Source organism: Cherax quadricarinatus, chromosome 28, assembly GCF_038502225.1.
Source record: "Cherax quadricarinatus isolate ZL_2023a chromosome 28, ASM3850222v1, whole genome shotgun sequence".
In the NCBI taxonomy this organism is placed as follows: Eukaryota; Metazoa; Arthropoda; class Malacostraca; order Decapoda; family Parastacidae; genus Cherax; species Cherax quadricarinatus.
In genome coordinates, this window is record NC_091319.1 from 26,191,447 (window position 1) to 26,263,535 (window position 72,089).

Genomic DNA, 72,089 nt, shown 5'->3' on the forward strand with positions numbered 1-72,089 from the left:
GACACAGAATCTGCGTGCTATTAGAACACATGACACACAATCTGAGTGCTATTAGAACACATGACAGAATCTGAGTGCTATTAGAACACATGACACAGAATCTGAGTGCTATTAGAACACATGACACAGAATCTGCGTGCTATTAGAACACATGACACACAATCTGAGTGCTATTAGAACACATGACAGAATCTGAGTGCTATTAGAACACATGACACAGAATCTGAGTGCTATTAGAACACATGACACAGAATCTGAGTGCTATTAGAACACATGACACACAATCTGAGTGCTATTAGAACACATGACACAATCTGAGTGCTATTAGAACACATGACACAGAATGCTATTAGAACACACGACACAGAATCTGAGTGCTATTAGAAGTGCTATTAGAACACATGACACAGAATCTGAGTGCTATTAGAACACATGACACAGAAGAATTAGAACACATGACACAGAGTGCTATTAGAACACATGACACAGAATCTGAGTGCTATTAGAACACATGACACACAATCTGAGTGCTATTAGAACACATGACAGAATCTGAGTGCTATTAGAACACATGACACAGAATCTGAGTGCTATTAGAACACATGACACAGAATCTGAGTGCTATTAGAACACATGACACAGAATCTGAGTGCTATTAGAACACATGACACAGAATCTGAGTGCTATTAGAACACATGACACAGAATCTGCGTGCTATTAGAACACATGACACAGAATCTGAGTGCTATTAGAACACATGACACAGAATCTGCGTGCTATTAGAACACATGACACAGAATCTGAGTGCTATTAGAACACATGACACAGAATCTGAGTGCTATTAGAACACATGACACAGAATCTGAGTGCTATTAGAACACATGACACAGAATCTGCGTGCTATTAGAACACATGACACAGAATCTGCGTGCTATTAGAACACATGACACAGAATCTGAGTGCTATTAGAACACATGACACAGAATCTGAGTGCTATTAGAACACATGACACAGAATCTGAGTGCTATTAGAACACATGACACAGAATCTGCGTGCTATTAGAACACATGACACAGAATCTGAGTGCTATTAGAACACATGACACAGAATCTGCGTGCTATTAGAACACATGACACAGAATCTGCGTGCTATTAGAACACATGACACAGAATCTGCGTGCTATTAGAACACATGACACAGAATCTGAGTGCTATTAGAACACATGACACAGAATCTGAGTGCTATTAGAACACATGACACAGAATCTGCGTGCTATTAGAACACATGACACAGAATCTGAGTGCTATTAGAACACATGACACAGAATCTGAGTGCTATTAGAACACATGACACAGAATCTGAGTGCTATTAGAACACATGACACAGAATCTGAGTGCTATTAGAACACATGACACAGAATCTGCGTGCTATTAGAACACATGACACAGAATCTGAGTGCTATTGACACAGAATCTGCTATTAGAACACCTGACACAGAATCTGAGTGCCATTAGAACACATGACACAGAATCTAAGTGCTATTAGAACACATGACAGAATCTGCGTGCTATTAGAACACATGACACAGAATCTGAGTGCTATTAGAACACATGACACAGAATCTGAGTGCTATTAGAACATATGACACAGAATCTGAGTGCTATTAGAACACATGACACAGAATCTGAGTGCTATTAGAACACATGACACAGAATCTGAGTGCTATTAGAACATATGACACAGAATCTGAGTGCTATTAGAACACATGACACAGAATCTGCGTGCTATTAGAACACATGACACAGAATCTGAGTGCTATTAGAACACATGACACAGAATCTGAGTGCTATTAGAACACATGACACAGAATCTGAGTGCTATTAGAACACATGACACAGAATCTGAGTGCTATTAGAACACATGCCACAGAATCTGAGTGCTATTAGAACATATGACACAGAATCTGAGTGCTATTAGAACACATGACACAGAATCTGAGTGCTATTAGAACACATGACACAGAATCTGAGTGCTATTAGAACACATGACACAGAATCTGAGTGCTATTAGAACAGTGCTAGGACACAGAATCTGAGTGCTATTAGAACACATGACACAGAATCTGCGTGCTATTAGAACACATGACACAGAATCTGCGTGCTGTTAGAACACATGACACAGAATCTGCGTGCTATTAGAACACATGACACAGAATCTGAGTGCTATTAGAACACATGACACAATCTGAGTGCTATTAGAACACATGACACAGAATCTGAGTGCTATTAGAACACATGACACAGAATCTGAGTGCTATTAGAACACATGACACACACTCAGTGCTATTAGAACACATGACATGACACAGAATCTGAGTGCTATTAGAACACATGACACAGAATCTGAGTGCTATTAGAACACATGACACAGAATCTGCGTGCTATTAGAACACATGACACAAAATCTGAGTGCTATTAGAACACATGACACAAAATCTGAGTGCTATTAGAACACATGACACAGAATCTGCGTGCTATTAGAACACATGACACAAAATCTGAGTGCTATTAGAACACATGACAAAATCTGAGTGCTATTAGAACACATGACATAGAATCTGAGTGCTATTAGAACACATGTCACAGAATCTGAGTGCTATTAGAACACATGACAAAATCTGAGTGCTATTAGAACACATGACACAAAATCTGAGTGCTATTAGAACACATGACACGAAATTTGAATACTTCTGTGAGCTAATCTTAAAAATAATCTTAAATACCCCTCGAACGTATAATCTTTGGACTGGATTTAGTTTCAAATTATCCAATGCGTGTTGATAACGGCGAAAATATTCCATGACAATGGAATTTCAGCTCTAAGAGAGATGATATAGATGATAGAGGCAGGTCACTGGTGCAACAGGCAGCAAGGTCCACTTACCCAGGACTCGACACGTACAAGCAACCTGACGAGAAATGACAGAAATTACTGGAGAGTCGTATAAACTTTAATGATAAAGAGCCCTGCAGTTATTTATGGATTTTATGCGTCTATTAATTTCTTCCAATCCTTCTTGAATTCTGTTGGAATTGATTCCTTTCTTTCCCTCTTCCTTTTCATCCTTATTTCTTCTACTTTTTTTCTTTTTCTTTTCTCTTCTTCTTCTTCTGTTCGTTTCATTTGCCTAGTTAACTAGAGGTCATTATTATACACTAGGTCATTAGGATACACTAAATCTTATTAGATATAAAACTTTCGTCTCTAGAATACGGATTAATGTAAACTCTGAGAAACATACACCTCCTAATTTATATACGTGGTGTATATACTTAATTTATATACGTGGTCTACATAATTTATATACAGGGTCTATATACGTAGTGTTTCGCGACACTACGTATATACACACGCATGACTTCCTCAAATTAATTTTTTTCAGACCATTAGAGATAAATAAAAAAAATAAATTCCCACATCATTGTTTTTTCACATGGTTTTGCCACGATAAGAAGAGCAACGATAAAAATATAAATTCAGGCTAATTCATTAGTCTTCAACATAAATTCAATAGTTGGATGAGGAAGACAATTTACAGTACAAGAGGAATACAAAAAAAAAATCCATGGGAACAATTGTTCAAGGTTAGAAATCTGACTTTTTTTAATAAAATTAAGAGATATGATGTAATTAAAGAGCTTAAAATAAAAAATAAACGTGATTTTCATGAAGTACATTTAGTGAAGTTGTTTCTGGGACATAAATAGTGTAACAGGTGATCGAAGTTCATCACCAGGCACACACCTCGAGGTTCATCACCAGGCACACACTTCGAGGTTCATCACCAGGCACACACTTCGAGGTTCATCACCAGGCACACACTTCACGAGGTTCATCACCAGGCACACACTTCGAGGTTCATCACCAGGCACACACTTCGAGGTTCATCACCAGGCGCACACTTCGAGGTTCATCACCAGGCACACACATCGAGGTTCATCACCAGGCACACACTTCGAGGTTCATCACCAGGCGCACACTTCGAGGTTCATCACCAGGCACACACTTCGAGGTTCATCACCAGGCACACACTTCGAGGTTCATCACCAGGCACACACTTCGAGGTTCATCACCAGGCACACACTTCGAGGTTCATCACCAGGCACACACTTCGAGGTTCATCACCAGGCACACACTTCACGAGGTTCATCACCAGGCACACACTTCGAGGTTCATCCCCAGGCACACACTTCGAGGTTCATCCCCAGGCACACACGTCGAGGTTCATCCCCAGGCACACACTTCGAGGTTCATCCCCAGGCACACACTTCGAGGTTCATCACCAGGCACACACTTCGAGGTTCATCACCAGGCACACACGTCGAGGTTCATCACCAGGCACACACTTCGAGGTTCATCACCAGGCACACACGTCGAGGTTCATCACCAGGCACACACTTCGAGGTTCATCACCAGGCACACACTTCGAGGTTCATCACCAGGCACACACTTCGAGGTTCATCACCAGGCACACACTTCGAGGTTCATCACCAGGCACACACTTCGAGGTTCATCACCAGGCACACACTTCGAGGTTCATCACCAGGCACACACTTCGAGGTTCATCACCAGGCACACACTTCGAGGTTCATCACCAGGCACACACTTCGAGGTTCATCACCAGGCACACACTTCGAGGTTCATCACCAGGCACACACTTCGAGGTTCATCACCAGGCACACACTTCGAGGTTCATCACCAGGCACACACCAGGTTCATCACCAGGCACACACACGAGGTTCATCACCAGGCACACACTTCGAGGTTCATCCCCAGGCACACACTTCGAGGTTCATCCCCAGGCACACACGTCGAGGTTCATCACCAGGCACACACCTCGAGGTTCATCCCCAGGCACACACTTCGAGGTTCATCACCAGGCACACACTTCGAGGTTCATCACCAGGCACACACCAGGCACACACTTCGAGGTTCATCACCAGGCACACACGTCTTCGAGGTTCATCACCAGGCACACACTTCGAGGTTCATCACCAGGCACACACTTCGAGGTTCATCACCAGGCACACACTTCGAGGTTCATCACCAGGCACACACTTCGAGGTTCATCACCAGGCACACACTTCGAGGTTCATCACCAGGCACACACTTCGAGGTTCATCACCAGGCCCACACTTCGAGGTTCATCACCAGGCACACACTTCGAGGTTCATCACCAGGCACACACTTCGAGGTTCATCACCCAGGCACACACACTTCGAGGTTCATCATCACCAGGCACACACTTCGAGGTTCATCACCAGGCACACACGTCGAGGTTCATCACCAGGCACACACTTCGAGGTTCATCCACCAGGCACACACTTCGAGGTTCATCACCAGGCACACACTTCGATGTTCATCCCCAGGCACACACTTCGAGGTTCATCCCCAGGCACACACTTCGAGGTTCATCCCCAGGCACACACTTCGAGGTTCATCCCCAGGCACACACTTCGAGGTTCATCCCCAGGCACACACTTCGAGGTTCATCCCCAGGCACACACTTCGAGGTTCATCCCCAGGCACACACTTCGAGGTTCATCACTAGGCACACACTTCGAGGTTCATCACCAGGCACACACTTCGAGGTTCGTCACCAGGCACACACTTCGAGGTTCATCACCAGGCACACACTTCGAGGTTCATCCCCAGGCACACACTTCGAGGTTCATCCCCAGGCACACACTTCGAGGTTCATCACCAGGCACACACTTCGAGGTTCATCACCAGGCACACACTTCGAGGTTCATCACCAGGCACACACTTCGAGGTTCATCCCCAGGCACACACTTCGAGGTTCGTCACCAGGCACACACTTCGAGGTTCATCACCAGGCACACACTTCGAGGTTCGTCACCAGGCACACACTTCGAGGTTCATCACCAGGCACACACTTCACGATGTTCATCCCCAGGCACACACTTCACGATGTTCATCTCCAGGCACACACTTCACGAGGTTCATCTCCAGGCACACACTTCACGAGGTTCATCTCCAGGCACACACTTCACGAGGTTCATCTCCAGGCACACACTTCACGATGTTCATCCCCAGGCACACACTTCACGATGTTCATCCCCAGGCACACACTTCACGATGTTCATCTCCAGGCACACACTTCACGAGGTTCATCCCCAGGCACACACTTCACGATGTTCATCCCCAGGCACACACTTCACGAGGTTCATCCCCAGGCACACACTTCACGATGTTCATCTCCAGGCACACACTTCACGAGGTTCATCCCCAGGCACACACTTCACGATGTTCATCTCCAGGCACACACTTCACGATGTTCATCTCCAGGCACACACTTCACGATGTTCATCTCCAGGCTCACACTTCACGATGTTCATCCCCAGGCACACACTTCACGAGGTTCATCCCCCAGCACACACTTCACGAGGTTCATCCCCAGGCACACACTTTACGATGTTCATCCCCAGGCACACACTTCACGAGGTTCATCTCCAGGCACACACTTCACGATGTTCATCCCCAGGCACACACTTCACGATGTTCATCTACAGGCACACACTTCACGATGTTCATCTCCAGGCACACACTTCACGATGTTCATCTCCAGGCTCACACTTCACGATGTTCATCCCCAGGCACACACTTCACGAGGTTCATCCCCCAGCACACACTTCACGAGGTTCATCCCCAGGCACACACTTCACGAGGTTCATCTCCAGGCACACACTTCACGATGTTCATCTCCAGGCTCACACTTCACGATGTTCATCCCCAGGCACACACTTCACGAGGTTCATCCCCAGGCACACACTTCACGAGGTTCATCCCCAGGCACACACTTCACGAGGTTCATCTCCAGGCACACACTTCACGAGGTTCATCCCCAGGCACACACTTCACGAGGTTCATCCCCAGGCTCACACTTCACGAGGTTCATCCCCAGGCACACACTTCACGAGGTTCATCTCCAGGCACACACTTCACGATGTTCATCTCCAGGCTCACACTTCACGATGTTCATCCCCAGGCACACACTTCACGAGGTTCATCCCCAGGCACACACTTCACGAGGTTCATCCCCAGGCACACACTTCACGAGGTTCATCTCCAGGCACACACTTCACGAGGTTCATCCCCAGGCACACACTTCACGAGGTTCATCCCCAGGCTCACACTTCACGATGTTCATCTCCAGGCACACACTTCACGATGTTCATCCCCAGGCACACACTTCACGATGTTCATCCCCAGGCACACACTTCACGTCATCTTTGATTAAACAAGAAACAAGTAAAGTGGATCGTATTCGTGAATTTTGGAGAATATATATTTTTAATGTGTGTTGGATATGGACATTAAATTTAAAATTTTTGTCTACCATTAAACCCAAAAATATCACCTGATCCTTTTTTTCCCCCCAAGATTTAGAATTCACCAGTTTTAATATATGACTGTAAACATGGTTTATTCCAGACAGTTACACGGAATGTTAGTTATACTCAGTTAAAATTATCCTTTTGGTAGTTAGCAGAGAAGAGGAGCTTAGTCTTCGTGGTCGTAGTATAAAGGTGTTAAGACCTTGAACAGAGGCAGTAATTACCTAATTGTATTTGGTATAATATTTTATTACAGTCGCGTGCATTAGATAGTTCATGACCTTGTATAAATGTTATTTAATATATTATTATTATTATCGTCAAAACTAAGCGCTAAACCCACAAGTGATTATTTAATATAGAACACGGTCATATTTTATTTAGAGAAAAATATAATGATATTAAGTTCATTTTAAGTGGGCGTATTATGAGTGTGTGTTTCACCAGACCAGCTGTCATGGACGCCTGGGTGACCAGTTGGACACCCTCCAGGGTGAACCCCTCAAGCCGGTGATGGGTTCTTAATCCATGGAATTGGGGCTGCTCTTACCTGGAATGAGCCTAAATGCCTTATATTCCCCAGACGCTGTACGAACCATATGGGTTTACTTCTCCCTCTCTTAAATATAATAACAATAGTAAGTTGTATCATGTATTTGTAGATTATTATTATTATTATTATTATGTAGATAAACATTTTCTCTCCCTCTCTTTCTACATTCCTTTCGTTCTTTAGATTAGATGTGTCGTTAAAACTGTACAATGAGATGAGGTTTGATTTTAAAAGGCCTATGAGTGTGCCTGGGGCTTTTGTCGTACAACCTCTGATGTGATAAGAGACGATAAAATGTTATAGAAGCAAGAAATTGCAGGGTTTGTTGACTCAGAGTTGTGAACAATCTCACGTTGCAGTGTCAGGAGGGAGGGAGGGAGGTAGATAGTGTTGTAACTTAAAAGGGCTTGCAGATCAGAGAGATCTAGTGCATAAGTCATATTTGGGAAGACTGGTAGAGAAACGTGCAGTGGCTTTTGCATTCTGGATCATATTATCCAGGCGTCTTTGAAGGTGAGACATATTGAGACTTAGGCACATTTCTCCTCCACTCTTGAGAATTCCACAACACCATCTCACCATCTCCCTCCCTCCATCTCTCTCTCATGTCCGAGGTTATCTCTTTCATTTACAAGTTAATCTTTCTCTCTATCATATCCGAAGTTGCTCTCTCTCTCTCTCTCTCTCTCTCATGTCTAAAGTTGCTCTCTTTCTCTCACTGTCGTACATCTATAGAGTACATAAAACACAATGCCAAATTTTCTTGAAAACTTGTGTATTCTTATATAAATACTTATAAGTCAAGTTGATTTGACTGATACACTAACTCAATTTTAGACTGAAGAAACTTGACTCAGGTGTATTAGAGTTAATGACTAGAGTTCCACCTGGTGTACTATACTTGTTGCTCTCAAGCTGGTGGAAACTACGACCTCAGACAGTTTAATTATTTCTGACTCCCCTTCCTCCTCATTGTCTCTAAGCAGCCTGAGACCTGAAAACTTGTGTACGAAGGTTAGGTTAGGTAAAGTTTGTCAGGAAATAGAGCAAATTGTTTCCCGATGCGGGTCTTAGTCGTATGATGACCCGCAGCTGGAGCTTTTGATCACTGACCGAGGCTTTTCGCTGGCTTACCGGACCATCCCTTTAAAATTATGGTTATGATTATAACCGTTAAGTACCCTCTTTGTATGAAGTTAGGGATTACAATTAAGCTTTTGTGGATTCCCTCTCACACAGGTCTCCAGGACCATGACCAAGTTGAAAGTTCAGCCAAACAGGCAGTAAATAAAGAGAATGTCAAATGTAAGTTTAGTTTCTCGAATAGAAGGCAAAAAACAATATTGTGAGAAAAGAACAAGCAAACGAGTTTGAAGATAAACAGTACAGATAAGAAAGTAACCAGTCTAGTAGACTGCAAGATGCTGTTAATGCTAGACTAAGGCTAGGCTATATTTCTGGCAGTACTGTTTGTATAATGTTAATACCATCAAATGCAAACTGTGTGGACAGAGGGCCATACGCCCAACACTTTACCTTAGTGTCCAAACATCCAACCTTTTCAGAGACACCGCCATGCAAACCCAACACAATATTGCGAAACTCTTCGTTGTTAATGATATTATATCTGAAATCCTGAAACTGTATCAACATTTTGCGTTGACTAAATGAATGAGATTTTGAAAAGACTACAACCCAATAATGACAAATGGTTAAGGGGAATTTTTTTTTTTTGAGACTGTATGCATTGTGTACATTAGCTGTACGAAGAAAATGTAAAGATATACAATGACTAATATATTTTGAGGATATAGCTAGGGGCAGTAGAGTTTGATCAAGATCCTTTGTGACATCAGTAATACTGTTTTCTGTGCACAGAGGGTGACCTGCTGGTGCACAACAAAGTAGCTGATCTGGTGGCACAACTAACTTGAGAATTACACATTTTGGCCAGTACTGATTTTGAATTTCTATGTGACCATTTCAGAATTGAATTTCCTTCGTTGTGGCATCAGAGATGAAAAGAAAAACTGGTTGCATCTTGGTATTTCTAAAGAAAACTTTAAACTCTTGACTCAAGAACTCGCTAAAGTTGTACGTAATAAATTTTTATGGTTTACCTAATACTCCAGTTCCTATGTTAGTCAATAAACACCAGTTTGGTGGTCTTCTTTCGAAATAAAAAACTGATAAACTTCGAGAGATCAATTTACCTCGAAGCAGTAACAGTATTCATCACTTTCAGTAATGAAACACACAAGAACTATGGCAACCTTCTACTCATACTGTACGATAAACAGGTCCTGCCATTTTTGTCAATAGTTCGCTGATTCCTCCACTACTAACACCTGTGAGAGAATCAGTAGTGGTGTAGTATTTCTCTTCATAACCCAGGTCATTAGTAATGATGCTCATCTCTCATTATCGTCATGACTGAACATGGAAGCGGCCTCTACCAGGCTCTCAGGAACGACCACGCGGTAGAATATTCACTGGAATTTCCCTCTCTCACAAACAGAATCTAATCTCTATTCTCGAAACAAGTTAGAACGCGATTTCCTGATATTTTCATGGGAAGATAGTGTTCTTTATAATAACAGATGAACCGATTCTATTTGTTGCTAGTTCTTTGCTCGGTCGTGATGGAGTTTTGGGTAAATGCTAGCTGGTTAATATCTTGGACATTAAAACTTGGTTAAATTTAATTTTCTCGTTCCCTAGGCCAGTTAATCAGGTCAGATGCTCTTCGACTATTATCCGTGTTTCCCATCTTTCAGTAAATGGTAAGTGAGTTGATGTTGTTCCTGTAACGTAATAATCTATTATGCGAGTAATAAAAGATTTCTGTATACTTTATGCAGCTTGGAAGATCTAAGCAGATAACAATAACTTAAGAATGAGAGCGCAAGAATATTAAAAAGTGCTGTTAGTGGCGTGATATTCCTTGTTCGAGGATATTAATAATCCAACCCTTCATTTTCATGGCCTTGCCGTGAGACCCGTGCCAGGTGAGTTGTTTTCACGAGAAATACATTAACAATTTCCACTTAACCTTAGCAGTGTTTGCTATGTCGTACTCTGTCGACGTAGGACCAACTGATCTTAATATTACCAGATCTTTCTTCTTTTTCTGTTCCCGGAGAGCTATGAAGAACTCTGACTGCGCCTCGCATCCTCAACTCATTTCGAGTCTCTCGTCTTGTGTCGCAAATTACTGTGTATTAGTCCCGGATGATCTTGTTATTGTCCGTTGCTCCGTGAAAGACCTTGAAGAAGATTCCACTGCAGCTTTTTTTTCGTTTATTATACCGAAGCAATGTTCATGTTGATAGTATCATCCGCAAAGGATAACTCGAAGTGCAGTTATGTTTTTTTCCTTGGCAGAGAGGATGAGAGAGAGAAGGTGGCAGGATAATGCCTCTCGGTACATTGTGTGTGATCTATTTCTTAGAAATTATTTTATCAACTTCTCTTCTGTACCTGTTGTTATTTTTGACATCATTTTATGAACTACCATTCCATGTCAGTTCATCAAAATGCTTCTGATGAACCGACATTATAATAAGGCTACAGATGACATCACTGGGTGAGCGTCAGCCATGCTGCCGGTCACCCGGGTGTCAGGTGTGTCCCTCCCGTGAGTCCTTACAAAACTGTGCATATTTGAGGCATAATAATGTATACTTGTAATAATTATTATATTACAAATAATAATAATAATAATAATAATAATAATAATAACCTCCAATAAACTAACGTAATTATTTTTAGCTTAATTATTCTTTATATATCATGGATTAATTTAAATTTATTTACTATACTCAGATTTCCGCTGATTTATGGCAAAAACAGATTTTAATTCGCCTTATTCGGCAAAGTATAACCTTGCTAAACACCCCAAACTGGACGATTCGGCTTATTAGGCACTACATTATACATACATACATACATCATACATACATACATACATACATACAAACACACACACATACACACACACACACACACACACACACACACACACACACACACACACACACACACACACACACACACATAGGTAAAGGCAATAGATAAAGCATGATTCTGGCTTAAATAGCAACTCTCCTCTTGCTGAATAAGGCAAGCGAAAATTTGTGTATGCAATAATTTCGCGAAAATCATTCTGAACCTAAGGAAAATTTTATATTTCATTGTGTTTGTTTATTGTTAAATTATTGTAAAATTATCTAAAATATATTTAGTTGGATTAGGCTAAATTAAATTACTCTCGTTATAATAAAGTTAGGTAAGTTTTTTAAGATTATTTTGGTACAAAATTATTAACTTTTACATTAACATAAATGAAAAAAAATATATCTTCAAACGTATAAGAGAACATTTTAGAAAGGACTTAATTTTAAATGAGTTCTTGCTAATTGATCAGTTTTTACTTATTCGGCACGATATATATATATATATATATATATATATATATATATATATATATATATATATATATATAAAAGGTAGTAGGTTGGTAGACAGCAACCACCCAGGGAAGTACTACCGTCCTGCCAGATGACTGTGAAACAGAAACCTGTAACTGTTTTGCATGATTGTAGGATTGCTGGTGTCTTTCTGTCTCATAAACACGCTAGATAACAGGGATATCTTGCTACTCCTACTTACACTTTGGTCACACTTCACAGACACGCACATGCATATATATATATGTACATACATCTAGGTTTTTCTCTTTTTTCTAAATAGCTCTTGTTCTTCTTTATTTCTTCTATTGTCCATGGGGAAATGGAAAAGAATCTTTCCTCCGTAAGCCATGCGTGTCGTATGAGGCGACTAAAATGCCGGGAGCAATGGGCTAGTAACCCCTTCTCCTGTAGACATTTACTAAAAAAGAGAAGAAGAAAAACTTTATAAAACTGGGATGCTTGAATGTGCGTGGATGTAGTGCGGATGACAAGAAACAGATAACTGCTGATGTTATGAATGAAAAAAAGTTGGATGTCCTGGCCCTAAGCGAAACAAAGCTGAAGGGGGTAGGGGAGTTTCGGTGGGGGGAAATAAATGGGGTTAAATCTGGAGTATCTGAGAGAGTTAGAGCTAAGGAAGGGGTAGCAATAATGTTGAAGGATCAGTTATGGAAGGAGAAAAAAGAATATGAATGTGTAAATTCAAGGATTATGTGGATTAAAGTAAAGGTTGGATGCGAAAAGTGGGTCATAATAAGCGTGTATGCACCTGGAGAAGAGAGGAATGTAGAGGAGAGAGAGAGATTTTGGGAGATGTTAAGTGAATGTATAGGAGCCTTTGAACCAAGTGAGAGAGTAATTGTGGTAGGGGACCTGAATGCTAAAGTAGGAGAAACTTTTAGAGAGGGTGTGGTAGGTAAGCTTTGCCAGGGGTGCCCCAGGGGTTTAGTTACACAAATAAAATGATAATGGGAGTCACACTCCCTTTGATTGAACGGGTTATTTGTGTATTTGTACGGTAGTTAAAGGGGTTTAGTTATAGGTAATACATATTTTAAGAAAAAGAGGATAAATAAGTATACAAGATATGATGTAGGGCGAAATGACAGTAGTTTGTTGGATTATGTATTGGTAGACAAAAGACTGAGTAGACTTCAGGATGTACATGTTTATAGAGGGGCCACAGATATATCAGATCACTTTTTAGTTGTAGCTACACTGAGAGTAAAAGGTAGATGGGATACAAGGAGAATAGAAGCATCAGGGAAGAGAGAGGTGAAGGTTTATAAACTAAAAGAGGAGGCAGTTAGGGTAAGATATAAACAGCTATTGGAGGATAAATTGGCTAATGAGAGCATAGGCATTGGGGTCGAAGAGGTATGGGGTAGGTTTAAAAATGTAGTGTTAGAGTGTTCAGCAGAAGTTTGTGGTTACAGGAAAGTGGGTGCGGGAGGGAAGAGGAGCGATTGGTGGAATGATGTAAAGAGAGTAGTAAGGGAGAAAAAGTTAGCATATGAGAAGTTTTTACAAAGTAGAAGTGATGCAAGGAGGGAAGAGTATATGGAGAAAAAGAGAGAGGTTAAGAGAGTGGTGAAGCAATGTAAAAAGAGAGCAAATAAGAGAGTGGGTGAGATGTTATCAACAAATTTTGTTGAAAATAAGAAAAAGTTTTGGAGTGAGATTAACTAGTTAAGGAAGCCTAGAGAACAAATGGATTTGTCAGTTAAAAATAGGAGAGGAGAGTTATTAAATAGAGAGCTAGAGGTATTGGGAAGATGGAGGGAATATTTTGAGGAATTGTTAAATGTTGATGAAGATAGGGAAGCTGTGATTTCGTGTATAGGGCAAGGAGGAATAACATCTTGCAGGAGTGAGGAAGAGCCAGTTGTGAGTGTGGGGGAAGTTCGTGAGGCAGTAAGTAAAATGAAAGGGGGTAAGGCAGCTGGGATTGATGGGATAAAGATAGAAATGTTAAAATCAGGTGGGGATATAGTTTTGGAGTGGTTGGTGCTATTATTTAATAAATGTATGGAAGAGGGTAAGGTACCTAGGGATTAGCAGAGACCATGCATAGTTCCTTTGTATAGAGGCAAAGGGGACAAAAGAGAGTGCAAAAATTATAGGGGGATAAGTCTGTTGAGTATACCTGGTAAAGTGTATGGTAGAGTTACTATTGAAAGAATTAAGAGTAAGACGGAGAATAGGATAGCAGATGAACAAGGAGGCTTTAGGAAAGGTAGGGGGTGTGTGGACCAGGTGTTTACAGTGAAACATATAAGTGAACAGTATTTACATAAGGCTAAAGAGGTTTTTGTGGCATTTATGGATTTGGAAAAGGCGTATGACAGGGTGGATAGGGGGGCAATGTGGCAGATGTTGCAGGTGTATGGTATAGGAGGTAGGTTACTGAAAGCAGTGAAGAGTTTTTACGAGGATAGTGAGGCTCAAGTTAGAGTATGTAGGAAAGAGGGAGATTATTTCCCAATAATAGTAAGCCTTGGACAAGAATGTGTGATGTCACCGTAGTTGTTTAATATATTTATAGGTGGGGTTGTAAGAGAAGTAAATGCGAAGGTCTTGGCAAGAGGCGTGGAGTTAAAAGATAAAGAATCACACATAAAGTGGGAGTTGTCACAGTTGCTCTTTGCTGATGACACTGTGCTCTTGGGAGATTCTGAAGAGAAGCTGCAGAGGTTGGTGGATGAATTTGGTAGGGTATGTAAAAGAAGAAAATTAAAAGTGAATACAGGAAAGAGTAAGTTTATGGGGATAAGAAAAAGATTAGGTGATGAAATATTGGATATCAGATTGGAGGGAGAGAGTATGGAGGAGGTGAATGCATTCAGATATTTGGGAGTGGATGTGTCAGCGGATGGGTCTATGAAAGATGAGGTGAATCATAGAATTGATGAGGGGAACAGGGTGAGCGGTGTACTTAGGAGTCTGTGGAGACAAAGAACTTTGTCCTTGGAGGCAAAGAGAGGAATGTATGAGAGTATAGTTTTACCAACGCACTTATATGGGTGTGAAGCATGGGTGATGAATGTTGCAGCGAGGAGAAGGCTGAAGGCAGTGGAGATGTTATGTCTGAGGGCAATGTGTGGTGTGAATATAATGCAGAGAATTCGTAGTTTGGAAGTTAGGAGGAGGTGCGGGATTGCCAAAACTGTTGTCCAGAGGGCTGAGGAAGGGTTGTTGAGGTGGTTCGGACATGTAGAGAGAATAGAGCGAAACAGAATGACTTCAAGAGTCTATCAGTCTGTAGTGGAAAGAAGGCGGCGTAGGGGTCGGCCTAGGAAAGGTTGGAGGGAGGGGGTAAAGGAGGTTTTGTGTGCGAGGGGCTTGGACTTCCAGCAGGCATGCGTGAGCGTGTTTGATAGGAGTGGAATGGGGAAAAACGGTTTTTAATACTTAACGTGCTGTTGGAGTGTGAGCAAAGTAACATTTATGAAGGGATTCAGGGAAACCGGCAGGCCGGACTTAAGTCCTGGAGATGGGAAGTACAGTGCCTGCACTCTGAAGGAGGGGTGTTAATGTTGCAGTTTAAAAATTGTAGTGTAAAGCACCCTTCTGGCAAGACAGTGATGGAGTGAATGATGGTTAAAGTTTTTTCTTTTTCGGGCCACACCCTGCCTTGGTGGGAATCGGCCAGTGTGAATATATATATATATATATATATATATATATATATATATATATATATATATATATATATATAATACAAATATATATATATATATAAAATATATATATATATATATATATATATATAATACAAATATATATATATATATATATATATATATATAATACAAATATATATTATATATATATATATATATATGTCGTGCCGAATATGTAAAACTGGTCAATTAGCAAGAACTCATTTAAAATTAATTCCTTTCTGAAATTTTCTCTTATACGTTTGAAGATATATTTTTTTCATTAATGTTAATGTAAAAATTTATAATTTTGCACCAAAAGAATCTTAGAAAACTTACCTAACCTTATTATAACAAGAAAAATTGATTTTAGTCTAACCCAACTATATATATTTTAGATTTGTTTACAATAATTTAATGCTAAACAAACACAGTGAAATATATTTTTTTTCGTTAGGTTCAGAATGATTTTGGCGAAATTATTGCATACACAAATTTTCACTTGTCCTATATGGCAAGATGAGCGTTGCTATTTAAGCCAAGATGGCAAGTTCTGCCTATTCGGCACGACATATATATATATATATATATATATATATATATATATATATATATATATATATATATATATATATATATATATATATATTTATATATATATTTATATTATATATATTTCCAATTATGTAGTTATACTAAAAATAAGTAATACTGTATTTATGCTACATATTACCAATACTGTAGTTATATTTAATGTGTCATCAGCACACTAGAGTGAATATGAACGGAAAGGACAAATGTAAGGCAAAAATACTGAACTAATCTAAATGGTAGCATTGTCGTGGTTGTGACTCTACCGTTGTAAGCTGGATAGCTGATTGATAAGCCAAAATCATTCTGAACCCAACGAAAAAATATATTTCACTGTGTTTGTTTAGTATTAATTTATTGTAAACATATCTAAAATATATTTAGTTGCGTTAGGCTAAAATAAATTGTTCTTGTTATAATAAGGTTAGGTAAGTTTTCTAAGTTCCTTTTTGTGCAAAATTATAAAATTTTACATTAACATTAATGAAAAAAATATATCTTTAAACGTATAAGAGAAAACTTTAGAAAGGACTTAATTTTAAACGAGTTCTTGCTAACTGACCAGTTTTACCTATTCGGCACGACATATATAATATATATATATATATATATATATATATATATATATATATATATATATATATATATATATATATATATATATAAACATCTCTACGTTCACAGCAGAACTCGAAACTACAAACTCTGCATCAGAGTACACAGTACTTTATCCACAGTGTCAGTGCCCAGGTAAGTATGGGCGCCTAAACGAAGCTAGACGATGTTTCCCCATTCCCCGGAGCACCAGGCGTGGTTTGAAAGTTACTTCACCAAATCCTGCCACATGCAGTGAACAACGAAAGAAATTTGAAACGTTTAACAGTTCTCAAACAAGCGAAATTATTTACAAACATTATTGCTACGTCCACACCAAAACGTAGAGGTTATGTTTGTAAATACGGTATATACAAAGTAAAACATTCTGATATGAATGATGTAAAAACGTTCTTTTGTGAAAGTAATAGTTTTGAACTGCTATGAATGTTGAAATATTGAATTATTGTGAATGTGAACGTGACGTACAATTCTGCGAGTCTAAATCGGTTGAATGTAGTAATGTAACTGCGAGAGTAATGCATTAGTGGGAATGGCATGGAAGTAATGTATTCATGATAGAATCTACTCTGATCTTTCACGAGAGGGCGAGGCATTGTGTGACTTCCCACGCAGTGCCAACACCCACCCTTCACCCACCCACCCTTCACCACGACACTCACCCATCACCCACCACCCACCCATCACCACGACACCCACCCATCACCGCCATTACGATATCTTCTCGGAACACGAAGAGCAAAAAACCAAAAAAAAAAACAAAAGAAAAGCCTGTACAGCATCACGATATATTGAGCAATTTCCAAGTCTTGTAAGTTAATGAGAGAGTTTTATACTTTGTTATGTAGACGAGTGAGTGTGATGTAGACACCAGGTGGAACTTAAGCAAGATGGTACAAACCAGCTATGAAATAACAAAATGAAATGAACCCGCGATGAAACGAACCCGGAAAGAATCGAACCAATGTTGAAACGAACCTGGAATGAAATAATAACGGAATGCAACGAACCCGGGATGAAACGAATCCGGAACGAATCGAACCAATGATGAAACAAACCCGAAATGAAATAATAACGGAATGAAATGAATCCGGGATGAAATCAATTCGGAACGAAATAAAAATGGGAACAAAACAAACCTGGGATGAAAGGAGACTAAGATGAAACAAAGAAAGGATATAAACAACCAGTGGTGAAACCACGAGAAACCAAGAATAAAATGAATTCGACTTGGGTCAGAGAAAATCAAGGCGAGAAGCTTATGGGTCAGGTACTCAAGCAGTGGGGGGTGTTGCAGTGGGGGGTGTTGCAGTGGGGGTGTTGCAGTGGGGAGTGTTACAGTGGAGAGTGTTGCAGTGGGGAGTGTTACAGTGGGGAATGTTGCAGTGAGGAGTGTTTCAGTGGGGGTGTTGCAGTGAGGAGTGTTACAGTGGGGGTCTTACAGTGGGGGTGATGCAGTGGGGAGTGTTACAGTGGAGGTGTTGCAGTGGGGAGTGTTACAGCGAGGGTGTTGCAGTGGGGAGTGTTGCAGTGGGGGGTGTTGCAGTGAGGAGCGTTACAGTGGGCGTGTTACAGAGACGAGTGTTACAGTGGATTTGTTGCAGAGGGGAGTGTTGCAGTGGGGGTGTTACAGTGGGGAGTGTTACAGTGGGGGTGTTACAGTGAGGAGTGTTACAGTGGGGGTGTTACAGTGGGAGTGTTGCAGTGGGGAGTGTTGCAGTGGGGGGTTTGCAGTGGGAGTGTTGCAGTGGGGAGTGCTGCAGTGGGGAGTGTTACAGTGAGGGGTGTTGCAGTGGGGGTGTTGCAATGGGGGTGTTGCAGAGAGGAGTGTTACAGTGGATTTGTTGCAGTGGGGAGTGTTGTAGTGGGGGTGTTACAGTGAGGAGTGTTACAGTAGGGGTGTTGCAGTGGGGAGTGTTGCAGCGGGGGTGTTGCAGTGGAGAGTGTTGCAGTGGGGAGTGTTGCAGTGGGGAGTGTTGCAGTGGGGGTGTTACAGTGGGGGTGTTACAGTGGAGAGTGTTACACTGGACAGTGTTGCACACGGGGTAGTGTTGTAGTGGAGAGTGTCATAGTTCAGAGTGTTGCAGTGGGAAGTGTAACAGTGGACAGTGTTGCAGTGGGGGGTGTCACAGTGGATAGTGTTGCACACGGGGGAATTGTTGCGCCTCACGACCACAACATAATCACCTATCACGACAACACTCCCTCATCGACCAATCATGCGGCGGCACTCGACCATGTCTCAATCTCCCTGAGGATCTGGGAAGGCGAGCCCGCGCGAACACGGAATGACCGCATGCGTGATGCTCGCATATTGCCCCCGCTCTTCGTGCGTCAGCCCACGCACGCAAACTCACACATAGCACCGAGACGTCGTCTTCCCACGACGTGCGTAACTTCCGTCAGGGTGTCTGTTTAGCGCTAGGGTAACTCCTGAAGTAGAGGAGGATCTAGGAAGAAGTTGCAGGCCTCCTGAAGGTGGAGGGGAAGGCTGAGGGCAGCCCATGAGGGCGGGGTGAGGGGTAACTTGGGCGGGCAAGGCGGGAGAGCTAAAGAAGAGTCCGGTAGTAAAGCTCACGACCAGCCGGCGGCCACCACAACCAGCACGAACACCTGCTGGTGCCATACTTGTCGTGCTGTACTGGTCGTGTTCTATTGGTCGTGCAGTACCATCTCTTCCCAATGTTGTACTGGTCCTGCTGTACTGATCGTGTTGTACTGGTCGTGCAGTAGTGGTTGTGCTGTACTGGTCGTGCAGTACTGGTAGTGTTGCTTTGGTCGTGCTGTACCGATCGTTTTGTACTGGTCGTGTTGTCTTTGTCATGCTGTACTGGTCGTGTAGTATTGATCGTCCTGTACTGGTTGTGTTGTACTGGTCGTGTTGTATTGATCGTGCTGTACTGGTCGTGCTGTACTGGTCGTGCTGTACTGGTCGCGCTGTACTGGTCGTGCTGTACTGGTCGTGTTGTACTGGTCGTGCTGTACTGGTCGTGCTGTACTGGTCGTGCTGTACTGGTCGTGCTGTACTGGTCGTGCTGTACTGATCGTGCAGTACTGGTCGTGTTGTACTGGTCGTGCTGTACTGATCGTGCAGTACTGGTCGTGTTGTACTGGTCGTGCTGTACTGATCGTGCAGTACTGGTCGTGCTGTACTGGTCGTGCTGTACTGGTCGCGCTGTACTGGTCGTGTTGTACTGGTCGCGCTGTACTGGTCGCGCTGTACTGGTCGCGCTGTACTGGTCGTGTTGTACTGGTCGTGCTGTACTGGTCGTGCTGTACTGGTCGTGCTGTACTGGTCGCGCTGTACTGGTCGCGCTGTACTGGTCGCGCTGTACTGGTCGCGCTGTACTGGTCGCGCTGTACTGGTCGTGCTGTACTGGTCGTGCTGTACTGGTCGTGCTGTACTGGTCGTGCTGTACTGGTCGTGCTGTACTGATCGTGCAGTACTGGTCGTGTTGTACTGGTCGTGCTGTACTGATCGTGCAGTACTGGTCGTGTTGTACTGGTCGTGCTGTACTGATCGTCCTGTACTGGTTGTGTTGTACTGGTCGTGCTGTACTGATCGTGCAGTACTGGTCGTGTTGTACTGGTCGTGTTGTACTGGTCGTGTTGTACTGGTCATGTTGTACTGGTCGTGCTGTACTGGTCGTGTGGCACTGGTCGTGCTGCATTGGTCGTGTTGTACTGGTCGTGCTGTACTGATCGTGCAGTACTGGTCGTGTTGTACTGGTCGTGTTGTACTGGTCGTGTTGTACTGGTCATGTTGTACTGGTCGTGCTGTACTGGTCGTGTGGCACTGGTCGTGCTGCATTGGTCGTGTTGTACTTGTCGTGTTGTACTGGTTGTGTTGTACTGGTTGTGTTGTACTTGTCGTGTTGTACTGGTCGTGTTGTACTTGTCGTGTTGTACTGGTTGTGTTGTACTGGTCGTGTTGTACTGGTTGTGTTGTATTGACCGTGTTGTAGTGGTCGTGCTGTACTGGTCGTTCTGTAATGGTCGTGTTGCACTGGTCGTACTGTACTTGTCGTGTTGTACTGGTCGTGCTGTCCTGGTCGTGTTGTATTGGGCGTGTTACACTGGTCGTGCTGTACTGGTCGTACAGTATTGGTCGTGTTGTATTAGTTGTGTTGTACTGGTCGTGTTGTATTGATCGTGCTGTACTGGCCGTGTTGCATTGGTCGTGTTGTACTGGTCGTGCTGTACTGGTCGTGTTGTACTGGTCGTATTGCACTGATTGTACTGTACTGGTCGTGTTGTACTGGTCGTGCTGTACTGGTCGTGCTGTACTGGTCGCGCTGTATTGATCATGCTGTACTGGTCGTGTTCTACTGGTCGTGTTGTATTACATAAGAACATAAGAAAGAAGAAACACTGCAACAGGCCTACTGACCCATGTGAAGCAGGTCCATGCCACCCCCCGGCTTAGAACAATGACCACCTAGTCAGATCACTTCCACTTAAGGAAGGAGCAAGACATCAGACCTAGTAGCACAAGTTAGTCAGGTCCAACTCACACCCACTCACATATTTATCTAACCTATTTTTAAAACTACATAACGTTTTAGCCTCTATAACTATACTTGGGAGTTTGTTCCACTCATCCACAACTCTATTACCAAACCATTGCTTTCCTATATCCTTCCTGAATCTGAATTTTTCCAACTTGAAACCACTGCTGCGAGTTCTGTCTTGGCTGGATATTTTTAGCACGCTATTTACATCCCCTTTATTTATTCCTGTTTTCCATTTATACACCTCAATCTTATCCCCCCTAATTCGACGCCTTTCTAGAGAGTGCAGATTCAGGGCCCTCAGTCTATCCTCATAGGGAAGATTTCTGATTCATGGGATCAGCTTTGTCATCCTCCTCTGTACGTTTTCCAGTGCACTGATATCCATTCTGTAATACGGTGACCAGAACTGTGCAGCATAATCTAAATGAAGCTTAACCAAGGATATACAGAGTTGAAGAACAACCTGAGGACTTCTATTATTTATACTTCTTGATATGAAGCCAAAGATTCTGTTAGCTTTATTGCGAACACTTATGCACTGTTATCTTGGTTTCAGATTACTGCTAACCAGAACTCCTAAATCCTTTTCGTAATCAGTAGTATTAAGAATTAAGATCTACACTATTCAGGTTATAAGTGGCATGGTTATTGTCCTGTCCAACACTTGGAACTTTGCATTTGTCAATATTAAACTGCATCTGCCACTTCTCCGACCGCTGCATCAGTCTATTCAAATCATTCTGAAGTGCACTGTCCTCAATAGAATGAATTGGACGGCCTGTTTTGGTGTCATCAGCAAATTTGCTTATGTCGCTGTTTATTCCCTCATCTATGTCGTTTATGTAGATTGTGAACAGCAAGGGGCCCAACACTGACCCCTGAGGAACACCGCTCGTGAAGTGCCCCCATTCTGATTTCTTCCCATTTATGCAAACTCTTTGCTGCCTATTTGTCAAACATGCCTCTACCCAGGAAAAAATTCTCCTATTCCGTGTGCCTTAAAATTCCTCAAAAGCCTCTGATGTGGAACTCTATCAAAAGCCTTACTGAAGTCCGTATACACAATATCATATTCATTACCATGATAAACCTCCTCAAACACCTTAGTGAAAAAGTTAGTAAATTCATAAGACAGGAACGCCCCTTAGTAAAACCATGTTGAGATTCATTTAACAATTTATGCCTATCAAGATGGCTACGAATTGCCTCGGCAATTATTGATTCCATAAATTTTCCCACTATGGAGGTAAGGCTTATTGGTCTATAGTTGGAAGCTAAGGACCTGTCACCTGCCTTGTAAATAGGTATTACATTTGCCATTTTCCACTTATCAGGCACTATGCCAGTTTGTAGTGATATGTTGAAAAGATTAGCCAAAGGGTTGCTAAGTTCTTCTTTACATTCCTTTAAAACCCTTGCAAACAATTCATCAGGACCTGGGGATTTGTTAGGTTTTAATTTCTCTATTTGTCTGAGGACCATGTCACTAGTTACCGCAATGGATCATAGTTTATTATCGTCCTGTTCTACATAATTTATTTCTGGAATTTCGCTAGTATCTTCCTGAGTAAAAACTGAGAGGAAGTAAGAATTGAAAATTTCACACATATCCCTATCACTGTCAGTGACCTGACCTGAGTTACTCTTAAGTGGGCCTATCTTGTCTCTAATCTTACTTCTGTAAACCTGAAAGAACCCTTTCGGGTTAGTCTTCGAATCCCTTGCGACCTTAGCCTTATAATCCCTTTTTGGTTTTCTTATTCCTTCTTTTATTTCTCTCTTTAACTGAATATATTGATTTTTTAACTGCCCATCCCCTCTTTTGACGAATGAGATTTTTAATCTATTGTTCATCCATTTGGGATCATTTTTGTTAGACCTAATTTCCCTGCTCGGAACAAAAGTTGACTGAGCAGCTAGAACTATGTTCTGAAAAACGTCATATTGGCAACCAACACCAACTACCTGACCCATAGTGAGATAATACCAATTTAGCACACCCAGGAAATTCTTCAGTTCCATGAAATCGACCAAGCGGAATTCTGGGACAGAGACTTGATTGCAGTTTACTGAGTAATTCCATGAAATATTGAAACTATGTGATTTGTGATCACTTTCCCCAAGCTCATCATTAACCTAAAGATTATTGATTAGTGAATCTTTGTAGGCAAGAACCAAGTCAAGCAAATTGCTTCCTCTAGTTGGTTCTGTCATAAACTGTCTTAAAAGGCAATCCTGAACTGTATCAAGAAAGTCACTAGACTCAAGATTTCCGGTCAAATTGTTCCAATCAATTTGTCCCTAGAGTTAAAAATCTCCCATTAACACAACATTTTCATATCTAGACGCCTTATGAATTTCATCCCATAGCAGCTTACTGCACTTTATACCAAGGTTTGGGGGGCCTATAAATCACACCCAAAATTAATTTTTCACGTCCCTCGAGAAACTGTAGCCAAACAGTTTCTGTGTCTGATGTTTGTAATCTTATATCATGTCTAATACAACAATTTAAATTATCTCTGACGTACATCGCCACACCACCACCCTTCCTGTTGACCCTATCAGTGTGGAATAGTTTATAACCCTGTATGCTGCATTCAGAAGGAATTTTTCTATTCTTTAAGTTGAACCAGGTCTCTGTTATAACAATATCTATATTACCTGAACTTGCAAGTAATCTTAGCTCATCTATCTTATTTCTTAGACTCCTACTATTTGTATAGTAAACTTTAAGGGAGCTAGTCACTCGTTGCCCTCTACTATCTCTGTTTGTTGATCAATTGCTTTGTCTTTACTATGAACTTTATTTTGAATATTGTCTTTTACATATATCTTTGAGGTATCCTGAGGTTTCCAACAACAATACTTCAGCCTGAGTGTTTCCCACAAACACCCATACCTCTATAATCTATCAATTTAAAGTCCTAGACAAGTCATCAATTACCTCCTCAATCGAATTGGCTAATGCAACCACTCCAACCCCAGAGAGATGAACACCATCCCTTGCATACATATCATGTTTGCCATAGAACTTGTCCCAGTTATCAATGAATGGGATTGCAAGTTCCTTGCAGTACCTGTCTAGTCAGCAATTTATACCAATTGCCCTAGACATCCATTCATTGCCTACTCCCCTTCTAGGCAAGATGCTGCATATGACAGAGATCCCACCCTTAGACCTACTTCTATGGCTGACCTGTACTTATCCAGTAGCTCCTGTCTCCTGCCCTTCCCAATGTCATTTCCACCAGCACTAAGACAGATAATGGGCTTCTTCCCATTACCTGACATAATATTATCCAACCTGCTGACTATATCACCAACACCAGGTCCTGGGAGGCACACCCTCTGTCTGACTTTTCTATCTCTGTTACAAAAAGCACGGTCCATATATCTTACCTGAGAATCTCCCACAATCAGAATACTCTTACCTTGATTAGCAGGGGAGTCAGAGGTACCTTTAACCTCACTAACTGGAGAACAGAGAATCGATTTCCTACCTTCACATCTTTTTTATTAACCCTCATCTTCCTTATTCCTGAACTGTGGACCACTTGACACTTAAAACGGCTGCCACTCTCACTGGTGGTAACCATATCCTCCTTACCAGCACCAATTATCTCACGCTCACTCCCAGACCCATCTAGGCGAAGCTTCAGCCTCCTATTTTCCTCCTGAAGAAGTAGGACCTCCTTCTTCAACACTTTAACCTGAGATTCTAAAACACTACAACAAGCCATGGTGCTCGGTAACACCCCACGCTAATACCCAGACAGCTCAGGACAGGACAGGTATTGGTCGTGTTGTATTGGTCGTGTTGTATTGGTCGTGTTGTATTGGTCGTGTTGTATTGGTCGTGTTGTACTGGTCGTGCTGTACTGGTCGTACTGTACTGGTCGTGCTGTACCATCTCTTGTTGGTGCTGTACTGAAGGTAATACAGCCTCTTTCCCCCCCCCTCCGCACGAACTCAGCTGTTGCTGTAGGTCTGATAGAGCCGGTAGTACTGGTTGAGGTGGTAGTACTGTTAGAACTGCCAGTACTGGTATAGGTACCAGTACTGGTAGAACTACCAGTGCTGGTAGAACTGGCAGTATTGGTAGAGATACCAGTACTTGTTACAGTTAGCAGTACTGGTAGAACTGGCAGTACTGGTAAAACTGACATTACTGATAGAACTACCAGTACTGATAGAACTACCAGTACTGGTAGAACTGGAAGTACTGGTAGAGCTACTAGTACTAGTAGTTCTGGTAGAGTTGGTAGTTCTGGTAGAACCGGTAGAGCTGGTAGTACTGGTTAGGGTGGTAGTACTGGTGCAGCTAGTATTACTGTTTAAACTGGTAGTACTGGTAATGCTGGTAGAGGTAATAGTAGTAGTAGTACTGGTAGAGCTGGTAGTACTGGAGGAGGAGGAAGGGAAGAGGAGGGGAAGGAAGAGAAGGGTGCATAAAGGGTATAAAAAGCAAGAGTGTAAGACAGTAAGGCACCTCACGACCCGCCCGCAGCGCCACGCCCACCCTGGGATTGGGTGGGCGCGGGGTGGGCGCAGGGTGGGCTCGGGGTGGGCGTGGAGGGTAAAGGATTGAGTAACCTTAATGGAAGAAACATAAGAAAGAAGGTAGAGTCGTGGTACAATTACCTGTGATACAATCATGTGGTGGTACAACCACCTGGTGATACAATCACCTAGTGGTACAATCACCTGGCAGAACGATCACTTGGTGGCACAATCACCTGTTGGCACAATCATTTGGTGATACAATCACCTGTTGGTACAATTACCTAGTGGCACAATCACCTAGTTTTATAATCGCCTGATGATACAATCACCTGATGATGCAATCACCTGGTGGTACAATCACCTAGTGATACAATCATCCGGTGGTACAACCACCTGGTGATACAGTCACCTGGCGGTACAATCACCCGATGGTACAATCACCTGGTGGTACAATCACCTGGTGGTACAATCACCCGGTGGTACAATCACTTGATCTTAAACATTTAAACACTACACAACTGCTCTCGGTATTCTGAATGATTGTATAAGGAATGATGAAAACGACTGACCATGATCACCCTGGTAGAGAGGAGGTGAGGGAGCATGATAACTACACATAACATTGACCATGATCACCCTGGTAGAGAGGAGGTGAGGGAGCATGATAACTACACATAACATTGACCATGATCACCCTGGTAGAGTGGAGGTGAGGGAGCATGATAACTACACGTAACATTGACCATGATCACCATGGTAGAGAGGAGGTGAGGGAGCATGATAACTACACATAACATTGACCATGATCACCCTGGTAGAGAGGAGGTGAGGGAGCATGATAACTACACATAACATTGACCATGATCACCCTGGTAGAGAGGAGGTGAGGGAGCATGATAACTACACATAACATTGACCATGATCACCCTGGTAGAGAGGAGGTGAGGGAGCATGATAACTACACATAACATTGACCATGATCACCCTGGTAGAGAGGAGGTGAGGGAGCATGATAACTACACGTAACATTGACCATGATCACCATGTTAGAGAGGAGGTGAGGGAGCATGATAACTACACATAACATTGACCATGATCACCATGTTAGAGTGGAGGTGAGGGTGCATGATAGCTACACATAACATTGACCATGATCACCATGTTAGAGTGGAGGTGAGGGAGCATGATAACTACACATAACATTGACCATGATCACCATGTTAGAGTGGAGGTGAGGGAGCATGATAACTACACGTAACATTGACCATGATCACCATGTTAGAGAGGAGGTGAGGGAGCATGATAACTACACATAACATTGACCATGATCACCCTGGTAGAGAGGAGGTGAGGGAGCATGATAACTACACGTAACATTGACCATGATCACCCTGGTAGAGAGGAGGTGAGGGAGCATGATAACTACACATAACATTGACCATGATCACCCTGGTAGAGAGGAGGTGAGGGAGCATGATAACTACACATAACATTGACCATGATCACCCTGGTAGAGAGGAGGTGAGGGAGCATGATAACTACACGTAACATTGACCATGATCACTATGGTAGAGAGGAGGTGAGGGAGCATGATAACTACACATAACATTGACCATGATCACCCTGGTAGAGAGGAGGTGAGGGAGCATGATAACTACACGTAACATTGACCATGATCACCATGGTAGAGAGGAGGTGAGGGAGCATGATAACTACACGTAACATTGACCATGATCACCCTGGTAGAGAGGAGGTGAGGGAGCATGATAACTACACATAACATTGACCATGATCACCCTGGTAGAGAGGAGGTGAGGGAGCATGATAACTACACGTAACATTGACCATGATCACCCTGGTAGAGAGGAGGTGAGGGAGCATGATAACTACACATAACATTGACCATGATCACCCTGGTAGAGAGGAGGTGAGGGAGCATGATAACTACACGTAACATTGACCATGATCACCCTGGTAGAGAGGAGGTGAGGGAGCATGATAACTACACATAACATTGACCATGATCACCCTGGTAGAGAGGAGGTGAGGGAGCATGATAACTACACATAACATTGACCATGATCACCATGTTAGAGTGGAGGTGAGGGAGCATGATAACTACACATAACATTGACCATGATCACCATGTTAGAGTGGAGGTGAGGGAGCATGATAACTACACATAACATTGACCATGATCACCATGTTAGAGTGGAGGTGAGGGAGCATGATAACTACACATAACATTGACCATGATCACCATGTTAGAGTGGAGGTGAGGGAGCATGATAACTACACATAACATTGACCATGATCAGTATGGTAGAGAGGAGGTGAGGGAGCATGATAACTACACCTAACATTGACCATGATCACTATGGTAGAGAGGAGGTGAGGGAGCATGATAACATTGACCATGATCACATGTTAGAGTGGAGGTGAGGGAGCATGATAACTAACATTGACCATGATCACCCTGGTAGAGAGGAGGTGAGGGAGCATGATAACTACACGTAACATTGACCATGATCACTATGGTAGAGAGGAGGTGAGGGAGCATGATAACTACACATAACATTGACCATGATCACCCTGGTAGAGAGGAGGTGAGGGAGCATGATAACTACAGATAACATTGACCATGATCACCATGTTAGAGTGGAGGTGAGGGTGCATGATAACTACACATAACATTGACCATGATCACCCTGGTAGAGAGGAGGTGAGGGAGCATGATAACTACACATAACATTGACCATGATCACCCTGGTAGAGAGGAGGTGAGGGAGCATGATAACTACACGTAACATTGACCATGATCACCCTGGTAGAGAGGAGGTGAGGGAGCATGATAACTACACGTAACATTGACCATGATCACCCTGGTAGAGAGGAGGTGAGGGAGCATGATAACTACACGTAACATTGACCATGATCACCATGGTAGAGAGGAGGTGAGGGAGCATGATAACTACACATAACATTGACCATGATCACCATGGCCAGGGTGTGCATGATAAGTACATTTAATACTATAAATGTACACGATAAAAACAGAATTGAAAAGGAAATATACCAGAAATAATAACTATCATCTTTTCTGGATAGTTATCCTTAAATTATGGGTGTACAGCACCGAGAAGATGGTTGTTTTATACCAGTCTACTACCTAGCTTGACGATATTACCTATAATTATAATAATAATAATAATAATAATAATAATAATAATAATAATAATAATAATAATAATAATAATATCTTTATTTCTACAAGTACATGTACAAGGTATACAGTCCTAGCTGACATCAATGACATACTACTATATAGAAGCCGAGCAAATTAGGTCAGTTTTGTCCCAGGATGCTACCCACACCAGTCGACTAACACCCAGGTACCCATTTTAAACTGATGGGCGAACAGGGACAGCAGGTGTCTTACGGAAACACGTCCTAATGTTTTCCAGCCATACCGGAGATTCGAACTCCGGACCTCAGTGTGTGAGCTGAGTACGCTATCGATCGAGCTACGGAACACCAGCCTACTAGCTAACTTGCTATTAGTATGTCTCTATGTAGTTGTTTTATATCAACCTACTAGATAGCTTAATAATAGTATTTCCCCTGGCAATTTGCTTCATGCCAACCTCTCTGGACAGTTGCTGTTTACCATGCTGCTACCTTGCTTGTCGGTGCTGTTGACTTTACTTTCTGCTTAGAGTACATTTGTTCACTGCTACATACTGTTTAAGTCAGCAACCTCACGTGCTGATGACAATTTATTTAAGCAATCACTGTTGTCTTTTTTCAGAGTGCCATGTCTTGTCAAATGTTATTATTATCTGTCGGCTCTATTCCGTGTCATGGTCCTTAATGAACCATGGACCACGCAATTACTGCCAGGACTCTCTAATGTTCCCTCTATTCCGTGTCATGGCTCATAATGAACCATGAACCACGCAATTACTGCCAGAACTCTGTAATGTCCCCTCACTCTGCTGAAGCCAAAATCCTCGACTCTCTTGGTATTGCAGCTGGGAGATCTGCTTACTCAATTTAGTTTACAGGCTAAGATGTGTTACAGTGTGTTAGCTAACTGCAAATCCCAGCCCTATCTAAGCATTCTACTCCGGTCTATCTCCAGGATGTACACACAACAGCTGACTAACACCCACATTCTCATGTCATAGAGAGAAATAAGGATAAGCGTTAGATGATTTGCTCATACATCTCGCCACAACCGGAGAATCGCTCTGGGGTCCTTTCGGGTGAGCCGAAAGCTCCATAACTAGAAGCCAGTGTCGTATCAAGTAGTGTGGCTTACATAGAGGAATATGTAGGGTAATAAATACTTTAAGTTCAACAGGAGTGGTCAGTATAGTGGGAGACGCAGTACCTACCCGGGGATGATCTGATAGGCGCTTCACATTGTAGACAAAAACTGTAGCCATATATAAACACGTGCATCACCTCCACACAGGATTTAATATAAAAGGCATGTTATCTATCAGCCCAGTGACACACATTCCTGCGAAGCTGTGGAAGTACCGTACATCGACACATCAAATGCATTTATATCCATCAAACCATTCACACATTCTTGTGGCGCTGTTGAAGTATCCATACATTCACATACACACAATACTATGGAAGCAGTGTCGTCCACAGCGAAACGTCGACATCATGTCATCCACACACTCATGCAGCGCTGTGGAAGTAATCAAATTAAGAACATAAGAAAGGAAGAACACTGCAGCAGGCCTACTGGCTTATACTTGGCAAGTTCATCTCAAACCCAAACCCACTAACAAAAATATTCACCCAACCCATTAATTGTGTATATGATTGCTGCTGTTCAAGAAAGCTGAGAAATACACATCAACTATACGATGCTCTCACCTGATATCACAAACACCTGACTAGAAGCAGCAAAAAAGGAATTTAAAAATATAAAGTGACGCTACCATCTGTTCAAGATGATAGCGTCTCACTTTTAGTGAGAGGAAGATTGAATATTCATCACTGCTATTCCGATTGATCCATACGGTTTAGTGCTTTGCATAAAATAGAAATGCGAGGTCAGCGACGCAGTAGAGCGCGATAACCACATAGAAAACCTTGATACCTGCCCAAGGTACCATCAGACTGAGGTAAACACACTGCATCGAGCTGGGGTTACTCCAGCCGGTGGAAAATGGGCAACGAGGTGCCTGAACAAGAAAGAACTTCCCAAACACTGAAAAACCTCATGCGTGTTGCCTGGAGAGCAGCCCAGAGCTGGAGGCCCGAGCAGCAGGCAACCCTGCAATATAGAACAAAAACAGACTGTTATTTCTGATGAGCTTCGGGGTGAAGACGGCGTCTTGGCTCTCTTCTCCGTGCTTGACCAGGAAGCTGGTGTCCTTGGCAGTCTTCCCTCTAAATGAACAGACTGTTGTTTTTGTTGTTGCATTCGTGAGGGAGATTCACTTGACATGGAATATGGCTTTGTGATGACTCGCTAAGTGGTGCTCACACTTTGTCTTGGCTCTGTGATGACTCGCTAAGTGGTGCTCACACTTTGTTGTATAAACACTCTTGAAAAAGTATTAAATTTAAACGTTTACTGCAACTTTCTTTCAGCGTTCCACCATTCCCTCAAGGTTCCCACGTCCTCTTCAACGTCCTCATCTACTCTTCCACGTCCTCACCTACTCTATCAACGTGCTCACCTACTCTTTCAACGTCCCTACATCCACTTTCAACGCCCTTAACTCCCACTTCAGCGTTCTCACTGAAGGTTTTAGGAATGCAGTTAGAAGTCTGAGTAGATCTATCATTCACTATGATAACAAGAACATAAATAAGTATGTTTATGGAGCATCTTGCAATATTTGGTAGACATATTGGCAATAATGCTACAATTTATTGTTGCAACGTTTCGCTCTCCAAGAGCCTTGTCAAGCCGTTATACACAAGAACACAAAGGATATATATTTGTAACATCGTGAATTAAAAGAGCAAAAGCACTGCAGTAGGCTCACTGGCCTATGGTGTAGGTAGAAGTAATGGTAGTAATAGTAGAAGTAGTAGAAGTAATAGTAGTGGTAGTACGTAGTAGTAGCAGCAGCAGTAGTAGTAACAGCAACAGTAGTAGTAGTAGTAGTAATATTAGTAGTAGAGGCAATGGTAGTAGAAGTAATAGTAGTGGTAGTACGTAGTAGTAGCAGCAGCAGTAGTAGTAACAGCAGCAGTAGTAGTAACAGCAACAGTAGTAGTAGTAGTAGTAATATTAGTAGTAGAGGCAATGGTAGTAGAAGTAATAGTAGTGGTAGTACGTAGTAGCAGCAGCAGTAGTAGTAATAGCAACAGTAGTAGTAGTAGTAGAGGTAATAGTAATAGAAGTAATAGTAATGGTAGTACGTAGTAGCAGCAGCAGTAGTAGTAATAGCAACAGTAGTAGTAGTAGTAGAGGTAATAGTAGTAGAAGTAATAGTAGTAGAAGTAATAGTAGTAGAAGTAATAGTAGAAGTAAAAGTAGTAGTAACAGTAATAGTAGTAGTAGAAGTAATAGTAGAAGTAAAAGTAGTAGTAACAGTAATAGTAGTAGTAGAAGTAATAGTGGAAGTAACAGAAGTAATGGTAGTAGAAGTAATAGTAGTAGTAGCAGTAACAGTAGTAGTAGTAGCAGTAGTGGTAGTAGCATCAGCAACAGCAGCAGCACAATAGTAGTAGCACAGTAGTAACAAAATAGGAGATATAATAGCCATCCCTAAGCTTCTCCTAGTCACTGAGAACAAGTCATGTGACACAACACGTTACATCAGTGGACATTGCACATTCGGAATGCTGCTATACTGTGTAACCTTCTAATTAATAAAAGAAAAGAAATGAATATACTCCTTTGTCAGTTTAAAAGCCGTACATCTAGGGTTCTAGAATGTTCCAGGAAATACTCGGAAGTATCCCTTCATATATTCCTAAATACTACATTCCTTTCTTTTCTTTGTATTAATTAGAAGGTTACAAAGAATAGCAGCATTCCGAATGTTTATTATCAACTAATGTAACGTATTCTATGTCACATGACTTGTTCTTAGCGACTAGGAAAAGCTTAGGGCTGGCTATTATATCTCCTAATTTCCTATTTTCTCGTTTCTGTAAACTGGGAGGTTCTCGTCTACCCCATATTGGGTGGGGTGGGGAGGGTGGTGGGGTGGGTGGCAAGCGCACCGGTGCCTCTCACATTCTGAGACACTTGAGCTGGTGTCACCCAGCGCTGCACTACTCTGAGAGAACTTCCCATTTCTACAGTTGCTGCTCATCCAATATTGCATAGCTCCTGATGACGCACTGAGAAGTGTGAAAGTACTTGAGTTAAAAATTTCCATCCCCTGTGGCTTCTCTTGCATTGTTAAGATCGCCTGTCTGCGATTGTTTGCCATACATATGTCGTGCCGAATAAGCAAAACTTGCGATTTTGGCTGAAATAGCAATGATATTCTTGCCGAATAAGGCAAGCTGAAATTTATGTATGGAACAGTTTTGTGTGAATGATGTGAGTATCTGTGGTGTGGGTTATTTGAGTGAAGAACGTTATTCAAGAGGAATGTCGGTTTCAACGTCGCCTACTAGATCATCTTCACACTGCACTCTTCGTTAGTACGAGGCTTGTTGTGCTATGAGTAAAGAATTCTCTTGACTACCCGGCTCTCTGACGATCATGAAAATTCATTCCCTCGTGTCTATTATTTGTCTATTTTTCTTGCAAATGTTACTTGTTTTGATATTTTTGGTACCTTAGTATTTTAGCGTAAAGTTATTTTCTCTGACCCGTCTTGACAGCCCTCGGTTTACTGAATGCGTGAACCACTTCTCATGATGGTAATAGCTGTGTGTGTTGTCTTCTCCAACTCAGGTGTTTTGAGTGGGCCAGCGGCACCTCCAGGGATTTGACGGGCTGCTTATTCCACTCATCTTTATTTCTTGTAACTTTGGTGTAACTTTGGCACTCAACTAAACGTATGTTCGACTGCTATTCTGGATGTGGTACTTAATCGCTGTCAACTCTTCATCTCCTTGTATATAATAAATCTGCAGACAGCTGGGTTCCCCACATCACTGACGGTTCACACTGGCGTGAGTCTCCCTTTTCTTCTGTTGATGGGTGCTCCTCATTAAGGCTCATGCCTATTCTATCAACGGTGACAAGATCTCAATCCTCTCTCTAGGGTGACAGAATCTTCTGCTTCTATCTTCCCTGGAGTTTCTACTTATGTCACATTAGAGTAGGTCAGAGGCAGACAACAGTATCACTGGCTGCACTCTACATTCTTCTTGCTTCATAAACCTGTGTTGTTGTCCATGTCTTAGCTCTCATTCACATTTTCAACTTATGTTTTACTTTTTGAATGTTCGACTCGGGTGACATTATTTTATTTTTGAGTAAACTTCCTAAACTTCTTGTCTAACTTTCTTATTGGTTATATTTTCTAATTATTAATATTTACTATTTTTTTTAAGATTGCCCGAACAGTGTTTGAAAGTGTAAGGGGGCGTATATTTAAAATTCACTGTGTATATAAAATTTTTATAATCAAAACCATAATTTTTAAAGGGGTGGACCGGTAAGCCAGTGGAAGGCCTCGGTCATATGACCAAAAGCTCCAGTGGCGGGTCATCATATAACTAAGACCCGCGTCAGGAAACACTTGTCCTGTTTCCTGACGAACCTTATCTAACTTAACTATGTATATGTATGTATGATTGAATATTAACCAAAAGGTTCAATGTTGAGGTCATCATGTGATGACACGAGCGTCAGGAGGCATCTGTCTAACGTTACGATTAATGGAATAAAATCAGGGTACGGGTGGGACTCGAGGGGCACGTAAGTACCCCTTAATCTACCTTATCCATAATTACTATCGCATTTCCTTTGTTTCGTAAGGTGAAGTCCAGGATCTTTCCTTAATTCATGGTATAACTTAACAAACCTTTGAGGACAGTTGTGTTGTAGAGGTCTGAGTACAGCTCAGACTGATAGATTTTAATACCAAATATAAAGTTCATCCTGTATGGCGGAATAAGACAGGAAAACATAGCTGTTGCTCCCACTAAGTAAATATTATATAGAATAATATAGCAGCACACTGCTGATGTATTTAATTTTGCTTAAGACAAATAAAACACCATGCTTCCTTCCACGTCTTCCTTCCCATGTCCTTCCCATGTCTTCCTTCCCATGTCCTTCCCATGTCCTTCCCATGTCTTCCTTCCCATGTCTTCCTTCCCATGTCTTCCTTCCCATGTCCTTCCCATGTCTTCCTTCCCATGTCCTTCCCATGTCTTCCTTCCCAAGTCCTTCTTCCCATGTCTTCCTTCCCAAGTCCTTCTTCCCATGTCTTCCTTCCCATGTCCTTCTTCCCATGTTCTCCCTCTCCCTCGTTCAACGTGTGCCCCTCCCGAGGCCTCACTCACATCAAGATCATCAAGTTCTGGCAGCGAGTGAAGAACACAATGAAGAACATAAATAACACCAGAATAACGACTGAGCGGCTGGAACCATAGCATTAGCAGCCATTCTGGCTCGACATTACCTTTAGTTTACTACCAAAGTAATTATTACATCACTTTTCCAAGGTAATCTGGGTCACCCGCAGTAATAAACCTGCAGAAGACACACATAAATAATATTACAGTCCACCATGCGGCTGGGATCACAGGTTCTTTGTATTTAGATTTACACTAGTGAATTTGTTTTAGCAATTTTAGTTACCCCTCTCCTTCAGAAGATTAAACTTAATTAACCCCCTAATCCTTAGGCGCTGTATGACCCTTGCGTGTTTGGAGCCACCACCACACACACACACACACACACACACACACACACACACATAGCATAGGGAGGTACACCAACAAGGGATACACTAACAAATGCTGGAAGAAATACACATAACCGAGGAGGTGGTGAAGAAGCTGCTACGTGAATTTGATATCTCAAAGGCGGTGGGACCGGACATCTCTCCGTGGGTCATTAGAGAGGGAGCAAAGACGCTGTGTATGCCACTAACAACATTCTTCAACACATCCATTGAAACTGGGCAACTACCTGAGGTATGGAAGACAGCAAATGAAGTCCCAATTTTTAAGAATGGAGACAGACACGAGGCATTAAACTACAGACCAGTGTCAAGATTATCAGAAGTAGAGTGGTGGAACACCTAGAAAAGAACAAGCTTATAAATGACAACTAGCACAGTTCAGTGAGGGGAATCCTGTGTCACAAACCTACTGGAGTTTTATGACAAGGTAAGAAATGAGAGAGAGGGGTGGGTAGATTGCATTTTTTTTGGACTGCAAGAAGCCCTTCGACAGTTCCTCACAAGAGATTAGTGCAATAGAGGATCAGGCATGTATAACAGGCAAGGCACTGCAATGGATCAGAGAATATCTGACAGGGAGGCAACAACGAGTCGTAGTACGTGACGAGTGCTGTTTTTGGTATATGTGACTGACATGACGGAAGGGATAAACTCTGGAGTATCTCTGTTCGCAGATGATGTAAAGTTAATGATGAGATCAGGAGAACTACAAAGTGACCTTCACAGACTGCAAGCATGATCCAAAAACTGGCTCCTAGAGTTTAACCCGAACAAATTCAAAGTCATGAAGATCGGGGAAGGGCAAAGAAGACCGCAGACAGAGTATAGGCTAGGTGGCCAAAGACTGCAAACCTCGCTCAAAGAAAAGAACCTTGGTGTGAGTATAATACCGAGCACATCTGAGGCGCACATCAACCAGATAACTGATGCAGCTTATGGGTGCCTGGCAAACCTAAAAATGGCGTTCCGACACCTCAGTAAGGAATCGTTCTCAAGAATCTGTACACAGTGTACGTCAGATCCATATTGGAGTACGCAACACCATTTTGGAATCCACACCTGGTCATGCACCACGTCAAGAAATTAGAGAAAGTGCAAAGGTTTGCAACAAGACTAGTCCCGGAGCTAAGGACAATGTCCGACGAAGAACGGTTAAGGGAAATCGGCCTAACAACACCGGAGGACGGGAGGGATAGGTGAAACATGATAACGATATATAAAATACTGCGAGAAATTGACCAGGTGGACAGAGACAGGATATTCCAGAGATGGGACACAGAAGCAAGGGGTCACAATTGGAAATTAAATTCTCAAATGAGTTAAGGGGATGTCAGGAAGTGGGACAGTCTGGACAGTGATGTAGTGGAGGCAGGAACTATACATAGTTTTAAGACGAGGTATGATAAAGCTCATGGAGCAGGAAGAGAGAGGACCTAGTAGTGACCAGTGAAGAGGCGGGGCCAGGAGGTATGAATCGACCCCTGCAACCACAAATAGATAAATACACACGTACACACACACACACACACACACACACACACACACACACACACACACACAGGTAGAGGTATGATAACGCTCATGGTTCAGGGAGAGTGACCCAGCAGCGACCAGTGAAGAGGCGGGGCCAGGAGCTATGAATCGACCCTTGCAACCACAACTAGGTGAGTACACACACACACACACACATATATATATATATATATATATATATATATATATATATATATATATATATATATATATACTAGGTCACTCTCCCCGAGCCGTGAGCTTTATCATACCTCTGCTTAAAGCTATGTATGGATCCTGCCTCCACTACATCGCTTCCCAAACTATTCCACTTACTGACTACTCTGTGGCTGAAGAAATACTTCCTAACATCCCTGTGATTCATCTGTGTCTTCAGCTTCCAACTGTGTCCCCTTGTTACTGTGTCCAATCTCTGGAACATCCTGTCTTTGTCCACCTTATCAATTCCCCTCAGTATTTTGTATGTCGTTACCATGTCCCCCCTATCTCTCCTGTCCTCCAGTGTCGTCAGGTTGATTTCCCTTAACCTCTCCTCGTAGGACATACCTCTTAGCTCTGGGACTAGTCTTGTTGCAAACCTTTGCACTTTCTCTAGTTTCTTTACGTGCTTGGCTAGGTGTGGGTTCCAAACTGGTGCCGCATACTCCAATATGGGCCTAACGTATACTGTGTACAGGGTCCTGAACGATTCCTTATTAAGATGTCGGAATGCTGTTCTGAGGTTTGCTAGGCGCCTATATGCTGCAGCAGTTATTTGGTTGATGTGCGCTTCAGGAGATGTGCCTGGTGTTATACTCACCCCAAGATCTTTTTCCTTGAGTGAGGTTTGTAGTCTCTGACCCCCTAGACTGTACTCCGTCTGCGGCCTTCTTTGCCCTTCCCCAATCTTCATGACTTTGCACTTGGTGGGATTGAACTCCAGGAGCCAATTGCTGGACCAGGTCTGCAGCCTGTCCAGATCCCTTTGTAGTTCTGCCTGGTCTTCGATCGAGTGTATTCTTCTCATCAACTTCACGTCATCTGCAAACAGGGACACCTCAGAGTCTATTCCTTCCGTCATGTCGTTCACAAATACCAGAAACAGCACTGGTTGTGTGTGTGTGTGTGTGTGTGTGTGTGTGTGTGTGTGTGTGTGTCGTGCTGAATAGGTAAAACTGGTCAATTGGCAAGAACTCATTAAAAATTAAGTCCTTTCTAAAATTTTCTCTTATACGTTTAAAGATATATTTTTTTAACTTATGTTAATGTAAAAATTAATGATTTTGTACCAAAAGTACCTTAGGAAACTTACCTAACCTTATTATAACAAGCGCAATTTAATTTAGCCTAATTCAGTACGACATATATATATATATATATATATATATATATATATATATATATATATATATATATATATATATATATATATATATATGGAAGTGGAAAAGAATTTTTCCTCCGTAAGCCATGCGTGTCGTATGAGGCGACTAAAATGCCGGGAGCGATGGGCTAGTAACCCCTTCTCCTGTAAACATTTACTAAAAAAAGAGAAGAAGAAGAACTTTATAAAACTGGGATGCTTGAATGTGCGTGGATGTAGTGCGGATGACAAGAAACAGATGACTGCTGATGTTATGAATGAAAAGAAGTTGGATGTCCTGGCCCTAAGCGAAACAAAGCTGAAGGGGATAGGGGAGTTTCGGTGGGGGGAAATAAATGGGGTTAAATCTGGAGTATCTGAGAGAGTTAGAGCTAAGGAAGGGGAAGCAGTAATGTTGAAGGATTAGTTATGGAAGGAGAAAAGAGAACATGAATGTGTAAATTCAAGGATTATGTGGATTAAAGTAAAGGTTGGATGCGAAAAGTGGGTCATAATAAGCGTGTATACACCTGGAGAAGAGAGGAATGTAGAGGAGAGAGAGAGATTTTGGGAGATGTTAAGGGAATGTATAGGAACCTTTGAACCAAGTGAGAGAGTAATTGTGGTAGGGGACCTGAATGCTAAAGTAGGAGAAACTTTTAGAGAGTTTGTGGTAGGTAAGTTTGGAGTGCCAGGTGTAAATGATAATGGGAGCCCTTTGATTGAACATTGTATAGAAAGGGGTTTAGTTATAGGTAATACATATTTTAAGAAAAAGAGGATAAATAAGTATAAAAGATATGATGTAGGGCGAAATGACAGTAGTTTGTTGGATTATGTATTGGTAGATAAAAGACTGTTGAGTAGACTTCAGGATGTACATGTTTATAGAGGGGCCACAGAGATATCAGATCACTTTTTAGTTGTAGCTACACTGAGAGTAAAAGGTAGATGGGATACAAGGACAACAGAAGCATCAGGGAAGAGAGAGGTGAAGGTTTATAAACTAAAAGAGGAGGCAGTTAGGATAAGATATAAACAGCTATTGGAGGATAGATGGGCTAATGAGAGTATAGGCAATGGGGTCGAAGAGGTATGGGGTAGGTTTAAAAATGTAGTGTTAGAGTGTTCAGCAGAAGTTTGTGGTTACAGGAAAGTGGGTGTGGGAGGGAAGAGGAGCGATTGGTGGAATGATAATGTAAAGAGAGTAGTAAGGGAGAAAAAGTTAGCATATGAGAGGTTTTTACAAAGTAGAAGTGATGCAAAGAGGGAAATGTATATGGAGAAAAAGAGAGAGGTTAAGAGAGTGGTGAGATGTTATCAACAAATGAGAGAGTGGGAGAGATGTTATCAACAAATTTTGTTGAAAATAAGAAAAAGTTTTGGAGTGAGATTAACAAGTTAAGGAAGCCTAGAGAACAAATGGATTTGTCAGTTAAAAATAGGAGAGGAGAGTTATTAAATAGAGAGTTAGTGATATTGGGAAGATGGAAGGAATATTTTGAGGACTTGTTAAATGTTGATGAAGATAGGGAAGCTGTGATTTCGTGTATAGGGCAAGGAGGAATAACATCTTGTAGGAGTGAGGAAGAGCCAGTTGTGAGTGTGGGGGAAGTTCGTGAGGCAGTAAGTAAAATGAAAGGGGGTAAAGCAGCTGGGATTGATGGGATAAAGATAGAAATGTTAAAAGCAGGTGGGGATATAGTTTTGGAGCGGTTGGTGCTATTATTTAATAAATGTATGGAAGAGGGTAAGGTACCTAGGGATTGGCAGAGACCATGCATAGTTCCTTTGTATAAAGGCAAAGGGGACAAAAGAGTGCAAAAATTATAGGGGGATAAGTTTGTTGAGTACACCTGGTAAAGTGTATGGTAGAGTTATTATTGAAAGAATTAAGAGTAAGACGGAGAATAGGATACCAGATGAACAAGGAGGCTTTAGGAAAGGTAGGGGGTGTGTGGATCAGGTGTTTACAGTGAAACATATAAGTGAACAGTATTTAGATAAGGCTAAAGAGGCTTTTGTGGCATTTATGGATTTGGAAAAGGCGTATGACAGGGTGGATAGGGGGGCAATGTGGCAGATGTTGCAGGTGTATGGTGTAGGAGGTAGGTTACTGAAAGGAGTGAAGAGTTTTTACGAGGATAGTGAGGCTCAAGTTAGAGTATGTAGGAAAGATGGAGATTATTTCCCAGTAAAAGTAGGCCTTTGACAAGGATGTGTGATGTCACCGTGGTTGTTTAATATATTTATAGATGGGGTTGTAAGAGAAGTAAATGCGAGGGTCTTGGCAAGAGGCTTGGAGTTAAAAGATAAAGAATCACACATAGAGTGGGAGTTTTCACAGTTGCTCTTTGCTGATGACACTGTGCTCTTGGGAGATTCTGAAGAGAAGTTGCAGAGGTTGGTGGATGAATTTGGTAGGGTATGCAAAAGAAGAAAAATTAAAAGTGAATACAGGAAAGAGTAAGGTTATGAGGATAATAAAAAGATTAGGTGACGAAAGATTGGATATGAGATTGGAGGGAGAGAGTATGGAGGAGGTGAATGTATTCGGATATTTGGGAGTGGACGTGTCAGCGGATGGGCCTATGAAAGATGAGGTGAAGCATAGAATTGATGAGGGGAAAAGGGTGAGCGGTGCACTTTGGAGTCTGTGGAGACAAAGAACTTTCTCCTTGGAGGCAAAGAGGGGAATGTATGAGAGTATAGTTTTACCAACGCTCTTATATGGGTGTGAAGCATGGGTGATGAATGTTGCAGCGAGGAGAAGGCTGGAGGCAGTGGAGATGTCATGTCTGAGGGCAATGTGTGGTGTGAATATAATGCAGAGAATTCGCAGTTTGGAAGGAATTCGCGAGAGCAGGCGAAATATACACAAACACTACAATATATACAAAATATAAACAAACGCTACACGCCAAGGTATTGTCCAGTGTGGGTAGATTGGTAAAACACTGCGTACCTTGTCCTAAGGTTCGTAGGTTCGAGTCTCCTTCAGCCAGAGATCAGTGTTTGTGTATATTTCGCCTGCTCTCGCGAATTCCTTGCATATATATATATATATATATATATATATATATATATATATATATATATATATATATTTATATTATTGTAACCACGAACGAGTGGTATTGAATCAATAACAACATGGGTTCGACTCCTTGGCTAGTAGCAATGTTGTTATTGATTATATATATATATATATATATATATATATATATATATATATATATATATATATATATATATATATATATATATATATACGTATATATATAATATATATATAAAGTATCATATTATGTTTTATTTATATCATATATATTTATAAAGCACATTATAACTTTATAACTTTTTCAAGATTTATACATAAAGCTGTTCAAGAAAGGAATGTTATTTGCAATTAAAATTAATATAAAATGGATTCAAAAAATAAACAACAGCAAAACAAACAACAAAAACAGTGACGAACATGAGATATGATATTGTCGAGAAATGAATATTTATCTTAACATTAAAGATATATAATAGCGACAAGTTGATAGATAAAACACCTGTATAACACCTGAGTATCTTCAATGGGAGATGTTTCGCCCACCAGATAGAACTTAGTGATGTTTAGCAATGAGACCGAGGTGTTGCACATGTGTCTAGTTATATATTTAATAATAATAATTTAGTAAAATATTTTCACAAGTGTGAGAGTACTTGTGGTTGGGGATTTTAATGTTAAAGTGGGAAAAAATGTTGTGGAGGGAGTAGTAGGTAAATTTGGGGTGCCAGGGGTAAATGAAAATGGGAAGCCTTTAATTGAGCTATGTGTAGAAAGAGGTTTGATAATAAGTAATACATATTTTATGAAAAAGAGGATAAATAAATATACAAGGTATGATGTAGCACGTAATGAAAGTAGTTTGTTAGATTATGTATTGGTGGATAAAAGGTTGATGGGTAGGCTCCAAGATGTACACGTTTTTAGAGGGCCAACTGATATATCAGATCATTATCTAGTTGTAGCTACAGTTAGAGTAGGAGGTAGATGGGAAAAGAGGAAAATGGCAACAACAAGTAAGAGGGAGGTGAAAGTGTATAAACAAAGGGAGGAGGAAGTTCGGGTGAAATACAAGCAACTATTGGCAGAAAGGTGGGCTGGTGCAGGTATGAGTAGTGGGGGGGTTGAAGAGGGTTGGAATAGTTTTAAAAATGCGGTATTAGAATGTGGGGCAGAAGTTTGTGGTTATAGGAGGGTGGGTGCAGGAAGAAAGATGAGTGATTGGTGGAATGATGAAGTAAAGGGTGTGATAAAAGAGAAAAAGGTAGCTTATGACAGGTATTTACAAAGCAGAAGTGTTATAAGAAGAGCAGAGTATATGGAGAGTAAAAGAAAGGTGAAGAGAGTGGTGAGAGAGTGCAAAAGGAGAGCGGATGATAGAGTGGGAGAGGTACTGTCAAGGAATTTTAATGAAAATAAGAAAAAATTTTGGAGTTAATTTAAGGAAGCCTAGGAAACAAATGGATTTATTAGTTAAAAACAGAGAAGGGGAGTTAGTAGATGGGGAGATGGAGGTTTTAGGTAGATGGCGAGAATATTTTGAGGAACTTTTAAATGTCGACGAAGAAAGGGAGGCGGTAATCTCATGCACTGGCCAGGGAGGTATATCATCTTTTAGGAGTGAAGAAGAGCTGGATGTGAGTGTGGGGCAGGTACGTGAGGCATTACGTAGAATGAAAGGGGATAAAGCAGCTGGAACTGACGGGATCATGACAGAAATGTTAAAAGCAGGGGGACACATAGTGTTGGAGTGGTTGGTATTTTTGTTTAATAAGTGTATGAAAGAGGGGAAGGTACCTAGGGATTGACGGAGAGCGTATATAGTCCCTTTATATAAAGGGAAGAGGGACAAAAGAGATTGTAAAAATTATAGAGGAATAAGTTTACTGAGTATACCAGGAAAAGTGAACGGTAGGGTTATCATTGAAAGAATTAGAGGCACCACAGAATGTAGAATTGCGGATGAGCAAGGAGGTTTTAGAGTGGGTAGAGGGTGTGTAGATCAAGTGTTGATATTGAAGCATATATGTGAGCAGTATTTAGATAAAGGTAGGGAAGTTTTTATTTCACTTATAGATTTAGAAAAGGCGTATGATAGAGTGGATAGTGGAGCAATGTGGCAGATGTTGCAAGTATATTGAATAGGTGGTAAGTTACTAAATGCTGTAAAGAGTTTTTATGAGGATAGTGAGGCTCAGGTTAGGGTGTGTAGAAGAGAGGGAGAATACTTCCCGGTAAAAGTAGGTCTTAGACAGGGATGTGTAATGTCACCATGGTTGTTTAATATATTTATAGATGGGGTTGTAAAAGAAGTAAATGCTAGGGTGTTCGGGAGAGGGCTGGGATTAAATTATGGGGAATTAAATACAAAATGGGAAGTGACACAGTTACTTTTTACTGATGATACTGTGCTTATGGGAGATTCTAAAGAAAAATTGCAAAGGTTAGTGGACGAATTTGGGAATGTGTGTAAAGGTAGAAAGTTGAAAGTGAACATAGAAAAGAGTAAGGTGATGAGAGTATCAAATGATTTAGATAAAGAAAAAATTGGATATCAAATTGGGGAGGAAGAGTATGGAAGAAGTGAATGTTTTCAGATATTTGGGAGTTGACGTATCAGCGGATGGATTTATGAATTATGAGGTTAATCATAGAACTGAGGTATATGTGGAGGCAAAAAATGTTATCTATGGAGGCAAAGAAGGGAATGTATGAAAGTATAGTAGTACCAACACTCTTATATGGGTGTGAAGCTTGGGTTGTAAATACTGCAGCGAGGAGGCGGTTGGAGGCAGTGGAGATGTCCTGTCTAAGGGCAATGTGTGGTTTAAATATTATGCAGAAAATTCGGAGTGTGGAAATTAGGAGAAGGTGTGGAGTTAATAAAAGTATTAGTCAGAGGGCGGAAGAGGGTTCGTTGAGGTGGTTTGGTCATTTAGAGAGAATGGATAAAAGTAGAGTGACATGGAGAGCGTATAAATCTGTAGGGGAAGGAAGACGGGGTAGGGGTCGTCCTCGAAAAGGTTGGAGGGAGGGGGTAAAGGTGGTGTTGTGGGCGAGGGGTTTGGACTTCCAGCAAGCGTGCATGAGCGTGTTAGATAGGAGTGAATGAAGACAAATGGTATTTGGGGCCTGACGATCTGTTGGAGTGTGAGCAGGGTAATATTTAGTAAAGGGATTCAGGGAAACCGGTTTTGTATAAACGGACTTGAGTCCTGGAAATGGGAAGTACAATACCTGCACTCTAAAGGAGGGGGTTTGGGATACTGGCAGTTTCGAGAGATATATTGTGTATTTTTATACGTATATACTTCTAAACTGTTGTATTCTGGGCACCTCTGCAAAAACAGTGATTATGTGTGAGTGAGGTGAAAATGTTGAATGATGAAAGTATTTTCTTTTTGGGGATTTTCTTTCTCTTTGGGTCACCCTGCCTCGGTGGGAGACGGCCGACTTGTTGAAAAAAAAAAATTCACACAATTAACGAAACAACTAACGCAGTCATAAAGTGATGAGTAAAGTGCAAAGAGAGAAGTAAAGTACAAAGAAGTAAAGTACAAAGAGAGAAGTAACGTACAAAGAGAGAAGTAAAGTACAAAGAGAGAAGTAACGTACAAAGAGAGAAGTAAAGTACAAAGAAGAGAAGTAAAGTACAAAGAGAGAAGTAAAGTACAAAGAGAGAAGTAAAGTACAAAGAGAGAAGTAAAGTACAAAGAGAGAAGTAAAGTACAAAGAGAGAAGTAAAATACAAAGAGAGAAGTGAAGTACAAAGAGAGAAGTAACGTACAAAGAGAGAAGTAAAGTACAAAGAGAGAAGTAACGTACAAAGAGAGAAGTAACGTACAAAGAGAGAAGTAAAGTACAAAGAGAGAAGTAAAGTACAAAGAGAGAAGTAAAATACAAAGAGAGAAGTAAAGTACAAAGAGAGAAGTAACGTACAAAGAGAGAAGTAAAGTACAAAGAGAGAAGTAACGTACAAAGAGAGAAGTAAAGTACAAAGAGAGAAGTAACGTACAAAGAGAGAAGTAAAGTACAAAGAGAGAAGTAAAATACAAAGAGAGAAGTAAAGTACAAAGAGAGAAGTACAAAGAGGGAAGTAACGTACAAAGAGAGAAGTAAAGTACAAAGAGGGAAGTAACGTACAAAGAGAGAAGTAGCGTACAAAGAGGGAAGTAACGTACAAAGAGAGAAGTAGCGTACAAAGAGGGAAGTAACGTACAAAGAGGGAAGTAAAGTACAAAGAGGGAAGTAACGTACAAAGAGGGAAGTAAAGTACAAAGAGGGAAGTAACGTACAAAGAGGGAAGTAAAGTACAAAGAGGGAAGTAACGTACAAAGAGGGAAGTAACGTACAAAGAGGGAAGTAAAGTACAAAGAGGGAAGTAACGTACAAAGAGGGAAGTAAAGTACAAAGAGGGAAGTAACGTACAAAGAGGGAAGTAACGTACAAAGAGGGAAGTAACGTACAAAGAGAGAAGTAAAGTACAAAGAGGGAAGTAACGTACAAAGAGAGAAGTAGCGTACAAAGAGGGAAGTAACGTACAAAGAGAGAAGTAACGTACAAAGAGGGAAGTAACGTACAAAGAGAGAAGTAGCGTACAAAGAGAGAAGTAACGTACAAAGAGAGAAGCAGCGTACAAAGAGGGAAGTAACGTACAAAGAGAGAAGTAAAGTACAAAGAGGGAAGTAACGTACAAAGAGGGAAGTAACGTACAAAGAGGGAAGTAAGGTACAAGGTAAGGTCACCTAAGAGCGTCTTGCGTGAGTGTCGAGTTAGTGAATTGAAGTGTTTGAAGTGATTGATGTCCCTGCAGTGGTGGTGGACCAAGGAACAACACCTGCAGGAGGATGGTGCGGGATGGGGGGGGGGGAGTTTCGTCCCTGCAGTGGTGGTGGACCAAGCAGCAACACCTGCTGGAGGATGGTGTGGACCAGTAGTGGACCAAGCAGAAACACCTGTTGGAGGATGGTGTGGACCAGTAGTGGACCAAGCAGCAACACCTGTTGGAGGATGGTGTGGACACTAGTGGACCAAGCAGAAACACCTGTTGGAGGATGGTGTGGACCAGTAGTGGACCAAGCAGAAACACCTGTTGGAGGATGGTGTGGACCAGTAGTGGACCAAGCAGAAACACCTGTTGGAGGATGGTGTGGACCAGTAGTGGACCAAGCAGAAACACCTGTTGGAGGATGGTGTGGACCAGTAGTGGACCAAGCAGAAACACCTGTTGGAGGATGGTGTGGACCAGTAGTGGACCAAGCAGCAACACCTGTTGGAGGATGGTGTGGACCAGTAGTGGACCAAGCAGAAACACCTGTTGGAGGATGGTGTGGACCAGTAGTGGACCAAGCAGAAACACCTGTTGGAGGATGGTGTGGACCAGTAGTGGACCAAGCAGCAACACCTGTTGGAGGATGGTGTGGACCAGTAGTGGACCAAGCAGAAACACCTGTTGGAGGATGGTGTGGACCAGTAGTGGACCAAGCAGAAACACCTGTTGGAGGATGGTGTGGACCAGTAGTGGACCAAGCAGCAACACCTGTTGGAGGATGGTGTGGACCAGTAGTGGACCAAGCAGAAACACCTGTTGGAGGATGGTGTGGACCAGTAGTGGACCAAGCAGCAACACCTGTTGGAGGATGGTGTGGACCAGTAGTGGACCAAGCAGAAACACCTGTTGGAGGATGGTGTGGACCAGTAGTGGACCAAGCAGCAACACCTGTTGGAGGATGGTGTGGACCAGTAGTGGACCAAGCAGAAACACCTGTTGGAGGATGGTGTGGACCAGTAGTGGACCAAGCAGAAACACCTGTTGGAGGATGGTGTGGACCAGTAGTGGACCAAGCAGAAACACCTGTTGGAGGATGGTGTGGACCAGTAGTGGACCAAGCAGCAACACCTGTTGGAGGATGGTGTGGACCAGTAGTGGACCAAGCAGAAACACCTGTTGGAGGATGGTGTGGACCAGTAGTGGACCAAGCAGAAACACCTGTTGGAGGATGGTGTGGACCAGTAGTGGACCAAGCAGAAACACCTGTTGGAGGATGGTGTGGACCAGTAGTGGACCAAGCAGCAACACCTGTTGGAGGATGGTGTGGACCAGTAGTGGACCAAGCAGAAACACCTGTTGGAGGATGGTGTGGACCAGTAGTGGACCAAGCAGCAACACCTGTTGGAGGATGGTGTGGACCAGTAGTGGACCAAGCAGAAACACCTGTTGGAGGATGGTGTGGACCAGTAGTGGACCAAGCAGCAACACCTGTTGGAGGATGGTGTGGACCAGTAGTGGACCAAGCAGAAACACCTGTTGGAGGATGGTGTGGACCAGTAGTGGACCAAGCAGCAACACCTGTTGGAGGATGGTGTGGACCAGTAGTGGACCAAGCAGAAACACCTGTTGGAGGATGGTGTGGACCAGTAGTGGACCAAGCAGAAACACCTGTTGGAGGATGGTGTGGACCAGTAGTGGACCAAGCAGCAACACCTGTTGGAGGATGGTGTGGACCAGTAGTGGACCAAGCAGAAACACCCGTTGGAGGATGGTGTGGACCAGTAGTGGACCAAGCAGAAACACCTGTTGGAGGATGGTGTGGACCAGTAGTGGACCAAGCAGCAACACCTGTTGGAGGATGGTGTGGACCAGTAGTGGACCAAGCAGAAACACCCGTTGGAGGATGGTGTGGACCAGTAGTGGACCAAGCAGAAACACCTGTTGGAGGATGGTGTGGACCAGTAGTGGACCAAGCAGAAACACCTGTTGGAGGATGGTTTGGACACTAGTGGACCAAGCAGCAACACCTGTTGGAGGATGGTGTGGACCAGTAGTGGACCAAGCAGAAACACCTGTTGGAGGATGGTGTGGACCAGTAGTGGACCAAGCAGAAACACCTGTTGGAGGATGGTGTGGACCAGTAGTGCACCAAGCAAAAACACCTGTTGGAGGATGGTGTGGACACTAGTGGACCAAGCAGCAACACCTGCAGTTGCAAGGGGTGGGGCAGGTAAGATATCCTGGCCGTTAGGGGAGGGGGGGGAAGGGAGGAGGGAAGAGAGTTGTACGATTTGTGTGTTGAAGCTCAAAGTTACTCATCGCTGTCTACAAAAAAGTGACAAGCCAACAAGAACCAGGTCATATAACACAAAAACTACCCAGGCATTAAAACAATGTAGTTTTAAACTGATAAATACTTCATCTCTCTGAAACATTAGATGATTCACGCTGACAGGTTTCCCCAGGACGCTGATGAGGTCTCTAGATACATTCTAGTGATTAGAAAACCCTTTATTTAATAAAGAATTGCCAAAGCTTAGAGCGTGCAAATGAATGGTGGGTAAACATCTAGGTAAGAAGAAATAAGAGAGCGTCAGTCTGGCTCTCAGCAGACGAAGGATCGAGCCTACACAACGTCTTGCACTGATTGACCCACATGGGTTGAGAGATTAATATGAATAATAATAATAATGTCACTATGATTGTTCAGTATATCTATAGATGGGGTGTTGGCAAGAGGTGTGAGGTTAAAAGATAAAGAATCTAACACTAAGTGGAAGTTGTCACAGTTGCTCTTTGCTGATGACACTGTGTTTTTGGGAGATTCTAAAGAGAAGTTGCAGAGGTTGGTGGATGAGTTTGGTTTACCTGGAGTTTACCTGGAGAGAGTTTCGGGGGTCAACGCCCCCGCGGCCCGGTCTGTGACCAGGCCTCCTGGTGGATCAGCGCCTGATCAACCAGGCTGTTGCTGCTGGCTGCACGCAAACCAACATACGAGCCACAGCCCGGCTGATCAGGAACTGCCTTTAGGTGCTTGTCCAGTGCCAGCTTGAAGACTGCCAGGGGTCTGTTGGTAATCCCCCTTATGTGTGCTGGGAGGCAGTTGAACAGTCTCGGTCCCCTGACACTTATTGTATGGTCTCTTAACGTGCTAGTGACACCCCTGCTTTTCATTGGGGGGATGGTGCATCGTCTGCCAAGTCTTTTGCTTTCGTAGTGAGTGATTTTCGTGTGCAAGTTCGGTACTAGTCCCTCTAGGATTTTCCAGGTGTATATAATCATGTATCTCTCCCTCCTGCGTTCCAGGGAATACAGGTTTAGAAACCTCAAGCGCTCCCAGTAATTGAGGTGTTTTATCTCCGTTATGCGCGCCGTGAAAGTTCTCTGTACATTTTCTAGGTCGGCAATTTCACCTGCCTTGAAAGGTGCTGTTAGAGTGCAGCAATATTCCAGCCTAGATAGAACAAGTGACCTGAAGAGTGTCATCATGGGCTTGGCCTCCCTAGTTTTGAAGGTTCTCATTATCCATCCTGTCATTTTTCTAGCAGATGCGATTGATACAATGTTATGGTCCTTGAAGGTGAGATCCTCCGACATAATCACTCCCAGGTCTTTGACGTTGGTGTTTCGCTCTATTTTGTGGCCAGAATTTGTTTTGTACTCTGATGAAGATTTAATTTCCTCATGTTTACCATATCTGAGTAATTGAAATTTCTCATCGTTGAACTTCATATTGTTTTCTGCAGCCCACTGAAAGATTTGGTTGATGTCCGCCTGGAGCCTTGCAGTGTCTGCAATGGAAGACACTGTCATGCAGATTCGGGTGTCATCTGCAAAGGAAGACACGGTGCTGTGGCTGACATCCTTGTCTATGTCGGATATGAGGATGAGGAACAAGATGGGAGCTAGTACTGTGCCTTGTGGAACAGAGCTTTTCACCGTAGCTGCCTCGGACTTTACTCTGTTGACGACTACTCTCTGTGTTCTGTTAGTGAGGAAATTATAGATCCATCGACCGACTTTTCCTGTTATTCCTTTAGCGCGCATTTTGTGCGCTATTACGCCATGGTCACACTTGTCGAAGGCTTTTGCAAAGTCTGTATATATTACATCTGCATTCTTTTTGTCTTCTAGTGCATTTAGGACCTTGTCGTAGTGATCCAGTAGTTGAGACAGACAGGAGCGACCTGTTCTAAACCCATGTTGCCCTGGGTTGTGTAACTGATGGGTTTCTAGATGGGTGGTGATCTTGCTTCTTAGGACCCTTTCAAAGATTTTTATGATATGGGATGTTAGTGCTATTGGTCTGTAGTTCTTTGCTGTTGCTTTACTGCCCCCTTTGTGGAGTGGGGCTATGTCTGTTGTTTTTAGTAACTGAGGGACGACCCCAGTGTCCATGCTCCCTCTCCATAGGATGGAAAAGGCTCGTGATAGGGGCTTCTTGCAGTTCTTGATGAACACAGAGTTCCATGAGTCTGGCCCTGGGGCAGAGTGCATGGGCATGTCATTTATCGCCTGTTCGAAGTCATTTGGCGTCAGGATAACATCGGATAGGCTTGTGTTAATCAAATTTTGTGGCTCTCTCATAAAAAATTCATTTTGATCTTCGACTCTCAGTCTGGTTAGCGGCTTGCTAAAAACTGAGTCATATTGGGACTTGAGTAGCTCACTCATTTCCTTGCTGTCATCTGTGTAGGACCCATCTTGTTTAAGTAGGGGCCCAATACTGGACGTTGTTCTCGATTTTGATTTGGCATAGGAGAAGAAATACTTTGGGTTTCTTTCGATTTCATTTATGGCTTTTAGTTCTTCCCGCGATTCCTGACTCCTAAAGGATTCTTTTAGCTTAAGTTCGATGCTTGCTATTTCTCTGACCAGTGTCTCCCTGCGCATTTCTGATATATTGACCTCTTTTAGCCGCTCTGTTATTCTTTTCCGTCGCCTGTAAAGGGAGCGCCTGTCTCTTTCTATTTTACATCTACTCCTCCTTTTTCTTAGAGGAATAAGCCTTGTGCATACATCGAGTGCCACCGAGTTAATCTGTTCTAGGCATAAGTTTGGGTCTGTGTTGCTTAGTATATCTTCCCAGCTTATATCGGTTAGGACTTGGTTTACTTGGTCCCACTTTATGTTTTTGTTATTGAAGTTGAATTTGGTGAATGCTCCCTCGTGACTAGTCTCATTTTGTCGGTCTGGGGCTCCACGCATACATGTCTGAACCTCAATTATGTTGTGATCTGAGTATATTGTTTTTGATATGGTGACATTTCTTATCAGATCATCATTGTTAGTGAAGATGAGGTCTAGTGTATTCTCCAGTCTAGTAGGCTCTATTATTTGCTGGTTTAAATTGAATTTTGTGCAGAGATTTAAAAGCTCGTGTGAGTGTGAGTTTTCATCAGAGCTGCCTCCTGGTGTTATTACTGCAACAATATTATTTGCTATATTCCTCCATTTTGGTAGGGTATGTAAAAGAAAAAAAAGAAAAGTGAATATAGGAAAGAGTAAAGTGATGAGGATTAAAAAAAATTAGGTAACGGAAGACTGGATATCAGATTGGAGGGAGAGAGTATGGAGGAGGGGAATGTATTCAGATATCTGGGAGTGGACGTGTCAGCAGATGGGTCTATGAAAGATGTGGTGAATCATAGAAGTGACGAGGGGAAAAAGGTGATTGGTGCACTGAGGAGTCTGTGGAGACAAAGAACTTTATTTATGAAAGCAAAGAGGGGAATGTACGAGAGTATAGTTATACCAACGCTCTTGTATGGGTGTGAGGCATGGGTAGTGGATGTTGCAACGAGGAGAAGGCTGGAGGCAGTGGAGATGTCATGTCTAAGGGCAATGTGTGGTGTGAATATACTGCAGAGAATCCATAGTCTGGAGATTAGGAGGAGGTGCAGGATTACCAAAATTATTATCCAGAGAGATTATTGAGATGGTTTGGACATCTAGAGTGGATGAAACGAAATAGAATGACTTCGAGAGTGTATAAATCTGTAGTAGAGAGAAGGCAGGGTAGGGGTCGACCTAGGAAAGGCTGGAGGGAGGGGGTAAAGGAGGTTTCGTGTGTGAGGGGCTTGGACTTTCAGCATGCGTGTATGAGCGTGTTAGTCAGGAGCAAATGGAGACAAATGGCTTTTAGGACTTGACGTGCTGTTGAGTGTAAGCAAGGTAACATTTATGAAGGGATTCAGGGGAACCGGCAGGCCGGACTTGATTCCTGGAGATGGAAAGTTCAGTGCCGGCACTCTGAAGGAAGGGTGTTAGTGTTGTAGTTTTTTAACCGCCTCTGGCAAAACAGTGGTGGAGTGAATGATGAAAGTTTTTCTTTCTCGGGCCATCCTGCCTTGGTGGGAAACGGCCGATGTGTTAATAAAAAAATAATGGTATGCGGCACACTGCAGCGAGAGGAGCAAGATGCCCTGCAAGATATTGATTACGAGTGAAATAAGTGTGCTTTATTCTTAGTGTACAAGAAATTAACTCATTGTGACGTTCTTTTAGAATTCGAAGGGGAAAGAGGATGCTCTCTCCCTATACCATGTGTTTGCTCTAGACCTCCCCACTGCTTGATGGACACATCCTTGCATTGACCCTCCACCCCTGGTGATGTCTTCCCGGGGACGTCCGACGGCGGCACCTGAGGAGGCCCAGATGCGGTCACTAAGAAGTATGTAGAGTCAGTGGTAAGTTTCCTGAAGGAATGGTGGAACCATGCATCATGGGTGGCAGGGGAAGGTTCAGACCCACTGACGAGAGGACCCTTCAGCAAGTGGGGTTCCACAGCCAACAAGCACAACCAAACAGCACCATTAAGTATTCCTTCCGGCCTCTATTAATCCAAATTTCTCAATATAGACCTTAACCAGAGTACAGAATCGTGCAGTTCACATTACATTTCACTCACCTTGTGGGGCCCAAACACTTGCGACCTTCAGTCACTCCTTCACACTTGTGGAGCCCCAACACTTGCGACATATAGTCACACTTTTACACTTGTGGGGCACCAACACTTGCGACCTTTAGTCACTCTCTTACATTTGTGGGGCCCCAACACTTGCGACTCATAGTCATTCCTTTACACTTGTGGGGCCCCTAAAACTTACGACATTTAACCACTTGTGAGGCCCCACATTTGGGACACTTAAGGACTCCTTTACAATAGGGGAGGATGATTTAAACTCCAGTCACTTGGTCCTCCAGCCACATTGCTCTTCTGATACCTGAACTTTTGGAAGCAGAAATACTGTACCAAGAAAGGATCATGCATTTTCCCGACCAGATTCCTTCATTTAAGGTCTATAACTAGAGGGAAAAATCTTACTGATCAAACGTGAAAAACAGAACGAATGGCTGCTCACATGAATACTACTCACCTCCCATATCTGTAGAACCCAAATCACACCCTTTTCAATGAAGAGAATGGCCTCACTCCAGCTCCAGTAACCAGTGTGACATGTTACCACAACAGTGGTTAATCAGCTGGTGGAATAACATTCTTTTCCTGCATGAGCCTCATGTGGTCCAGAGATCTTAATCACGGGTTATCTTCAGTGATCTGGTAAATGTTAGTCTGCAAGACCTGCCTGCACTCCTCCTCTTAACTGGTATTTCAGACTGATAGCCCGTGTTAGGAAGGACAGTAAAATGTGAGCTTGTTACCCTCTCTGAATACTAATTCTGAGGGTTGCAAGCAGATGGAGGAAGTGTCTTTCAAGATGCCAGAGTACAGGCACCTGCTACCCATGGTGAGCGCCGTACAATGTACAGGCACCTGCTACCCATGGTGAGCGCTGTACAATGTACAGGCACCTGCTACCCATGGTGAGCGCTGTACAATGTACAGGCACCTGCTACCCATGGTGAGCGCTGTACAATGTACAGGCACCTGCTACCCATGGTGAGCGTTGTACAATGTACGGGCACCTGCTACCCATGGTGAGCGCTGTACACTGTACAGGCACCTGCTACCCATGGTGAGCGCTGTACACTGTACAGGCACCTGCTACCCATGGTGAGCGCTGTACAATGTACGGGCACCTGCTACCCATGGTGAGCGCTGTACAATGTACAGGCACCTGCTACCCATGGTGAGCGCTGTACAATGTACAGGCACCTGCTACCCATGGTGAGCGCTGTACAATGTACAGGCACCTGCTACCCATGGTGAGCGCTGTACACTGTACAGGCACCTGCTACCCATGGTGAGCGCTGTACACTGTACAGGCACCTGCTACCCATGGTGAGCGCTGTACAATGTACAGGCACCTGCTACCCATGGTGAGCGCTGTACACTGTACAGGCACCTCCTACCCATGGTGAGCGCTGTACACTGTACAGGCACCTGCTACCCATGGTGAGCGCTGTACAATGTACGGGCACCTGCTACCCATGGTGAGCGCTGTACAATGTACAGGCACCTGCTACCCATGGTGAGCGCTGTACACTGTACAGGCACCTGCTACCCATGGTGAGCGCTGTACACTGTACAGGCACCTGCTACCCATGGTGAGCGCTGTACAATGTACGGGCACCTGCTACCCATGGTGAGCGCTGTACAATGTACAGGCACCTGCTACCCATGGTGAGCGCTGTACAATGTACAGGCACCTGCTACCCATGGTGAGCGCTGTACACTGTACAGGCACCTGCTACCCATGGTGAGAGCTGCACACTGTACGGGCACCTGCTACCCATGGTGAGCGCTGTACAATGTACGGGCACCTGCTACCCATGGTGAGCGCTGTACAATGTACAGGCACCTGCTACCCATGGTGAGCGCTGTACAATGTACGGGCACCTGCTACCCATGGTGAGCGCTGTACAATGTACAGGCACCTGCTACCCATGGTGAGCGCTGTACAATGTACGGGCACCTGCTACCCATGGTGAGCGCTGTACAATGTACGGGCACCTGCTACCCATGGTGAGCGCTGTACAATGTACTGGCACCTGCTACCCATGGTGAGCGCTGTAAAATGTACGGGCACCTGCTACCCATGGTGAGCGCTGTACAATGTACAGGCACCTGCTACCCATGGTGAGCGCTGTACAATGTACAGGCACCTGCTACCCATGGTGAGCGCTGTACAATGTACAGGCACCTGCTACCCATGGTGAGCGCTGTACAATGTACAGGCACCTGCTACCCATGGTGAGCGCTGTACAATGTACAGGCACCTGCTACCCATGGTGAGCGCTGTACAATGTACAGGCACCTGCTACCCATGGTGAGCGCTGTACAATGTACAGGCACCTGCTACCCATGGTGAGCGCTGTACAATGTACAGGCACCTGCTACCCATGGTGAGCGCTGTACAATGTACAGGCACCTGCTACCCATGGGGCGCGCTGTACAATGTACAGGCCCCTGCTACCCGTGGTGAGCGCTGTACAATGTACAGGCACCAGCTACCCCTGGTGAGCGCTGTACTATGTACAGGCACCTGCTACCCGTGGTGAGCGCCGTACAATGTACAGGCACCTGCTACCCGTGGTGAGCGCTGTACAATGTACAGGCACCTGCTACCCATGGTGAGCGCAGTCCAATGTACAGGCACCTGCTACCCGGGGTGAGCGCGGTACAATGTACAGGCACCTGCTAGCGGTGGTGAGCGCCGTGTAATGTACAGGCACCTGCTACCTGTGGTGAGCGCCGTGTAATGTACAGGCACCTGCTACCCGTGGTGAGCGCTGTACAATGTACAGGCACCTGCTACCTGTGGTGAGCGCCGTGTAATGTACAGGCACCTGCTACCCGTGGTGAGCGCTGTACAATGTACAGGCACCTGCTACCCATGGTGAGCGCTGTACAATGTACAGGCACCTGCTACCCATGGTGAGCGCTGTACAATGTACAGGCACCTGCTACCCGTGGTGAGCGCTGTACAATGTACAGGCACCTGCTACCCATGGTGAGCGCTGTACAATGTACAGGCACCTGCTAACCGTGGTGAGCGCCGTACAATGTACAGGCACCTGCTACCCGTGGTGAGCGCTGTACAATGTACAGGCACCTGCTACCCATGGTGAGCGCTGTACAATGTACAGGCACCTGCTACCCGTGGTGAGCGCTGTACAATGTACAGGCACCTGCTACCTGTGGTGAGCGCCGTGTAATGTACAGGCACCTGCTACCTGTGGTGAGCGCCGTTTAATGTACAGGCACCTGCTACCCGTGGTGAGCGCTGTACAATGTACAGGCACCTGCTACCTGTGGTGAGCGCCGTGTAATGTACAGGCACCTGCTACCCGTGGTGAGCGCTGTACAATGTACAGGCACCTGCTACCCGTGGTGAGCGCTGTACAATGTACAGGCACCTGCTAACCGTGGTGAGCGCCGTACAATGTACAGGCACCTGCTACCCGTGGTGAGCGCTGTACAATGTACAGGCACCTGCTACCCGTGGTGAGCGCCGTACAATGTACAGGCACCTGCTACCCGTGGTGAGCGCCGTACAATGTACAGGCACCTGCTACCCATGGTGAGCGCCGTACAATGTACAGGCACCTGCTACCCATGGTGAGCGCTGTACAATGTACGGGCACCTGCTACCCATGGTGAGCGCTGTACAATGTACGGGCACCTGCTACCCGTGGTGAGCGCTGTACAATGTACGGGCACCTGCTACCCGTGGTGAGCGCCGTGTAATGTACAGGCACCTGCTACTCGTGGTGAGCGCTGTACAACGTACAGGCCCCTGCTAACCGTGATGAGCGCTGTACACTGTACAGGCCCCTGCTACCCGTGGTGAGCGCTGTACAATGTACAGGCACCTGCTACCCGTGGTGAGCGCTGTACAATGTACAGGCACCTGCTACCCGTGGTGAGCGCCGTACAATGTACAGGCACCTGCTACCCGTGGTGAGCGCTGTACAATGTACAGGCACCTGCTACCCGTGGTGAGCGCCGTACAATGTATAGGCACCTGCTACCCGTGGTGAGCGCCGTACAATGTACAGGCACCTGCTACCCGTGGTGAGCGCTGTACAATGTACAGGCACCTGCTACCCGTGGTGAGCGCCGTACAATGTACAGGCACCTGCTACCCGTGGTGAGCGCCGTACAATGTACAGGCACCTGCTACCCATGGTGAGCGCCGTACAATGTACATGCACCTGCTACCCGTGGTGAGCGCCGTACAATGTATAGGCACCTGCTACCCATGGTGAGCGCCGTACAATGTACAGGCACCTGCTACCCGTGGTGAGCGCCGTACAATGTACAGGCACCTGCTACCCGTGGTGAGCGCCGTACAATGTACAGGCACCTGCTACCCGTGGTGAGCGCCGTACAATGTACAGGCACCTGCTACCCGTGGTGAGCGCCGTACAATGTACAGGCACCTGCTACCCGTGGTGAGCGCCGTACAATGTATAGGCACCTGCTACCCATGGTGAGCGCCGTACAATGTACAGGCACCTGCTACCCGTGGTGAGCGCCGTACAATGTACAGGCACCTGCTACCCGTGGTGAGCGCCGTACAATATACAGGCACCTGCTACCCGTGGTGAGCGCCGTACAATGTACAGGCACCTGCTACCCGTGGTGAGCGCCGTACAATGTACAGGCACCTGCTACCCGTGGTGAGCGCCGTACAATGTACAGGCACCTGCTACCCGTGGTGAGCGCCGTACAATGTACAGGCACCTGCTACCCATGGTGAGCGCCGTACAATGTACAGGCACCTGCTACCCATGGTGAGCGCCGTACAATGTACAGGCACCTGCTACCCGTGGTGAGCGCCGTACAATGTATAGGCACCTGCTACCCATGGTGAGCGCCGTACAATGTACAGGCACCTGCTACCCGTGGTGAGCGCCGTACAATGTACATGCACCTGCTACCCGTGGTGAGCGCCGTACAATATACAGGCCCCTGCTACCCGTGGTGAGCGCCGTACAATGTACAGGCACCTGCTACCCGTGGTGAGCGCCGTACAATGTACAGGCACCTGCTACCCGTGGTGAGCGCCGTACAATGTACAGGCACCTGCTACCCGTGGTGAGCGCCGTACAATGTACAGGCACCTGCTACCCATGGTGAGCGCCGTACAATGTACAGGCACCTGCTACCCATGGTGAGCGCCGTACAATGTACAGGCACCTGCTACCCGTGGTGAGCGCCGTACAATGTACAGGCACCTGCTACCCGTGGTGAGCGCCGTACAATGTACAGGCACCTGCTACCCGTGGTGAGCGCCGTACAATGTACAGGCACCTGCTACCCGTGGTGAGCGCCGTACAATGTACAGGCACCTGCTACCCGTGGTGAGCGCCGTACAATGTACAGGCACCTGCTACCCGTGGTGAGCGCCGTACAATGTACAGGCAGTTGCTACCCATGGTGAGCGCCGTACAATGTACAAGTACCTGCTACCCGTGGTGAGCGCCGTACAATGTACAGGCACCTGCTACCCGTGGTGAGCGCCGTACAATGTACAGGCACCTGCTACCCGTGGTGAGCGCCGTACAATGGGTTTCCTTGAATGTGACATAAACCTTGGTAACTAATACCGATAAATAGGTTTAAAAAAGACACGTCAGAAAACACTAGAACATATTTATTAGAAAACGTTTCGTTCTTGGGACCTTGATTAAGGTCCCGGGGCCGAAACGTTTTCTAATAAATATATCCTGGTGTTTTCTCACGTGTCTTTTTACCCTGAATGAATTAAGTCTTCAAAGTTAAGAAATTTAAGAAATTCAAACTGGGAGTAAAGAAACAGATAAGCACTAGAAAGTGACTCGTGGGTGAGCACTGTCCATGAGGAACCAGGAGATGGCGGGGGAGGAGTGGAGGGGATGGGACAAAATATCTTATTCATCATTGAAAAATAGAGGTGAGGATAAGAAAATGGGTAGAAATATTGTTCAGAATGTTGTCAAAATGAATCTCATCTATAATGAAATTCTAGTACCCTCATCAGTACAGCCAGAAGCATTTCCTTTCACGGCAACCATCCCCTCCCTTTCCCAAAGCACAACAGTCGATATGGCTTCCTCAGTATTAGATTAAAAAAGCTTAGCAAATCAGTCTATTTAAACTGGGAACCCTAATGGTATTACACAAGAAAGGAGGAACACTGCAGTAGGCCAAACTAGGCAGGTCCTTCACAATTCTATCCCATTAACAGAATATTTGCCCAACCCACCTTTCACGCTACCCAAGCTTTAATAAATCTATTTACTCATGTGCAAGTCCCACTCAAATCCAACCCCTCTCACTCATATGTTTATCCAACCTAAATTTGAAACTATTCAAGGTTTTAGCTTCAATAACCCTACTAGGCAGACTGTTCCACTCGTCAACTACCCTATTTCCAAACCAATACTTTCCTATATCATTTCTAAATCTAAACTTACATAATTTGAATCCATTATCGCGGATTCTCTCTTGAAGAGATATCCTCAAGACTTTATTTATCTCCTTTGTTAATACCCATCTTCCACTTATACACGGTTTTGGTTGCCACTTTTGGATGTACAGGTCTCCAGTAGTACTTCCACCAGGGGAATGCTACATTCCCATCTGCGAGAGGTGACAGCCACATCAGCAATACTAGTGGCGTGAATACTGGGACTGATCCAGAGAATATCTCAAACCACAGAACGGGTGGGGCTTGAACCCATGGCAAGTGAGTTGTAAAACTCCAGGTCAGTGCGTAAGACACTGGTCCAGCTGGCTACAATAGGATTAATAAAACAAGGTATATTTATACACCATACGGAGGTTAACATTCCGTGGTTTGTTTGCAGTCGTGTTATGACGATTTCGAGTACCAGATAATATCTCCTTTTCCTTCTTCCAAAAGCAGATTTTGCCGAATGGGAAAAAAATTTCTGTTATTTAGGCGGACGACGAGATGACGGGATAGAAAGGAGGAGTGTTGAAGTGTGAGTGCGAGGCAATGATTGCCAGACAATGTCTCCCACTACAATAGGGTGACAGTGTCGAGGATTCCTGCAGTGACCGACCAGTCAGTGGCTGAGAAGATAACCTCTTGAGTGTTCTGGGGGGGTTATTGTTCTTGTGGTCCAGACTCAGGCTAGGCCTCTTTTTCATAAGAACATAACATAAGAATGGAGGAACACTGCAGAAGGCCTACTGGCCCATACAAATTTACCACTAGTCAAAGCTACCCATGAATTTACTTCCGTACCCACAACACCAATCAAACCAATTCAATATCCTGGCCAGTCACAGGCCGCGGGGGCGTTGACCCTCGAACCCCCTTCCTCTCCAGGGTGTTGGTGCTAGCTGTACGCATACCGATGTAGGTGTTATAACAACACTGCACAGGAACATATCAAGTTCCTCCAGTATTTTCCTGGTGTAAATTATGAAATATATTTTTTCCACCTGCACTGGAGCGAGTAATCTGCAAGATTTTAGGCATTCCCAATTTCCAAGATAAGCTATTCCATCTGTCTTAAACTGGGCTGTTAAAGTAAAGCAGTATTTAAGTCTAGTGAGCACAAGTTCCTTAAAGAGTACCATCACCTATGCGTCTACTATTTCAAAGGTTCTCGTTATCCAGTTTATTATTCTCATGGCAGTTAAGTTAGTACCATTTTTGTGTTCCTTGAATGACAGCTACTCCGTCGTGAATGACCCAGGATTATTTAATGAATGGTATGAAGAAATTTTGTGCTTTGTTCCAAGTTATATTTCTTCAGTTCTTCCACAGAGGAGAAGTCGATACTTGGCCTTGTTGAAAAATAATGTTATTGTCTGTCGCGCACTGTAAGACCCGTCTGTATTCAGTATCATCAGATGTGAGAGAGAGAAACCACGGAACGGGTGGGGGTTGAGCTCATGGCAAGTGTGTAAGCCACTGAGCCAGCTGGCTCTAATAAGATTCATCCAACTAGGTATATTTCTATACACCATAGAGAAGTTAGCATGGGCCTCCACTGTGACACAGGCCTGAAGTTTTAGGACTCACCGTGGGTTCAAACCTCACCCGTTCCGTGGTTCGTTTGCAATCGTGCTATTAGGAATTCGTGAATCATGAGAAAGAGAGAGAGATGGGGTCAGTAGTGCACATTGAGAAAGTGAATTTTCACTGTTGATTCAACTGATTCTAAATTAACTGACTTGTTAAGGGGGTCTCGATTCTTTAAAGAAGGTAATGATTCATCAGTTCAATTTTTTACGGTATTGTTCTACAGGCATTATGTTAGGTAAGACACATATGCAACAGCATATATGCTCTTAAACCATTATCGCATGTCGCTGTCTCAAGTCTTTGTATATTACGTCAGTATTTTACTTGCCTTCAATCGTATCTAGGTGTAACGGTGCAGCAGTTGTGAGAGTCAAGGTCCTGACTGTCAGTGTTGAGCTTGTGTGTGAAGCAGCATGACTTCTCAGAACTTTTTCAGTGATGGGGAGGTGAGGATTGTCTTGACCGCCCAGGGACGTGAGCAGGGACATGGGCAGGGACAATGGTAGGGACATGGGGAGGGACACAGGCAGGATACAGGCATAGAGACGAGCAGGGACACAGGCAAGGACACGGGGAGGACACAGGCAGGGACACTGGCAGGAATACGAGCAGGGGACACACGGACATAAGCGGGCGGACGGATGGACGGGAAGGGACACACACACACACCATCATCCATACCTCCCTGAGGTATGGAAGATGGCAAATGTAGTCCCAATTTTTAAAAAAGGAGACAGACATTAGGCATTAAACTACAGACCTGTGTCACTAACGTGTATAGTATGCAAAGTCATGGAGATCATCAGGAGGAGAGTGGTGGAGCACCTGGAAAGAAATAAGCGTATAATCGACAACCAGCATGGTTTCAGGGAAGGAAAATCCTGTGTCACAAACCTTCTGGAGTTTTATGACAAGGTGACAGAAGTAAGACAAGAGAGAGAGGGATGGATAAACTGCATTTTCTTGGGCTGCAAGAAGGCCTTCGACACAGTTCCACACAAGAGGTTACTGCAAAAGCTAGATCAGGCACACATAACAGGAAAAGCGCTGCAATGGATCAGAGAATACCTGACAGGGTGGCAACAACGAGCCATGGTACGTGACGAGGTGTCAGAGTGGGCGCCTGTGATAAGCGGGATTCCACAGGGGTCAGTCCTAGGACATGTGCTGTTTTTGGTATATGTGAATGACATAACGGAAGGGATAGACTCAGAAGTGTCCTTGTTTGCAGATGATGTGAAGTTAATGAGGAGAATCAAATCGGTCGAGGATCAGGCAGGATTACAAAGAGACCTGGACAGGCTACAAGCCTGGTCCAGCAACTGGCTCCTTGAGTTTAACCCTGCCAAATGCAAAGTCATGGAGATCGGGGAAGGGCAAAGAAGACCGCAGACACAGTATAGTCTAGGTGGCCAAAGACTGCAAACCTCACTCAAGAAAAAAGATCTGGGGGTGAGTATAACACCGAGCACATCTCCTGAGGCGCACATCAACCAGATAACTGCTGCAGCATACGGGCGTCTGGCAAACCTAAGGATAGCTTTCAGATACCTCAGTAAAGAATCGTTCAAGACTCTGTACACCATTTACGTCAGGCCCATACTGGAGTATGCAGCACCAGTTTGGAATCCACACCTGGTCAAGCACGTCAAGAAATTAGTGAAAGTGCAAAGGTTTGCAACAAGACTAGCCCCAGAGCTAAGGGGATTGTCCTATGAAGAAAGGTTGAAGGAAATCGACCTGACGACACTGGAGGACAGGGTCAGGGGAGACATGATAACGACATATAAAATACTGCGCGGAATAGACAAGGTGGACAAAGACGAGATGTTCCAGAGATGGGACACAGAAACAAGAGGTCACAATTGGAAGTTGAAGACTCAGATGAATCAAAGGGATGTTAGGAAGTATTTCTTCAGTAATAGAGTAGTTAGGCAATGGAATAGCCTAGAAAGTGACGTAGTGGAGGCGGAACCATACATAGTTTTAAGACGAGGTTTGATAAAACTCATGGAGCAGGGAGAGAGAGGACCCAGTAGCAACCAGTGAAGAGGCGGGGCCAGGAGCTATGAATCGACCCCTGCAACCACAAATAGGTGAGTACACATGCCTGAGTTTAGCGTGGGCTTAGTTTGAGTTTAGTGAGTGGTTGAGTGAGAGAGAGAGAGAGAGGCACGCAGGCTATTCCTCCGTTTAAAACTTCACAGTTACATTATAAGCAACGTTCTTGACAACTGAACACTGGCTTAAGACATCACATGTTGGATCACCAGTAGAAATGTATCTCTCACGTGAAGAATGTCACTAAGCTTTTAGATCAGCTCTGGTTTGACTTTTGCTGCCTGACTACACCAAAAGTGAAACCAGGAATCTGATCATCTTGCACCTAGGGTGATGGATTGATCATCTTGCACCTAGGGTGATGGATTGATCATCTTGCACCTAGGGTGATGGACTGATCTTGCACCTAGGGTGATGGACTGATCTTGCACCTAGGGTGATGGACTGATCATCTTGCACCTAGGGTGATGGACTGATCTTGCACCTAGGGTGATGGACTGATCATCTTGCACCTAGGGTGATGGACTGATCATCTTGCACCTAGGGTGATGGACTGATCTTGCACCTAGGGTGATGGATTGATCATCTTGCACCTAGGGTGATGGACTGATCATCTTGCACCTAGGGTGATGGATTGATCATCTTGCACCTAGGGTGATGGATTGATCATCTTGCACCTAGGGTGATGGATTGATCATCTTGCACCTAGGGTGATGGATTGATCATCTTGCACCTAGGGTGATGGACTGATCATCTTGCACCTAGGGTGATGGACTGATCATCTTGCACCTAGGGTGATGGACTGATCATCTTGCACCTAGGGTGATGGACTGATCTTGCACCTAGGGTGATGGATTGATCATCTTGCACCTAGGGTGATGGACTGATCATCTTGCACCTAGGGTGATGGACTGATCATCTTGCACCTAGGGTGATGGACTGATCTTGCACCTAGGGTGATGGATTGATCATCTTGCACCTAGGGTGATGGACTGATCATCTTGCACCTAGGGTGATGGACTGATCATCTTGCACCTAGGGTGATGGACTGATCTTGCACCTAGGGTGATGGATTGATCATCTTGCACCTAGGGTGATGGATTGATCATCTTGCACCTAGGGTGATGGACTGATCATCTTGCACCTAGGGTGATGGACTGATCTTGCACCTAGGGTGATGGACTGATCTTGCACCTAGGGTGATGGACTGATCTTGCACCTAGGGTGATGGACTGATCATCTTGCACCTAGGGTGATGGACTGATCATCTTGCACCTAGGGTGATGGACTGATCATCTTGCACCTAGGGTGATGGACTGATCATCTTGCACCTAGGGTGATGGATTGATCATCTTGCACCTAGGGTGATGGACTGATCATCTTGCACCTAGGGTGATGGATTGATCATCTTGCACCTAGGGTGATGGATTGATCATCTTGCACCTAGGGTGATGGACTGATCATCTTGCACCTAGGGTGATGGACTGATCTTGCACCTAGGGTGATGGACTGATCATCTTGCACCTAGGGTGATGGACTGATCATCTTGCACCTAGGGTGATGGACTGATCTTGCACCTAGGGTGATGGACTGATCTTGCACCTAGGGTGATGGACTGATCATCTTGCACCTAGGGTGATGGACTGATCATCTTGCACCTAGGGTGATGGACTGATCTTGCACCTAGGGTGATGGATTGATCATCTTGCACCTAGGGTGATGGACTGATCATCTTGCACCTAGGGTGATGGACTGATCTTGCACCTAGGGTGATGGACTGATCATCTTGCACCTAGGGTGATGGATTGATCATCTTGCACCTAGGGTGATGGACTGATCATCTTGCACCTAGGGTGATGGACTGATCATCTTGCACCTAGGGTGATGGACTGATCATCTTGCACCTAGGGTGATGGATTGATCATCTTGCACCTAGGGTGATGGACTGATCATCTTGCACCTAGAGTGACGGACTGATCATCTTGCACCTAGGGTGATGGACTGATCATCTTGCACCTAGGGTGATGGACTGATCATCTTGCACCTAGAGTGACGGACTGATCATCTTGCACCTAGGGTGATGGACTGATCATCTTGCACCTAGAGTGACGGACTGATCGTCTTGCACCTAGGGTGATGCACTGATCGTCTTGCACCTAGGGTGATGCACTGATCGTCTTGCACCTAGGGTGATGCACTGATCGTCTTGCACCTAGGGTGATGCACTGATCGTCTTGCACCTAGGGTGATGGACTGATGACATCAGTCTACCTCTCCACTTGGTCTAAGTCTTCCAGCACACCTTATGTCTCCAGGAGTGTGTTTCATTATCTCAGTAACAGACTGGTGAAGCCTGTGAAGCAGGAGATACGTTTCGTCAATAAAGGTTCCTATATTCAAAAAACCCGCACACAGGAGAGATGCGCTTACGACGACGTTTCGGTCATATCTGTACCATTTACAAAGTCACACTAAGACACATGTGCAACACACTAGTGTTGCACATGTGTCTTACCAATGTCAGATACCGTGGGTAACTAAAAAAAGTTAGATTATGGTAATGAGATGGAGAGAGACTATGCACGTAAGAAACTTAGAGCGCAGCAACGACGCTGAAATTCTTGTGAAGAAATTTAATTCTGTAGTGTTAGTGACTGCTACTTCCTCGACAGCAGTGACTATAAAAGTCTACTGTAAACACAAGTGTGTCACTATGAGTACACACCATTCTCTTGTATACCCTACCCACTAACTAGAACACAGCAGCGGACCATCCAAAAGGATTTATTTCATGTCAACATGGCTTATCGTGTCATTTCAGGTGAGATGTCAGCAGTATTTCTGTTCCCAAGGTTGTGCAACTTAGCCTTGCCAGACGGAAGCTATAATACCGCAAGACGGAAATCCACTTCACTTTGGATTTAGTTTTATTAAAGACAGATTCGCTCACTGGTGGCTCCATCTCTTCCTTGGATGCTGTATGATCTCTTCCCTGGAAGATGTATGATCTATTTCCTGGATGCTGTATCTCTTCCATGGATGATGTATGATCTTCCTGATGTATGATCTCTTCCCTGGATGATGTATGATCTCTTGCCTGGATGATGTATGATCTCTTCCCTGGATGATGTATCATCTCTTCCCTGGATGATGTATCATCTCTTCCCTGGAAGATGTATGATCTATTTCCTGGATGCTGTATCTCTTCCATGGATGATGTATGACCGTCCTGATGTATGATCTCTTCCCTGGATGATGTAAAACCTCTTAGCTGGATGATGTATGGTCTCCTGCCTGGATGATGTATGATCTCTTCCCTGGATGATGTATCATCTCTTCCCTGGATGATGTATGATCTCTTGCCTGGATGAAGTATGATCTCTTGCCTGGATGATGTATGATCTCTTGCCTGGATGATGTATGATCTCTTGCCTGGATGATGTATCATCTCTTCCCTGGATGATGTATGATCTCTTCCCTGGATGATGTAAGATCTCTTTCCTGGATGATGTATGATCTCTTCCCTGGATGATGTATGATCTCTTCCCTGGATGATGTAAGATCTCTTTCCTGGATGATGTATGATCTCTTCCCTGGATGATGTATGATCTCTTCCCTGGATGATGTAAGATCTCTTTCTTGGATGATGTATGATCTCTTTCTTGGATGATGTATGATCTCTTGCCTGGATGATGTATGATCTCTTGCCTGGATGATGTATGATCTCTTGCCTGGATGATGTATCATCTCTTCCCTGGATGATGTATGATCTCTTCCCTGGATGATGTAAGATCTCTTTCTTGGATGATGTATGATCTCTTTCTTGGATGATGTATGATCTCTTGCCTGGATGATGTATGATCTCTTGCCTGGATGATGTATCATCTCTTCCCTGGATGATGTATGATCTCTTCCCTGGATGATGTATGATCTCTTCCCTGGATGATGTATGATCTCTTCCCTGGATGATGTAAGATCTCTTTCCTGGATGATGTAAGATCTCTTTCCAGGATGATGTATGATCTCTTTCCAGGATGATGTATGATCTCTTTCCGGGATGATGTATGATCTCTTTCCTGGATGATGTAAGATCTCTTTCCTGGATGATGTATGATCTCTTTCCGGGATGATGTAAGATCTCTTTCCTGGATGATGTATGATCTCTTTCCTGGATGATGTATGATCTCTTTCCGGGATGAGGTATGATCTCTTTCCTGGATGATGTAAGATCTCTTTCCTGGATGATGTATGATCTCTTTCCTGGATGATGTAAGATCTCTTTCCTGGATGATGTATGATCTCTTTCCTGGATGATGTAAGATCTCTTTCCTGGATGATGTAAGATCTCTTTCCTGGATGATGTATGATCTCTTTCCTGGATGATGTATGATCTCTTTCCGGGATGAGGTATGATCTCTTTCCTGGATGATGTAAGATCTCTTTCCTGGATGATGTATGATCTCTTTCCTGGATGATGTAAGATCTCTTTCCTGGATGATGTATGATCTCTTTCCTGGATGATGTAAGATCTCTTTCCTGGATGATGTAAGATCTCTTTCCTGGATGATGTAAGATCTCTTTCCTGGATGATGTATGATCTCTTTCCTGGATGATGTAAGATCTCTTTCCTGGATGATGTATGATCTCTTTCCTGGATGATGTAAGATCTCTTCCCTGGATGATGTATGATCTCTTCCCTGGATGATATAAAATCTCTTCCCTGGATGATGTATGATCTCTTCCCTGGATGATGTATGATCTCTTCCCTGGATGATGTAAGATGTCTTCCCTGGATGATATAAGATCTCTTTCCTGGATGATGTAAGATCTCTTTCCTGGATGATGTAAGATCTCTTTCCTGGATGATGTAAGATCTCTTTCCTGGATGATGTATGATCTCTTTCCTGGATGATGTAAGATCTCTTCCCTGGATGATGTATGATCTCTTCCCTGGATGATATAAGATCTCTTTCCTGGATGATGTATGATCTCTTCCCTGGATGATGTATGATCTCTTCCCTGGATGATGTAAGATGTCTTCCCTGGATGATATAAGATCTCTTTGCTGGATGATGTAAGATCTCTTTCCTGGATGATGTAAGATCTCTTTCCAGGATGATGTATCTCTTCCCTGGATGATATAAGATCTCTTCCCTGGATGATGTATGATCTCTTCCCTGGATGATATAAAATCTCTTCCCTGGATGATGTATGATCTCTTCAATGGATGATGTATGATCTCTTCCCTGGATGATGTAAGATGCCTTCCCTGGATGATGTATGATCTCTTCCCTGGATGATATAAGATCTCTTTCCTGGATGATGTAAGATCTCTTTCCTGGATGATGTATGATCTCTTCCCTGGATGATATAAGATCTCTTCCCTGGATGATGTATGATCTCTTCCCTGGATGATGTAAGATGTCTTCCCGGGATGATGTATCTCTTTCCTGGATCCTGTATCTCTTCCCTGTAAAATATATGATCTCTTCCCTGGATGCTGTATCTCTTTCCTGGATGATGCATAATCATTTCTCGGGATGCTGTATGATCTCCTCCCTAGATGCTGTATATTACTTAATACTAACAGTAACATTACTGTTGATAAGTTTGGAACAGCGGTGGAATATCAGAGCAAAAGTTGTAAATTATACAAATGATCTCGTAGCTTAACTCACGTAGAACACATAGAGAGGTGGATAGATAGACATAGAGAGAGAAGAAGAACGAAAGCGAGAGAGACATAAATTAATGTCCGGAATGAATGGAACAAAGTGAATTACATAAATACCTTACATAAACCACATTACATAAACAACCTTAAAAGTAAATCATTGTTTTCTGACGCATGTGACGCAGCTCATGAGTCAGGAAGCGCGGGGCCGCAGCCGCGTGGCTGTGATAGGTCTGGGCAGGTGGGTCTGGGCAGGTGGGCAGCACACACATGCCTCTCACACCTGCACGCGCCCGCAACTGCCCAACGTGCAGCGTGACCAGTTTGGTGACACACACACACACACACACACGTGTGTGTGTGTGTGTGTGTAGGGAGGCAGCTGCGGAGACCATAACATCACTAATAAGGAGGGAAAGTGATGGGTAGAGTAAAGAGAGATTATATTTTCTTGTTTACTCTGCTTACTTACCCAACTTGCACGGAAAAAAATGGTAAAACTAGGGGCGCAAGGTAGGCTCAAAGTAGGCCTACCACAGCCAGAGTCTTTAATGAATGAATGAGAGAGAGAAAATCATTTTTAAATATATTTCAGATTGTAGTGCTTCCTCAAGGGAAAATGGGAAGCACTGATGACTGACTGGGAAGTACTGATGACTGACTGGGAAGTACTGATAACTGACTGGGAAGTACTGATAACTGACTGGGAAGTACTGATGACTGACTGGGAAGTACTGATGACTGACTGGGAAGTACTGATGACTGACCGGGAAGTACTGATGACTGACCGGGAAGTACTGATGACTGACTGGGAAGTACTGATGACTGACTGGGAAGTACTGATGACTGACCGGGAAGTACTGATGACTGACCGGGAAGTACTGATGACTGACTGGGAAGTACTGATGACTGACTGGGAAGTACTGATGACTGACCGGGAAGTACTGATAACTGACTGGGAAGTACTGATGACTGACTGGGAAGTACTGATGACTGACCGGGAAGTACTGATGACTGACCGGGAAGTACTGATGACTGACTGGGAAGTACTGATGACTGACTGGGAAGTACTGATGACTGACCGGGAAGTACTGATGACTGACCGGGAAGTACTGATGACTGACTGGGAAGTACTGATGACTGACCGGGAAGTACTGATGACTGAATGGGAAGTACTGATGACTGACCGGGAAGTACTGATGACTGACTGGGAAGTACTGATGACTGACTGGGAAGTACTGATGACTGACTGGGAAGTACTGATGACTGACTGGGAAGTACTGATGACTGACTGGGAAGTACTGATGACTGACTGGGAAGTACTGATGACTGACCGGGAAGTACTGATGACTGACTGGGAAGTACTGATGACTGACTGGGAAGTACTGATGACTGACTGGGAAGTACTGATGACTGACTGGGAAGTACTGATGACTGACTGGGAAGTACTTATGACTGACTGGGAAGTACTGATGACTGACTGGGAAGTACTGATGACTGACCGGGAAGTACTGATGACTGACCGGGAAGTACTGATGACTGAATGGGAAGTACTGATGACTGACTGGGAAGTACTGATGACTGACTGGGAAGTACTGATGACTGACTGGGAAGTACTGATGACTGACTGGGAAGTACTGATGACTGACCGGGAAGTACTGATGACTGACCGGGAAGTACTGATGACTGAATGGGAAGTACTGATGACTGACTGGGAAGTACTGATGACTGACTGGGAAGTACTGATGACTGACTGGGAAGTACTGATGACTGACTGGGAAATACTGATGACTGACCGGGAAGTACTGATGACTGACCGGGAAGTACTGATGACTGACCGGGAAGTTCTGATGACTGAATGGGAAGTACTGATTAGTGACTGGGAAGTACTGATGACTGACTGGGAAGTACTGATGACTGACTGGGAAGTACTGATGACTGACTGGGAAGTACTGATGACTGACTGGGAAGTACTGATGACTGACTGGGAAGTACTGATGGCTGACTGGGAAGTACTGATGACTGACTGGGAAGTACTGATGACTGACTGGGAAGTACTGATGACTGACTGGGAAGTACTGATGACTGACTGGGAAGTACTGATGACTGACCGGGAAGTACTGATGACTGAATGGGAAGTACTGATGACTGACTGGGAAGTACTGATGACTGACTGGGAAGTACTGATGACTGAGTGGGAAGTACTGATGACTGACCGGGAAGTACTGATGACTGAATGGGAAGTACTGATGACTGACCGGGAAGTACTGATGACTGACTGGAAAGTACTGATGACTGACTGGGAAGTACTGATGACTGACTGGGAAGTACTGATGACTGACTGGGAAGTACTGATGACTGACTGGGAAGTACTGATGACTGACTGGGAAGTACTGATGACTGACTGGGAAGTACTGATGACTGAATGGGAAGTACTGATGACTGAATGGGAAGTACTGATGACTGAATGGGAAGTACTGATGACTGACTGGGAAGTACTGATGA